This window comes from Triturus cristatus, chromosome 3_2 (genome assembly GCF_964204655.1).
Source record: "Triturus cristatus chromosome 3_2, aTriCri1.1, whole genome shotgun sequence".
Lineage (NCBI taxonomy): Eukaryota > Metazoa > Chordata > Amphibia > Caudata > Salamandridae > Triturus > Triturus cristatus.
The window spans coordinates 94,061,453-94,133,541 of NC_140584.1; positions in this window are offsets into that span (position 1 = coordinate 94,061,453).

Genomic DNA, 72,089 nt, shown 5'->3' on the forward strand with positions numbered 1-72,089 from the left:
AAGTGGTAGTCCCTCCTCACAGCTTCTCCGGCTCTTCTTCTTGGTAGTCCTCTTTGTTCCAAAAGAGTTCTAAAGTTTAGGTGTTTGGGCCCCACTTTTTATAGCCCAACATCCTTTGTTCTCTGGAGGCAGAGAGTGTCTGTGCCCAGCCAGAACCAGTCCTGACCTCCCTTGTGCAGCTTCCTGGCAGGAGGTGGAAACAGCATTGTCAGAGGCAGACCAGGCCCATTCAGGTGAAACGAAATCTCTTTCCCCTACTCTAAATGCAGCCTAGGTCTATTCAGCCCAGCCCTGAACCCTCTAGACTTTCTGGAGCCATGGCACATTCCCAGCCCCTGTCACTCCAAAGCCAGACAGTCAATCCACAAACCCAGCAGAGGCACACTGGATGGTGAAGCAAGAAAATACCTACTTTCTAAAAGTGGTATTTTCAAACACAGAATGTAAAAATCATCCTAACTAAAAGATGCATTTTAACATTCTGAGTCCAGGCATACTAAACATTATTTTCCAACCTTGTTCCCAGGGGTAGTTATGTTTATAAAATGTTATAAGCAAACTCCCCATTCTATCCTATGGGAACAGGTAGCCTTGCAATAGTGAAAAATTAAATTGGCTGTAGTTCACTAGCAGGACATGCCACACACACCAGAGAATGTCCTACCTTTCACATACACTGTACCCTGCCCACAGGGGTACCTTGGGCCTTGCTTAAGGGTGACACACATGTAAGGAAAGGAAAGGTTAGGGCCTGGCAAGTGGGTGCACTTGCCAAGTCGACATGGCAGTACTAGACTGCACACAGACACTGGCAGTGGCAGGTCTGAGTTACCATTGAAGGGCTGCTTGTGTGAGTGACACAAGCAGTGCAGCAAGCCCACTAGCAGCATTTGATTTACAGGCCCTGGGCATACACAGTGCACTGTACTAGGGACTGTTTAGTAAATCAAATAACCAATCATGGAATCACCAATTCATAACACCAATTTACAGGAGCACTTGCACTTTAACACTGAACAGCAGTGAGAAAGAGCTCAGAAATGCTAAACCAGCAAAAACAGAGTCTAAACCGGTCAGAAAGCAAAAAGACAGGGGAAGCGCACCAAAAGAGGCCAAGTCTAGCAGACTGCTTACCTGCCTGGAGCCTGCCTTGAACCTCCAGAGGCCAGAGGCCAGCCCTCCTGTTGAGCCCAGCATTTTCATCTGCACCCATGACAAACAGAAATGACTCCAAGGGCTAGTTTCCTAGCCTCCTTTTCAGAGCCACAGGGGCATAACAAACCCCCACCATCTTGAACCCAGACCTGTACCCAGCCAGAGTGAGTCCTGAACCCCCAAATGGTGTATCACCTGTCCTGGACCCTTGGTTGTGGTGCAAATGTTGCCCAAATGGCCGGTTTCCAAAACTGAGGACTTAGTCAAAATTTGGCAAAAAATGCTCTGAGAACCTGGAGGAGACTTGGACCAACCTGCTTGTCTATCCGCCTGAGGTGCATTGCCACTCAGATTGACTTTTCGGCTTCTCCGGCTACGTTCTTCCCTGCAGTAGCAAATCTGTTTCAGCGGTCATTCGCCAAAGGGCAATCCAAACTCGTGCAACTGTCTTTGGCTACAGCCTTGTGCTTTGCCCGACTAGAGTTTTCTAACTTCCATTTTGGTGACTAAGCCTGAACATAGAAATCTTTACTACTGCTTCAACCCAATGCCATCTGATGATGATTCGGACACCTCCTGCAGCCTTGCCCCGCTGAACTTTACCTTCTCAGACATTTTTCTTCAGAAATGTTTCTAAGTCTGAAGGTAAGTGCTGACCAGGCCTAAACCACTTCTTGTATCAGAACCACGCTCCATTGTGGTTGGCCTTCACTTTCGACTTTGACTCGGTCTCGCATGACTAGATCTCCATGGTTAGCGCTTTGAACTTTTAGGTGCTATTTTGGACCTTAAACTTTAAAAATACATATCTCTGGTTCTACTAGTTGGATTTTTGTTGATTTGGTGTCAAACAATTGATTACGTTTTACTCTATGTTTCTAAATTGATTTCGGATTTTTCTTGTGTTGTGTTTTCACTGTTTGTTTGTTACATAAATACTGTACACATTGCCTTTGAGTTAAGCCTGACTGCTTTTGTGCCAAGATACCCAGGGTTAAGCACAGGTAAATTTAGTGACTTTTTGTGGTTCACCCTGCATTGTGGCTGTTCCTTGTTCAGGGTTCACACCCCAGTCAACCAACAACCCAGTTTTCACACCAATGTTTTTCAACTTTGTGTCAACTATTTTTGAGCTATTTCCCCCAGTGTGCTAGGGATGTGTCCCTCACAAAGCCTACAGGGTTTAAATCTTGTGGGGAATGTTACAGACAACTGTCTGTATCTGATACCCGCTTGGTATGTCAATGGTGCCTGGGGTCGGGGCACAACCCCAAGGCCTGCGCAAAGTGCAAGTCTTTGTACCCCAAGGCAATTTACAAGTGGGCAGTGAAGCTTCTGGTAAAATTCAGAAGTCTCTGCACCATTCCCAGTCCTGTTTCAGAGGTCGATCTCGGAGCTGCTACTGACGGGTAAGTCAAAGAAGCACAAAAAAAAAGTCAAAGCATTCTTTTGCTTCTCACCCTAAACATCGCAATCCACCATTGGATCCGCACTGTGGATCCGTACCGCCACTGCTACGGGTGCCCTCCTGCACCTCGGCTTAGCTCCATTCAGTGCTACCCCAATGCCGCTCGACAACAAGCCCATTATTGTTCCCTACTTCAATCCAGTGTTGCAACACTGCTATGGAATACAGTAGACATTGCCCCAGGGTCTTTCTCTAGGGTTGCCCTTGTTGTTTGTAAACCAGCAACAATGCTATACGACGTTGATGCTGGCACCATCTGAGCCTTACCTATCACTGGGCTAGACTTCCTGCCTCTTGAAAGACCTTTCTTTCCTGAAGGGCAATAATAAGAAGAAGGCATAGGGGGTAATGGCCGAGCTGGTAAAGATGGCAGACGTGTTGCCACTAAGCCTGAAAATCGACTGCTATTTTTGCCTGGTGCTCCAGGGGGAGGTGTCCCCAAGAATTCACCTGCTCTACGCAGTGCTGTGCCCAACCCTGCCCTGCCAACAAGAGGGGGGCCCTGAGTCGTCCATGGGGCTGCCGCCGGAGTGACGCTAATAGTCCGCACATTACCAGGCCTTACTGCAGGAGCCTGCAGAGGTTTTTCCCGTGCAGTGGGAGCTGGGCTGAGGCAGGGGAGTTGCAGGATATGCTGCCCCCTGCACCGAACCAGAGTCTACAGGGAGGGCATCTGGGGCCAGATGTATCAAAGGATTTTACCCATTCCGTGTCTATGGGAAACTGTGTACATACAAATGCCCCTGGTGTTCTACTCTCGACGCAGCTGAGGCCTGCCTCTGGGGATAGGCCCACTGATGCCTCACACCACAGGCCTGATTGTGCCCCAACTCCTCACTGGACACCCCCTTGTTCCTGGTTCTTATGTGGAGACTACCATGCGGCGCAGGGAGACCACATTTGGCACTACTCTGAAAACAGTGACACACTCTCTACGATGGCGTTACATTGGGATGCATTTTAAGGTGGTTACGAGGGAAGTCTGCATCCAGAAGATTGTGGGAGCCCTTAGGACCCTGAAGAAGGATATAGCGCAAGCTGATTGGAAACTGGCTTCTCTGATTAATAGTCAGACAGGGACGCAGTGCTCACTCTATAGCTCGCAAAGGCTAAAACTGATTCCCTATTCCTCCCAGAAGACTTGAGGCACTATAACTTTACTGGCCATGCGTCCATATTACAGAGAGAAGGCAACAAAGCCGGCAAGCTCCTTCCATGGCTCATTTGCCATGAGTCTGCTTCTCACCCAATGACAGAGTTAGTGGACCTCAATGGTGCCACACTTTACCAGCAAGCAGATATGTTGTGGGCCTTCTACAATTACTACTTCTCAATATATTAGGCCCCTTCTACCACATCGCTAAGCCTCACTCAGCCCTTCCTTGTCAACATTCCCATTCCTTCCATCTCTGCATCCCTCAGGGATTCTTTAGAAGTGGCAATCTAAAAGGGACTGTTGTTATAGATTCCTTACCTTTAGAATTACCTTCAGGCATCATACTGGATCCGGAGAAATGTTTTCTTAGCCGTACCCCTGCTGGTGTTGTGGTTGCCGGAAAGACATTGCGGTGTCTACTTAGATGCCGCCCCTGCACGCTGACGTCAATTCTTTCTTTTTCCGCTTGTGCAGATCTTGGGAGAGCTACCCCCTAGACACGACTGCCCTGACCCCAGCCTCACCTCCGACTTTTCCACAGTGCCGGACCAACGTGGCCCACGTCGGGACCGGTGGAAACTTTTGTGCCTCTGTTCATCCCTGGTGTTCCTTTCAGGCCTGACTGGCACACAGAGGAGGGTGAAGAGGACTGGGAGGGGTCTGTGGACACTTTAGTGAACCAACTGGATGAGCTGGACTGGAGAGAGCAGCTGGGTGACGCCAGGGGTCTGGATACCTCCTCAGACCTTGGTATGCTTTCTCCCCTACCGTGTCTACGGAGGAGGGAGTGTCATATGCAGTGGTGTTGCGTAGGGCGGCTGAGGCTTTGGGCCCGAGCTTCCTACGGTGGCAGTCAGCACTAACCTCCTTACAGAGGGTCAACCTGTGGCGGCATCTTCGGAGCCCCTTCTGCCTGTTAATGAGGCCCCCACGGATGTCCTCCTGGGCACTTGGTCCAAGCCCAGCACAGGAGCTCCTGTGGACAGAATGATTGCCCAACACCACCGCCCGGCCCCGGGCAACCCACTTTTCCTCTCCCAACACCCGACCCAGAGAGCTTGGTAGTCCAAGCCTCATCCTCAAAAGGTGCATTCCCTACTGATCCCCCAGATAGGGAATCCAAGAAGCTTGACTACCTTGGGAATAAGATGTTTTCTTCCGCCAGCTTAGTGCTGCGGTCGGTGAATTCTGCATGCCTCTTGGGCTGCTATAGCAATACAGTGTGGGATACGGTTGCGCAAGTACTGCCACCGTGCCCAGAGTAGGCGCAGGCTGATCTCACCTGCACAGTGGCCGAGGGTAGAGACGCAGCTAAATTCATCATCAGATGTGGGCTGGATACCGCTGACTCATTGGGCAGAACTGTTTCCACGTTAGTAGCCCTGAGGTGCTAGGCCTGGTTGAGGATGTCTGGTTTCTCTGGGGATGTCCAATCCACCTTACTGGACATGCCCTTTGATGGCCGTCGCCTTTTTGGTGACAAGGCAGACTCGGCGCTCGAGCACTTCAAGTATTCCAGGGCTACTGCCAGATCCTTGGGCCTTGCTGTGACTTCTCCCCCCGCAAAGTCTGATTTTCACCCCTTTCATAGCTACGGAAGGGGTGCCCCGCCACGTTCGACCCAGTCAAGCCACCGGTTCATGCAAGCTGCCTAGCCTGTGAGTGGCCGTGGATGGGGAACCCAGCGATGTAGGTCTGGGAGCCAGCTGGCGGGTCAGTCCATCCATACCCCCCATGCAGCAGCCTCCAAACCCTCCTAGTCCGACATTTCAGGGCCACCAGAGGCCAGTGGGTGGCATGATTCGCCATCACCTCCCCATTGGCGCACCATCACGTCGGACAGGTGGGTTTGCAGATAGTTCAGAGGGGCTACTCCCTGCCCTTCGAGACTACCCCTCCTTGCATGCCACCATCCATCCATCGCATGTCGGGGGAGCATTTAGCCCTTCTCAACCAGGAAGTTGCAGCTCTCTTGGCCAAGGGACCTATTGAAAGGGTCCCTGTGCCAGAAGTAGGTCATGATTGCTATTTCCATTACTTTCTGGTACCCAAGAAGGATAAAGGCCTGCATCCTATTTTAGACCTCAGGGTTCTCAACCGCTTCCTCGGGAAGGAGAAGTTCAAGATGCCCAGGTTGGCTCAGCTCCTGTCTGCCCTCTACCCCGGAGACTGGATGGTAGCGTTGGACGTCCAGGATGCCTATTTGCATATCACCGTCCTGCCGGCCCACAGGCGATACCTACGGTTCAAGGTAGGCCACATTTTCAGTTCACTGTGCTCCCCTTTGGCCTTACCAGTGCCCCTCGGGTGTTTACGAAAGTGATGGCGGTGGTCGCAGCTCATCTGGGCAGATCAGGGGTTCCAGTCTTCCCCTGTCTCAACAACTGGCTTTTGAAGGCGTGTTCGCCCCATGCTGTCGTCTCCCACCTCCAGATTACGGCAGACCTCCTGCATTCGCTGGGGTTCACTATCAGCATGCAAAAGTCACACCGGACTCCCTCTCAGAAGCTCCTTTTCATCAGTGCGGGTCTGGATACGGCACAGTTTCAGTTTTATCCTCCCGAACAGCGAGTCCTGGATATTCAGGCTATGATACTGATGTTTCAGCCTCTATCCTGGATCTTGGTGAGACTGACCCTGTGGCTGCTGGGCCTCATGGCCTCCTGCATCCTGCTGGTAGATCATGCCAGGTGGCATATGCGGGCTCTGCAGTGGGACCTGAATTTCCAGTGGGCGCAGCATCGGGGCAATCGTTCGGACGTTGTCCAGATCACAGAGGGGACTGCACGTCAAGTGCAGTGGTGGTTAATGAACCAGGCTTGGGTCAGCGGCAGATCCCTTTTCCTTGGTCAACCAGAGCTAACAGTGGTGACCGATTCGTCACTCCGAGGATGGGGCGGCCACATAGGAGAGGTGAAGATCAGAGGCCTCTGGTCTCCGGCGGAGTCCGGCCTCCACATCAATTTCTGGACTCTGGCGATTGGTCTAGCACTGAAGGCATTTCTTCCCACTATCAAAGGAAGTGTAGTGCAGGTGTTCCCAGACAACACCACCACCATATGGTACTGCAACAAACAGGGCGGAGTGGGGTCATGGACCCTATGTCAAGAGGTTCTTCACCTTTGCACATGGCTGGAACATCAGGGCATGTCCCTGGTGGTTCAACACCTAGCAGGTTTTCTGAACGCCAGGGTGGTTGAGCTCAGCTGTCGGTGCATGATGGATCACAAATGGCATCTTCACTCAGAGGTGGTGCAAGGTCTTTTTCAACAGCGGGGAGAGCCTTGGTTAGATCTGTTTGCTGCCGAAGAGAACGTGCACTGTCAGTAGCTCTGCACTTTGGAATTTCCTAGGCGGCACTCTCTCGGCGCCGCTTTTTGTCGCAAGAGGAGTTGCAGCCTCCTGTATGCCTTTCCGCCTCTACCACTTCCACCCCAAGTGTTGAAGAATATCTAGTGCGACTGGGCCCAAGTCATTCTTGTGGCACCTGGCTGGGCATGAAGAGTCTCGTACCCCGAGCTCTTGAGCATGGCCATTGATCCTCCGCTCAAACTGCCTCTTCTGGAGGATCTTCTGTCGCAGCAGCAGGGGACAATCCTCCACCCGAACCTGTCCAGCCTTCACCTTCTTACGTGGAGATTGAACATCGGCATTTGACAGCTTTTGATCTTCCGCCCGAAGTCTTGGCAGCCAGGCGTCCATCCACAAAGCCTGTATACGCCTGTAGATGGAACAAGTTTGTGGCATGGTGCCCAGCAAAGGCTGTGGATCCCCTTTCTGCCCCCTTTCGAAGATACTCTTGTTCATCCTCTCTCTAGCCCAGCAGGGCTCTGCCCTGGGCAGTCTTAAAGGCTACCTTTCAGCCATTTCTGCCTTTCTTTGCCTTCCTGATCAGCCTTCCCTTTTCAACTCCCCTTTTGTACATAGATTTATGATGGACATTACTCATCTCTTTCCTCCTTCTCCTTTCGTAATGCCCCAGTGGGCTTGAACCTTGTCTTGACATTTCTTAAGTGTGCTCCCTTTGAGCCTCTACATAATTGCCCTATCAGGCTCCTTACTCTGAAAATTGTCTTCCTTGTCGCCATCACCTCTGCTCGCAGAATGAGTGAGCTTCAGGCTCTGTTACCACGTTCCACATAGGACAGACCATCACTCTGCCCACCTTTTTCCAAGCCCCGTATCCCTCCAAAGAGGAGGAGAGACTCCACAGTCTGAACCCAAAAAGTAAGCTGTCTTTCTATTTCAACCGCAAAAAAGATTTCCGGGTGGACGATCAACTCCTCGTTGGCTAAGTGGGCACCAAAGGTCGGGCTGTGCACAAACACACCATCTCTCAATGGGTTGTCCTATGTTATTAAATATGCTACTCCTTGGCAAAGAAGGAAGCCCCGGTGCGTTTGCGTGCCCACTCCACCAGGGCGACAGCAGCTACTACTGCCTTGGGACGTGGAGTCCCACTCCTTGACATTGGTCAGGCGGCCACGTGGGCATCCCTGCACACGTTCACTAGCCATTATTGCCTGGACAGCCAAGTCAGGAGAGACGGCTACTTTGGCCGTTCTGTTCTCCAGGACTTTCTGGTGTGAACTTAGTTCGCAGACCCACCTGCAGGGGTTGCCATTGCTGGGGTATCTATTCTAAAGGTAAGGAATCTTTCATTACAGTCTATTTCAGATGAACAAGTTACTTACCTTCGGTAACAATGTAAGAGACATATGTAGTTATAGATTCCTTACCTCACCACCCATCCTCCCCGTTTTGCGAACTGACTTCTAGGGATCGGGACTCCCTTCCAGGGCCCTAGTTATGTGCACCAGTGGTCAGTGTCTTGCATGGCTCTGCGCTTCTGGCGTGGAAAGTCGTGTCAGAACTGACGTCAGCGCGCAGGGGCGGTGTCTAAGTAGACACCGCGACATCATTCCGGCAACCACGATGCCAATGACTGATGCAGAGTCGACCAACGCCACCTACCAACGCTCAGGGGTAATGCTAAGAAAAAATGTCTCCGGATACAGTCTGACGCCTGGGGGTAATTCTAAAGGTAAGGAATCTATAACTACATATGTCTCTTACAGATACATCATTACCAAAGGTAAGTAACTTGTTCATCACCACCACTGACGTGACGCGGGCGATTCATGACCTTGCTCAATATAAAACTTCTTGACGGCCTGATCCTGGAGTATTATAGCACTTTTTCATCCCAACTGGTCCCCCACCTCAAAGTCATGTATGCGGCCACGCTGCACACAGGTGAACTACAACACTCACCATGCGAGTCCCTGCTGATCCCCCTCCCCAAGCCAAACAAAGATTCTACACGATTAGGCTCCAATAGACCTACCGCCATCCTTGTCGCAAAGTATAACATTTTTGGTGACAATCCTTGCAGATCGATACACCATAATCCTTCCATCCCTTTTCCATGCTGATAAAAATGTCTTTTTACTCAGACGCAGCAACTCCCGCTATATTTGTCGACTCTCCACGTCCAGGACCAAGTGCAAGGCCGCTTTCTGAGTATCATGCCTCATCCTTGATCTTGAAAAGGCATTTAACACTTTTTTATGGCATTATCGATTTACAGTACTCTCCCGTATGGGGATAGGACCAAAACTACTAGCATACATTTGATTGTCATACTCCGGTCCTATCTCCTGGGTTTACCTGTGTTGTATCATCTCGGCTCCCTTCTCCATCGGTCAAGGCACAATACAGGGGTGCCCGCTCTTGTTTGACCTCACGATGGAATACCTTGCTACACGTGCCCATGCAGAAGGCCATGAGTGGAGTATACCGCTGTCAGATAGGACAATGTGTTGTCCCTATATGCCGATGATTTGCTTTTATATTTGTGGGACATCACAACAGGTCTTACGCCCCTCCAGGCCACCCTGGAGGACTTTGCCTTTGGGACAGGGCTGCAAGATAATCGATAAAATTTGTCAGCGTACCCATTTTGTCCTAACCAATTACTCCTCGACCTACATCTGAGTAATACTCGCATACTTTAGCAGGCATCAGCGACCCGATACTTGGGAATTCATCTATATCACACCCCTACTTACATTTATGAGAGAAACCACAGTAAAGCCCTGGGGGTGATTAGAGCCCAGGCCCAGTTTTGCAAAACTCTCCCCCTGGCCCCCTCCAGCAAAATAGTATTGGCGAAGATGATCATCCTGCCCCATTTCCTCTAATATTTCACAAGCCTCTCAGTTGTCCCTCCATGATCCTTTTTGAAGGAGCTAGATACTGTCCTGTCCAACCAAATCTATCATGCCAAGTGTCATTGGGTAGCTCTTGCTAAACTACAGCTCCCAATGGATTGTGGGGGCTTAGGTGCCCCATCTTTTGAGGCCTATTTCTTGGCATCACACCTCCAATGGCTGTCTCACTGGACAGTGGGTCAGTACTTGGGGGAAGCCACTAGCAGCCATGGGTTCATACCAATATTGACACTCAGAGGTTTTCTCCTTCCAAAAGTACAACCTCCCTCTCCCTTGCCCCTCCAGGTCTCAGTGGAGCTGGCCTGTATGACATGAATCCACTGCCTCTCCTGCATAGCCCCAGCATATGCTATGACCCTCCCACTGATCGGCTTGCCTCGCCATCTGGGGTTCTACACGGCTAAGGCTTTAGAAATTTGGACAGAACATTCAGTACATGTTGCAGGTGGCCATTTCTCTGAAGGACATCTCCTCCCTTTTGACCACATGGCTGAAAATTATGGCCTTCCCCTAGGGTGATTCCTTCAACATAGGCAACTTGGGCACACTTTTTTGCACACCCTGGAATGTCACAGTTAAGGAACTCCCACCCACTCAGTCCTTCAGTCCATCTTAGTTATGGGCGTGGTCAGAACCTCATTACGTGAATATATAAAGCAATATTGGAGCTTACACTCATTTTCCTTTTGCCCTTTCACCAAAAGTGCGAGGACAACTTTGGGAGAGCGCTTCACTACAAGGAGTGGGACAGAACACTTCAGTTCCACAAAGCTGTAACCTGCAACTCCTGTTTCAAGAACATTAAATTATACATACTTCACATGGCGTGCCTGATCCCAGCGCAACTGTACCATTTCTTTCCCTACACACAAGTGAACTGTCCACGTTGCCAAACTACAGATGCTGATCTCTAACATATGCTTTGGTCCCGCCCAACCCTACGCAGTTATGGGCACTCTATACACACCACCCTGCAGATCGCCACTTAACTACCAAACCTAGCCACATGGGAGGCATGCTCCCTCTATATTTTCAAGTGTAGGAAGAAACAGAAACTTCAGGCCCCCTTCACGTCCTTAGCTCTCCTGCTGGCCAAGCGGATTATTACACTAAACTGGTGATCTCCTGTGGCCCCACCAGTAGCCGAATGGGGCTTAGCTGAAGAGGTTGCCCTCCACTTTGAAGAGGTGAAACACTTGCGTAAACACCTGATCTCTCCTCAGTGAGCCACTCTATTGGCTCACTTCAAGCAGGAGGTAAGCACAGATAGTTCACCCCATGACTGTGTATACTACGCACATCTACTACCCCGACACAGTCGGCCAAAGGACCTACCTCTGTAAACTTTACCCAAGCCAACACTGACTCCACACCAGGCCTGCTATCCCCAGTGCTAATTCACTGACGCTAGTCGCGTACCTGAAAACCTCAAGTTCCCGCATTTGATCTCGCCATTGTCGATACTCTGCATGCACCTGCTGTGGAATCAAGAAAAAATCTACTTTGCGGCCCGTCTATTCATACCCCCAACGCCCCTTACTTCCCCAACCAAAGTGACAAGCTTCTCACAGCTACTTCTTCCTGACACATGCCAGGGTGCCCATCAACACCTAACCCACCCACAAGCACAGCAGTCACCTTGTCACATCAGGCGGGACTCACCAAAACAACTAGTGAAAACTTGTCCTGCAACCTTATGTTTTCTGTTACTGAGTGTGTTTGTTTTATGCATTCTAAAAGCAATAAAAATATATTTTTTTAAATGGAGACGAAGGGATAGGTCCCCTAGAGGAGGACTCTGGGACAGAAGAAACTGGTATGAGAAACCAGGTGATGCCAGGCTTGAACACCTTCCCAGACTCTGGCATGCTTTCCCTTCCAGGTACGACTGGGCGTGAATTTCTGCTCAGCTCTCAGAGTTTGCAGAGTTTTTCCCACTCTGCGTAATGCGGTGAGTTCTCAAAAACTCTGTGGAGCAGAGTTTTTTCATCGCTCGTGTTTGCTAACCTTAAATCGGCAAGCAGGAATGGGGAAAATCTTACGGCAGACCACCTCCTGGTGAGATTTCTCAACGAGGGTGATGGTGGATGGTCTCTACAGCTTGTGTTGAGAAACCTTCCATTCCCATTGAAGAAGATGCAGCTTGAGTAGAACATCTACTCGAGTGGCAGAAATAAGCAGCGCCCTGTTGCGCTGTGCGTGGTGCCTTTGGCGCTGAATTATTAGCACGGGACAAAGACCTGGCGCTAAAAATCATCAAAAACTCTGCAACGTAATGCACTCTACCGCTTGTGGAAAATTCGCATAGCGTGGCAGAGTTTTTTGGTCACTTTGCAGAGTTCTGTGTACCGGTACTCTGCCCAGACCTACTTCCATATCCCGTTTTGGACGTGGGCACATTGTTTGCCCCTGTGATGTACATGGCAGCCAAGGTCCTTGACCTTCACCTGCCAGCTGTCGAGGTCAAAACCAACATCTTGACAAGGGTGCTTCACTCAGGAGCCAGTTTGGCTGGACCGTTGTTCCCCTTCACTGAAGCTCGCACAACGTTCTCCTGGATGCCTGGTCTAAAACTTGCAGAAGGGCTCCTGTGCACCGCATGATCACCCAACATCACCATCCCACCCAGGGTACCAGGTCTTCCTCTCCCAGCACCATCCCTTAAGAGCCTGGTGGGCAGGCCTCCACATCCAAAGTGAAATAAATGTGTTCCCTTCCACTTACCTGGACAGGTAATCCAAGAGGCTGGATACATTTGCTATACATACTTTTTCTTCCATCAGCCTAGCCTTGCGGTCAATGAACACCACATGCTTCTAGGGAATTAACTCCCTTGCATTATGGGACTTATGTTCACAACTCCTACCCATGCTCCCTGAGGAAGGTCAAGCCATTCTCAGCCAAACCCTTGTGGATGGTTGAGATGCAGGACAAACCTCCCATGCTTTGTGATTCTCAGTTGCACAACTACTCCCCATGCACCCCAAGGAGGGTCAAGCCATTCTCAACCAAGTCCTTGTGGAAGGTCAAGAAGCAGTCAAGTTCTCCATTAGGTGCAGGCTGGATACCACAGACTCCCTAGGTAAAGCCATGGCTTCTACAGTGGCTTTGCGTAGTCACGGTTGGTTGCAATCCACTGGATTTTCATGGGATGTCCAACTGTCCCTAATTTGCATGTCCTTCTATGGTTTTCGCTTATTTAGCTATAAAGCTGACATGGCGCTTGAACGCTTCGTGGAAAGTCAGGTAACAGCCAGACCTCTCCGGATCTCTCTTTCTGGCCCGTCTCAGCAGCCTTGGTCGGGGCACATATGGGCGTCCACAATACCAACCATCCCCCTTACTCCAGCAGACTACTCAGCCTTTTCAAGGGTGGGATAAAGTATACAAAAAAGTGATTGACAGAATGCTTGAATTAATCTGCCACTGGTAATTACTCGGCCACATCCCAGTCGATCGTTTTTTTGCTCGCCATGTCAGTTTGGACCCAGCCATAAGAAAATCAGTCTTGCCCTGTTCCAATGGGAGCAGTCCAGCACAAAGGCCAGTCCAGGTCCTCCCTGAACTGGAACAAAAGCAACACAGGACCAGTTTTACCCTAGTTACAGCTCATAAGCCAGATATAGCTTGGTTCCAGTGACACAGTGCATAATGGGACCCACTTCTGGCCGTACGTGTCCCTCTTAGGGCGCCACACTAATTAATCTCAACCACTGGTAATTACTCGGGCCACCTCCCAGTCCATCCTTATTTTGCACACCATGCTACCTCAGGTTGGACCCACCCATATGCAAATCAGTCTTGATCCTGTTCTAATGGAAACAGTCCAGCTGAAACTGACTGGTCAGGTACTCCCTGAACCGGACCACAAACAACTCAGGACCGGTTTCACCCTAATTAGGGTTCATCAGCCAGGCATAGATTGGTTCCAGTGACACAGTGTGCAATGGACCCACATATGAGCATACCTGTCCCACTTAGGGTGACACATTAAAGTTGGAAAAAAGTGATGGTCAGCATGCTTGAACAATTTTAGTCACTAGTAATTACTTGGGGCCGGAGTCCATTGTTATTATGCAGACCATGCCAATTCAGTTTGGACCCATCCATATTCAAATCAGTCTTGACCCTACTCCAATGGGAACAGTCCAACTTAAACAGCCAGACTGGCCAGTTTCGTCCCTAGTTAGGGCTCATCAGCCAGGTATAGCTTTGTTACAGTTATACAGTGTACCAACGTCTAGGCATACCTGTCCCACTTAAGGTGACACACTAAAATATACAAATAGGTGATAGATTGAATGCTTGAATTAATCTCACCCAATGGTTTCCTTGGGTTTGCATCCGAATCCATTGTCATTTTGCACACTGCAGTCTTGTCCAGAATATTGGGGCTAGGTCTCTGATGTTTCATCTCAATCCTGGATTTCGGTGAGACTGACTTTGTAGCTACTGGACTTATCTGGCATGCTTCACCAGCAGGAAGCAGGAGGCCATTGACAGAAGCGGGCTCTGCAGTTGGATCTCAAGCTTCAGTGAGCTCAGACCCCAAGAATCTCTCTTACCTGGTGCAGGTTTCAAAGGAGACTGCAAGCGATCTGCAGTGGTGACTGACAGAACGTAGTTGTGTCTATAGTTGACTCCTCTCTTTTTCCCACCCAGAGCTGACAGTGTAGACCGATGCATCACTTCTGGGTTGGGGAATGCAACCTGGGAGAGGTTGAGATCAAAGGACTCTGGTCTCCAGCAGAGTACCGTCTTCACATCAACCTCCTGAAGCTGAGATCTATTGGCTTGGCATTGAAGGCCTTCCTCCCATACACTAAGGGAAAGCTGGTTCAGGTGTTTAGGGACAACACTAATATCTTTTGGTTTTGTAACAAACAGGATGTTGTGGGGTCGTGGACTCTGTGCCAGGTGAGACTCTGGACTTTTTCTGGAGCGCTAGGATATCTTCATGGTAATGCAGCACCTACTTAGCTTACCGGATGCCAGGGAGGACAAACTCAGCCGCCGATGCCTTGTGGATCATGAATGGCAACTACATCCTGAGGTGCCACAAAGTCTTTTCCAAGATTAGAAAGAAACTTGACTCGATCTGTTTGCCACCGCCAAGAATGAGCAAAGTCAGCCCTTCTGTGAGTTAGTTTTTCAAAGTGGATCTAGTTTGGAAAAGTGTTCCGCCTCAAGAGGAATTCAAGACTGCTACATGTCTTTCTGTCAATAACACTTCTGCCTCGATTTCTCAAGAAGACCAGCACCGAGTGTGCCCAAGTCACTGTAGTGGTTCTGGATTCGGCACAGAGAGTATAGTATCCCAAACTTGGGCACTGTTAATAGTTACCTGACACCTATTTCAGCATTCTGAGGTAGCTGGACCACCCCTCTCTGTTCAATTCACCTGTTGTGACTCCTTTTCTGAAGGGTTTGCAGCATTTGTTCCCTCCTACCCCTTTCATGATGCCCCAATGGGACTTCAATTCTGTCAGTACATTTCTCATGTGTTCTCCCTTTGATCCACTCACTACACAGCTGTTCTTTGCTGCTCTTGACTATCTTGTGGCCATTACCTGGGCCAGGAGGGTTAGTGCACTTTAAGCTCTGTTGGTTCACCCCCCTCCCGTACACCAGTTGTTTCCTGACAAAACTGGTTCTTCCAGCACAGGCCTCTGTTCTGAAGTAAGTTATCAAACCTTTTCATGTCAGTCAGAAGTTGCTTTTTCTCTCCACCTCATCCTTCCAAGGAGGAGAGACTCCTCTGGCCCAGAAAGAGAGTGCTCTCTTTTTACATTGTTTGCACCAAAAACCATCAGGTGAATGATCAGCTCTTTGTAGGGTTTTTTGGAATGAAGGAAGTGAAAGCTGTGCACAAGTGGACCATCTATTGATGGATTGATGGATTGCACACAGCATCTGATAGAGAGTACTAGCTGCAGATTTCTTACCTTAGAATCTTCCTTAGGCATCAGACTGGATCTGGAATTTTTGGAGCAGTATGTCTGCACGCTGGTAGGTGGCATCATTTGGCTCTGCATCAGTCTCTGCACTGGAAGCGACATGCACAGAGCCTACCTAGGCACCACTGCAGCACGCTGAAATCAGTTCTTTTCTTTCCACACCATCACAACAGATCTGGATAGAGCTACCTCTGTCCATTTATTCAACAATTCTTTTGACATTTTGTCAACTTTTTTGAGCTGTCATCTCCCAGTATGCAAGAATATCACCAAAAAACTTGTGAGGTTTAAACCTTGTGGTTCCTGTCATAGGCAGATGTTTGTAACAGTCCTCCAAATGTTTTTTTTCTGGTGCTTGGAGCCAGGCCACCTGTCCAAGGCCTGTGCGGAGTGCCGCACCATGAACCCCAAGGTGCTGTGGGAGCAATCTCTGGAGCTCCTGATCACCTGACACCAGCCATCTCCATGACAATCCAGGTCCCGTCACATGGAAGGTCCTGGGCCCATCCACGGAGCCCTTCCAGGTGCTTTTTATTGTGCTCAAAGTCGAGTGGCACAAGAAATCAAAGAAACCAAAGAAATTGAAGTGCTCTTCAATTTTTCTCTGCAACGGTCCAAGTCATCACCAGTCTAGTTCCCGCTCCCACGTGTCAGCCGGAGAGTGTACATCTGAAAGAGGGTTTCAGAGTTACTGATTTTACAAGGTATAGTAAATCACAACTTTTCACTTAACCACGCACAAGCACTGGCAAATTCAACAGATTTGGCAGTTAAAAACATTTTCAAGAATAATGTGGGTAAATATGAATGTAGTTAATTAGGGTTACTTTTGGTTACAAACTCTATCATGGTGTCATTCCGGGGGATGAGTAAGTCAACAGAAACAGTTACCTTCTCACGAAAAGCAGTTTCCAGTGCAGTTTCAGTGCCAGTGGTCACTCGCCATTGACTACTATTGGAGTGGTTCTGATGCAAGGGATACAGGATGTTGAAGATGCTCAAGGATGCTGAAGATGCTGTACAGTCAACCGGGGTCTTCCGCGGATGAATTGGTGGGGCAACCCTGGACACAGGGGTCAACATCCCTCGAAGTCCCTTCAAGCTTGGCAGAGGTCCAGTCAGCACTGTGCTTCCAGTTGCCCGGTACATCGGTTTCAGCATTTTTCTTCGTTTATCAGTAACTTGCCTTCTGTGCAACCTAGCTGCACTTTGATGACTCTCCCAAGTCCAGATGTGCATCTTTTGAGGGTCAGGTCTTGCTCCCTGGAGCTGCACATCTGGCACAGAGTGACTATCTGGAAATCTGGGCTACTAAGTCAACCCAACAGGCTTCCTTAGCTGTTGTGGCCCCATGCTGCAAAAAGGAGGTCAAGCAATTGACCCTTGGAGTCTCTTGCTTCACCTGGGCTCAGGATTCGAGCAGGACACAGCAGGCACAGTCCCTTCCTTTGCTAGCCACCAGGTACAGCAGGTGCAGTCCACGTCGGTGCAGCCTCTTTTTGCTGGGTCATTGGTGCAGCAGCACAGTCCTTCTTTGGTCCTCCTCTCCAGGCTAACGAGATCTGAGTTCTGTGTGCAAAGGGTGCCTTTTTACACTCAGAAAGTGCCCTTAGAGGAGTGTCCTTAGAGGAGGTTGCGGCAACTAGCCAATGGGCTAACAGGGTCTCTCCTGCCAATTGACACCTCCTTGTGAAGTGTGGCATCTAGCTATCCTAGAGTTCTCTATTCTGCCTATTCACAAGATGGCAGAACCCTTTTCTTGGTTTCAAGAGCTTAGTTTTCTACCGTAGTCATGTGGCTACCACTGGCCTGCATGTACACCGGAAAACCTGTTTGGCAACTATTTGCTAGCCTCTGCCCCAGTCCGTCTACCTACACTATAGGGCAGCCACTCCCATAGTGCTTGCTACTTGCCCTGAAAAGGCGGTTTCGTCTTTGAAACTCGCCTTTTGGGCCAACACCCTGTGTGGCTTCCTGCCAGCAGGAGGTAACACCTCCTCCAGTTGGAGGCCTCAATTGTCATGTTTTCTGCTGGGAGTTGTTCCCCAGGAGGGCAGGTGGCTGTCTTGCGGCCAGCCTCAGCAAATGGGCACTCTCAGACTTGTGAAACAAAGTAGTAACTTTCTAAAAGTTGCATGTGGCAACGAGATGCATTAATTTCATATTGGGCATCCAGTCGGGCTTAATGTAATGAGTTAATACTAGGCCTGGGAGGAGTTCACGGAGTTCCTTGTTGCGGAATTCCACGGAGTGACCAAAAAACTCTGCTGCGCTACGTGGAGTACTCCAACCGGCAGAGTTCATTACATCATGCTGTTACTGCTGATTTTTAGCACTGTGTGTTTGTCCGTCCTGCACTGTAAAATAAGCGCGAACAGCACCACACTCAGCGCAAGAGGACTCTGCGTCTCTCTGCTGCTTGAGTAGTTGTTCTACTTGAGCAACAGTTACCTCGACGTGAACGGAAGGTTCCTCAACGCGAGCAGTAGCCACCATCCATATCCACCCGCTTGGAGAAATCTGGCCGGGAGGTGGTCTGGAGTAATATTTTCCTCGTACGCCAACTTAACGTTGGTGAGCGCGAGCAAGGAAAATACTCCACTCTGCTACATGGAGTGGAGTTTTTCGGAACTCCACGCAGAGCGCGGAGTAGGAAAAACTCTGCAAACTCTGCGAGCAGAGAGGAATTTCACACCCAGGCCTATTTGTTACCATGAAGTATCAACTTTGGTAATCCCATTCAGAAATTAGCACAGCTCATTTGTCAGTGTTTAACTATGTATTTGCCAATGGAGATACCAATCTCTCTTGCAGTAAAAACAATAATTGTGGGATTTTACTGCTAGAACATGTTAAACACATGTTCTACTTCATTAATATGCCACACCCTGCCTTAGGACTCGACAGGCCTGCTGTAAGGATGACATACGCACATTAGCAAGGGAGTTTGGGCTTTGACATTGCTTAAAATGGCAATTCGTAACATACTACGACAGGGTGAGGCTGCACAAATGTGGGAGGACTGCTACACCAAATTGTCCAAGAGACCTTGGCAATCAAGCGCTATATAAAACCCCTACTTACTTACTTACTTAGATGCCACACAGAAATAGGAACATACTTCCATACAGTCTGGCAATATATAATAATCGTAGAGAACAACGAGAGAGCTAGGGAAGCGTGGGGTGCGTCCGTATCCCCTGTATATATATCAGTTTTATCAATGTTGGACGAACCCAAAAGATGTTTGATACGATAACTGTCAGACAGTGCTTGGGAACCCACTAGGTAAATTAAAAGACCCCTCACACACCAACCTAGTTGGTGTCATGCTTCATCATTGGGGTCCCAACCGGTTGACCAAATGCCCCCCGGTTGTGCTACAACGCCTGACTACAGCGGAGCTGGTGTGGTGCAAGAGTGTGATGTTGTGAAGGTTTAAAAATATCTCTGAGAATCCTTGCCGTAGGAAGTTTATTGTAGTCGGCTCAGGATATACTAAAAACAAGATATGTGATGCAACTACGAAATAAATTATTTTCTAATAGTTGTAGTGTTGTAGGTCTACATGTTTCAGCCCTTATGGAGATGTAAGGGGCTTTCGTCAGGACCAGTGAGTGAAGTGAGTGGAAAAGTGAAAGGTGCCACGTGATGGGTGAAAAAATTAAAAAGGTTGATTAACTACACACTCGCTAAGGTGTGTGGATCAGGTGTCTGCGGACTTGCGGACACCGCAGCGGAAAAAGACCTGTGGGAGGAAGAAGACAGCACAAAAGACATGTATAACAATGACACATGGTGCTGAGTATAACAGCAACTATAAAATGCAATCTTACGTGCTGTGATGGAACAAACACTATCGGATGATCGTACCCGTGGCAACACACACACTGTGCTAGTGTAGCATGCTGCTAAGCGTAGGATTTGTCGAGGGCAAATCACTTTAAGTTGCTGCCTGTTAACTCTATAAACCAAGTGGTTGCAAACAAGACAAAACAAACAATACAACAAATAGTAATGCAAACTATGCACGCTAGATGCCTGGTGAGTGGAGGCAGCAGGCGAGTAGGTAGTGGTACCGTGAGGCCTCTAACTAATAATGATAGAGCTGTGTCACAGAGGGAACCCAGTGAGCGCTTGAAGGTTTGTGATGCCGAGCGGCAGTGCGCGTTGCTAAATACGTCTGGGTTGGAATTAAAAGAAAGGGAGGGGTGGTGTACCCCTGTGTGCTGCGCTAGGGGGGGGGGGAGAAGAAAGTTACAATAATTACACTATGGCTGAGTGAGATCGCTGCTCAGGACACCACCTTAAGAGTTAAGTCTTCCTTCATGCCTCCACCCAGCTCTACCCCGCCGGAAATTTTGGTATATGAGCAAACAGTGTTCAAAGAAATTGAAGCTCTCAAAGAACCCCACACGTTCCAAAATACGAGCAAGTTAGAACGGATGGCCCTACAATCACTGAAAAACAACCCTGAGATCATAATCGAACCAGCCGATAAAGAGGGAGGCACGGTAATACTCAACAAAGATGACTATCATCGAGAGTGTGAGCGCTTACTCAATGATACCAAATACTGCGAGTTGCTCACACATGACCCCAGCTCCTCCTTAAAAACTCGCATCCAAACTCTAGCGGACGATGCGGAACAGACTTGCCAGATCTCCAAATACGAGGCCAAATTCCTCACCACAACACAAGGTAAAATACCATATTTCTATACTGTCCCCAAAATCCACAAGAACAAAACCCCTCCCCCTGGACGTCCCATCGTATCAGGCATCGGGTCCCTATTGGAACCCTTGTCATGCTTCTGTGACCATTTCTTACAACCATTGGTCCAGTCCACCAGCACATACCTGAAAGATATCAAAGACCTCCTAGGACTACTAGCGGACATACACTATGACCCCAATACTTCTTTTTTGGTGTCACTAGATGTAGAGAGCTTGTACACAAGCCTCCCACAAGATGATAACCTGAGAGTACTAGAAGAGGCTCTCAATGATGCCGACTGGGAATACCGCACGCCCCCTTCTTTTGTACTCAAATGTGCAACCCTTGCACTCAAAGAGAACTACTTCGAATACGAAGGCAAGCTTTATCTCCAGAAGTACGGCACTTCGATGGGGAGCGTCTTCGCCCCCAGCATAGCGGGTCTGTACGTATTCAACTTTGAGGCCAAACACCTCCTCAGTAACAATTTACCACGCATTCCTCAAATCAAATTTTACAAATTATACATTGATGACATCCTTCTGATCTGGGAAGGATCCAGTGAATCGCTGGCCTCCTTCTGTGAATGGCTTAATACGTGTGACCCCAACCTCCGTTTCACACATAGCTCAGACAGTCATCAGACCACATTCCTGGACCTAGACATAAAAGCAGTATCAGGAGGCCTAATGACCAAGACTCACTTCAAACCCACGGCCCGCAACTCCCTACTACACTTTACCAGTTTCCACCCCCGAGCTCTTCGCGAAAACCTACCGTATGGCCAATTCCTCCGTCTCCGCAGAAACTGCAGTGACACTAAGGATTACAAATTACAAGCAACGGACCTTTGCCACAAGCTGCACCAACGTGGTTACCCACCAAACATAATCATGACAGCCAACAAGAGGGCCAGAAACCAAAATCGCGAAGGCTTACTAGAAACCTACACCAAAGAACCTACACCTTCGCCACTAACATGCGTGACCACCTATAACACGATGACCAACAAGGTTTCCCAAATCATTAAAAAAAACTGGAAAATCTTGAACACAGGCAACCTCAACTGGGAACCTCCCCTCCTTTCTAACAAAAGAGCCAAATCCATTAAGGACACCATTGTATCTACCAGACCTTCTCTCCTTCCCAGACCTGTTAATACGGTCCTTAACGCCTGGGGCCTCCCTAACATCAAAGGGCATTTTCCCTGCGGCAGCTGCAGCGTCTGCCACATCACAGAGACGACCAAACACCTCAACTTGGAACCTGGCAAAACATGGGAACTACGCAAGCACACCAACTGCAAGACAGAAAATGTTGTGTACCGGATTACTTGCCCATGCAACCTCACCTACATTGGTATGACTACTCATAAAATAAAAACCAGGATCTGTGAACACCGCAGCACAATACGCTTCAAGAGAAACACCACGACAATGACCAACCATTTCCTAGAAAAAGGCCACACGACCAATGACATGAGATGGGTCGTTCTGGAGGCTTTAGACCATAACCTACCCAACATCCAGAGCCGCCTCTTGGAACAAGAACAAAGATGGATATACTGTCTGTCCAGCCATACCACTGGCTTAAACGATAATATCCCCTGGAACAGTCTCAGGAGATCCTAACCCTGCTGTCCATTCACTGATCCGGCTTATCTGCAGCCTCTAAGTGCTGATCTCTACCTTGGCATTTATTCCTCCACATGCCTAGCGGTACCACCAGCTCATTCTCCCCCTATTGGCCCTGCGCTATCTCAGCGCTGCCCATTGCGCGCGCACGAATGTATATCGCCTCTCTGCCTCCCACGCATGCACGTCACACTCTTTCCCCTCCACGCATGCACGGCAGGTCAACACTTCGGATCTGCACATGCGCAGGCATTGCTTCCCCGCCCTCGACCTCCGGTCAGATTGCACGTACCTTATGGAGCTCATTTCTATTTAATCTCCCTCCACCAAGGATCCCTCACCATCCGGGACCACGGGAGACCCCAGTAGGTGCTAGGCAGGTGCAGCTCTACGACCAAGTAAGGTGACGCGCGCTGTTTCTCGGTGGATTGCATAGGCTTTCCACGCCCTGCCTCTCTCATTCTCGTTATTTCCTTTCTCCTCACAGAATTGTGCTCGACGAGCGCACCCCTCCCGTATCCTGAGCAGCGATCTCACTCAGCCATAGTGTAATTATTTTAACTTTCTTCTCCCCCCCCCCCCCCCCCAGCGCAGCACACAGGGGTACACCACCCCTCCCTTTCTTTTAATTCCAACCCAGACGTATTTAGCAACGCGCACTGCCGCTCAGCATCACAAACCTTCAAGCGCTCACTGGGTTCCCTCTGTGACACAGCTCTATCATTATTAGTTAGAGGCCTCACGGTACCACTACCTACTCGCCTGCTGCCTCCACTCACCAGGCATCCAGCGTGCATAGTTTGCATTACTATTTGTTGTATTGTTTGTTTTGTCTTGTTTGCAACCACTTGGTTTATAGAGTTAACAGGCAGCAACTTAAAGTGATTTGCCCTCGACAAATCCTACGCTTAGCAGCATGCTAAACTAGCACAGTGTGTGTGTTGCCACGGGTACGATCATCCGATAGTGTTTGTTCCATCACAGCACGTAAGATTGCATTTTATAGTTGCTGTTATACTCAGCACCATGTGTCATTGTTATACATGTCTTTTGTGCTGTCTTCTTCCTCCCACAGGTCTTTTTCCGCTGCGGTGTCCGCAAGTCCGCAGACACCTGGTCCACACACCCTAACGAGTGTGTAGGTAATCAACCTTTTTAATTTTTTCACCCATCACGTGGCACCTTTCCCTTTGCCACACACTTCACTCACTGGTTCTGACGAAAGCCCCTTACATCTCCATAAGGGCTGAAACATGTAGACCTACAACACTACAACTATTAGAAAATAATTTCTTTCGTAGTTGCATCACATATCTTGTTTTTAGTATATCCTGAGCCGCCTACAATAAACTTCCTACGGCAAGGATTTTCAGAGATATTTTTAAACTTTCACGACATCACACTCTTGCACCACACCAGCTCTGCTGTAGTCAGGCGTTGTAGCACAACCGGGGGGCATTCGGCCACCCGGTTGGGAGCCCAATGATGAAGCATGACACCAACTAGGTTGGTGTGTGAGGGGTCTTTTAATTTACCTAGTGGGTTCCCGAGCACTGTCTGACAGTGATCGTATCAAACATCTTTTGGGTTCGTCCAACATAGGTAAAACTAATATATAATAATCACCACATACTGGACCTCACTCACCCAAGAACTTACTCACATACTAGGGACAACTATACCCATGGACACTAAATACCTACTTCTGGGAATTCCCACAGATATCGATCCACATAGGATACCTGCTCTGGCCGCGGTAGGGGGGTCTCCTGGATTGAGGCTGCAGGCGTCTGGAGGCTTGAGGCAGGTCAGGGGTCGCCGGAACTCGAGGCAGGATCGCCGGGGGGACCTCCTCGTGGTGTTTGTTCACTCAAACACAGGCCAGGCTCGGCAGGTGCAGATTGTGCTGGATTTGCGGTTTCTGGCTGGCACCAGAAGCTGCAGTTCAAACACGTCCGGTGTTCACAGGAGAAGCAGCTTGGAAAGTGAATGCAGGCAGGTCCTCTGGGGTTTTTGAGGTTGCTGGTTGCTGAACACGCCGGGGTTTCGCAGGAGCAGGTTCGAGGGGAGACAGGCCTGTAGGGCTGGGGCCAAGTCAGTGGGCATCCTCCTCTTGTTAGCTCTGCACGGCTTCTTGTCCTTCTTCTTTTCTTGTTGTTTCTGGATCTGAGGAAGGAAGGTTCAGGGTGCCCCTAAATACTACAGTTAGGGGCGTTACAGGTAGGTAAAGGGCAGGGACCAATGGGTCCCTTCCCTGGGGTGGGTACACCCCCTATTCTACCACTCTCCAGTGGGAGGGGGGCAGGAGCCTGTCCCTAGTTGGCTGGGTCCCCCCATCCTCAAGATGGTGGGGACTCGAGGTTGTGCTTCACCTCGCCTCCCCCACCTTAGGGGTAGAGTTGGCAGAGGTGGGCACAACTCTCCCTCACTTGTTTTTCCCGCCGGTTCTCCCGCCCAAAGTGGGGGGTAGAACCAGTGGCGACAAGTTGCTGAAAGCAGCAAATGGTCTGGAGAGGCTCACAAAGGCGGCATGCCTTTGAAGCTTCTCCTTCGTGAACCCTGCCCATCCTGGGGGAGGAGGCTTGCACCTCGTCCCAGGATGTGCATTGTTTCAGGCCCCAGAGAGCAGCAGGCTCTCGACCCAGGAGTCCAGAAACATGTCTGGTGGTGGAAGCCTGTGCAGCCACTCAGTCAGGTCACTGGTAGTTGGTCGTTTTTCAGGGGGCATCTCTAAGATGCCCTCTGTGGTGCATTTTACATTAAATCCCACACTGGCATCAGTGTGGGTTTAATGTGCTGAGAAGTTTGATACCAAACTTCCCAGTCTTCAGTGTAGCCATTATGGTGCTGTGGAGCTCGTAATGACAACCTCCCAGCACCATATACTCTTAATGGCAGCACTGCACTTACAGGGCCCAGGAATGGACCTGGGTACTGTAGGGGTACAGGCACCTGTATCCTCACCACTGGCATAGGGCACCCAGCTAGAGGGGTGACTGATGTATGCCAGGGCAATGGTTTGTGGGCATGGCACACAGGGATGTGTGCCATGTCGACTCTTTGTTTGGTTCTGCACCTAGACACCCAGCCTGCAAAGGCAGTGTGTGTGTGTCAGGGTACAGGGCCTCTAAGGGTGGCATAATAAGTGCTGCAGTCCTTAGGGGCCTTCTCTGGTCACAGTGCCCTGGGTACCTACGGTACCATTTACCAGGGGCTGACATGTGGCCAGAGATGCCAATTGGGTTTTGTTTTGGGGAAAGAACACAGGCCCTGGGGTCCTGATTGGCAGGGCCCCAGAGTACATCACGTCAAAGAGCATCAGTAGTCTGGCAACAAAAAAGAAGGGGGGGTTTCCTGCAACAGAAACCCACTTTCTCACAAATGGCAGACTGGGAGCCATGTTTTACCAGATCCCACTTAGGGTGTGACTACAAGTGCTGCAGTCCCTGCGAGATTAGTCTAGCTTGCATGCTGTGGGTTGGGCTGATACCATTTATTAGGGGCTTACAAATAAGTTATGCAATGCTAACTGGGTATAAGCCAACCGACCAATTACCTTTTTAAGGGTCAGAGCACATGCACTGAGACCTGATTAAGGGGGATCAGGGCATTTCAGAGCCATCACACCAGTGTCTAGTAGTCAACATGAGAACAACAAAAAGGGGGTAGTGAAACCTGCAAAAACCTGTTTCCTCACACTGCCTCAGAACCCCTCCTGCCCTTTAATGAAGCCCTCACTGATGACCTGATTGAGGACTGGGCCAAGTCCTGCACAGTTACTCCTGTGCACAGGGACATCGTCAACCACCTCACTCCCAGGTATCCAGCTTTCCTTACTTAGCATCCTACCACTAAGAGCCTGGCAGTCCAGATGTCTATATCCAAAATTAACCTGGTGTATTCCCTACCACACCACCAGAGATGGATTCCAAGAGGCTGGATGCATTTAGAAAGAGGATTTTTTTTCTTCCACCAGTCTTGCACTACGGTGTGTGAACATTGCATGCTTACGGGGCTGATATTTCCACACTGTATGAGATTTGGTTGCAAAAGTGCTGCCTATGGTCTCAGAGGTAGACCGAACCATACTCTCTCAAGCTATTGCTGATGGTGGAGACACAGCAAAGTTCACTATTTAATATAAATTGGTTATCACTGACTTGCTGGGCAAGGCCATTGCTTCTACGTTGGTGCTTAGGCATTGCGCCTGACTGAGGACACCTGGCTTTTCGGGGTGTTGCTTGAACATGAATTAACTTGAAAAAACAAGAGACAAGAGGTTTTTGGCAAAACAGGAACAGTTCATTTAATTAAACCTTTTGGCTGGGAGAGTTACAGGAATAGGGACTGAGGACTGTCTCAATTTACAATCAATCTGTGGCTCTATTAAATACAGTTTATCACAGGCAATACAATGTTTCTGGTGATCCTTGTATGGTGTGGAATGTAAGTTGCTGCCTTCGGAGTCATAAATAATTGTCTAATGGATAATACAGGTGGGCCTCGAACTTGCGTGGGCACAATGCAGCAAGTGGGTAACATTTTCAGATGTCCAGCATGGGGAGCACATGATCATTGCATGTGCTGTGCTCTGATTGGCTTTATGTTCCTAACTTATGTGGCATCTGACTTTATGGTGTTTCAGGAGCATGCGTACCCCTCTGGCTATGTGCGCTTTATTGAGGCTAGTTTCCCTTGACCATTGTTGTGTTGCTCTGCCTATTGCTGGGATTGATCTAAGGTTTCCTGTCCGTGCATTTGTCTGCTGGCTATATGCCACCCTACCTGTTACCTGTTAATCAATTACCTGGGGCCTAGGTCTCAGTGCTGGCTTGACTATGTATTTGCGAGTCCTGGTTGCTGTGGAGTTCACAACGGGTGGATTTCGTAATAAAGACACAATCTTGTTAACATAAATACATTTATAATTTTTCATATCAGCATTGACTTTTTCCATTTAAAAGGGGGATATCCAGGCATTGCTCAGAGCCCCTTTAATATGCCATTATACCATCAAGGGAAACCAGTTGGCAGCAGGATATGGCATCACCGGGCCAAATAGCAGATGAAAACGTCAGACAAATGGGTGCTTCAGATAGTTCAGTGAACAACTACTTCCTGAAAATGGGAAATTTCAAAATGCTCACTCTGGTTAAGGTCCTGTCTACCCGCGACCGCACAGACTGGATGGTAGCGCTGGACTTGCAGAATTCATATGCCCATATTTCTGTTCTGCCAGCCCCCAGACATTACCTGCGGTTCATAGTAGGTCAGAAGCATTTCCAATTATGTGTGCCCTCTTTTTGGCTTACCAGCGCCTCTAGGGTGTTCACAAAGGTGATGGCGGTGGTTGCAGGCGATCTGCGGATGCTGGGGATTCCAGTTTCCCCCACTACCTTGATGACTGGTTGCTGAAGGTGGACTTGCCCCAGTGAGTCATCTCCCACCTCCAGACTATGGGGGACCTCCTGCATTCGCTGGGGTTCTAAATCAATAAACTGAAGTCATACCCGATTACCTCTCAGACTCTCCCTGTCATCAGAGATATTCTGAAAATAGTGCAATTTCACGCTTATCCTCCAGAGCAGCAAGTCCAGGATGTTCAAGTTATGATATTGATGTATCAGCCTCTATCTTGGATTTTGATGAGACTAGTTCTGAGGCTGCTGTGTCTCATGACCTTCTGCGTCCTGCTCTTAAAACATGTCCACTGGCATATGCAAGCTCTTCAGTGTGACATGAAGTTCCAGTGGACTCAGCATCAAGGAAATGTCTCAGATCTGGTCCCGATATTAGGAGAAACTGCAAAAGACCCGCAGTGGTGGCTGAGAAACTGCGATTGGGTCAGCAGCAGACCCCTCTCCCTTGCTCACACAGACCTCTCAGTAGTCACAGATGCTTCACTTCTGGATTGGGCGACTATCTGGGAGAAGTGGAGATCAGAGGGCTCTAGTCTCCAGTGGAGTCTCAGCTCCACATCAAACTGCTTGAATTGAGAGTGATACACTTGGCATTGAAAGCATTTCTTCAGTTCATCAAGGAGGGGCTGATTCAGGTGTTCACAGACAATACCACTGCCTTGTTGTTCTGCAACAAACAGGACAGGGTGGGGTCATGGACCCTGTGCTGGTAGGCTCTGCACCTCAGGACATGACTGGAACATCAGTACATAACCTGGTCATGCAGCACCCTGTGGGCTCATTATAATGACAGGGAGGACAAACTCAGCCAGCGATACCTTGCTGGTCACAAATGGTGTCTCTTTCCTGAAGTGGCATAAGTTCTCTTCCGTGACAGGGGAGAACCTTGGTAGAATCTATTTGCCACTGTCAAGAAAGCACAATGTCAGCACTTGTGCACTCTGGAGTTTTGAAGGTGGTTCTTGCTCGGAGACACATTTCACCTCAAGTAGAGCTCATGCCTCCTATACTCCTTACCTTTGATATCACTCCTGCCCAGAGTTCATGAAGAAGATCAGGAATGGCCAGTCCCAAGTCATTCTTGTAGCTCCGGATTGGGCACTGAGAGTATGGTATCCCGAACTCCTGAGCATGAGCATCAGTCCTTCGATCAGGCTGCCTCTGTGAGATGATCTCCTGTTGCAGTAGAAGGACAGGGTAATGCACCCAACCTGCACTCTTCAGATCCATGCGTGGAGATTGAGCAGCAACTGTTGCGAATTTTCAAGCTCCCACCTAAAGGGGGGGATATCATCTTAGCAGCCAGGCATCCCTTGTTTACATCTGTATTCACCTGCCATTAGGACACATTTGTGACATGATGTGCTGCCAAATCCATTGATCCTCTATCTGCACCTTTATCTGATGTTCTCCTGTTTGCCTCTTCCCTTGCAAGGCAAGGCCTTGCCTTGGACAGAGTTAAAGGGTGCCTTCCGGAACTCTCAATTTTCTTTCGCTTTCCGGGTCAAACTCTCTGAACAAGCCACCTGTTGTGACACAACTCATGAGAACCACGTTTCCTCCCACCCCTTTCATTATGCCCTAATGGGACCTTAATTTATTTCTTACTTTTCTACGATGCACATCTTTTGAACCCGTGCACATTTGCCCTCTTGGGATACTCACTATCAAAACAGTTTTTCTAGTGGCAATTACATCTGCCAGGAGGATTAGTGAGTTGCAGATGCTCTCAGTCAACTCTCCATACACTACCTTTGTCCTGAACAAATTGCCCCTCAGAACCCATGTGTAAGGAAATGCTTCTTTTTGTATGGTCACTCCCAAATTGTTGGACTGAGTTTGCAGTTTTTTCTTTACTCTAAGAGTGCACTGAGGCCTGCAAACTAGACCTCAGTACGAGAGCCCTGAAACCAAAATGTGTATGTTACATTGGCTTATACCCAAATGGCATGAGCTAACTTACCTATAAGTCCCGAATCTATGGTACTGAGGGAGTGTAAGTTAGAGAGTAGCCCCCGGGATTGCAGAACTAGTTGTGCCACCCTAGGTATGACACAGGTAAAGCAAGTCTCTCATTCTGCCATTGCAGATGGTAAGAGAAGTTTTAAACTGTTGGCCTGACCTTGCCATTTATAGCAATGGCAAAGCCTAACCTCTCTCTACAATATGTGGAAGGCTTTCATATGGCAGGTCTACCGAGCCCTAAGGCAGGTTGCAGTATGTCTTATGGGCAGAGCATGTATTTTATGTGTTTTGGCACTAAAAACATTCAACTGTTGCTTTTGCCTTGAAAAGACTCGATCTCCCCATTGGAGTGCACAAGGTTACACTCTGACCCCTCAGTTGTGCTCACTTCTTAACAGTGTGATCAAAGTTGATTCTGCAAGTATCAAACAGCTTGTTACATTATGCCCAACTTTATTCTCAAGTAAAAAATAATGTAGCAGGTTGCAGTATGCAACTTTTAAGAAGTTTCCACTTTGTTGCCTTCAGTGTACTCTGCTCTTAACGGTGCATGAGGAGCCCGTCCCAGAGACAGCTTTCTGCCTTCCTATGGAGACTCTCTAATAAATCCCAGGAAAGGAGAGACTAAAACCCTGCACTGGAGTGGTGTATTACCTCCATCCTGCGGAAAACACATGGGTGTTGGCCCAAAAGACGAGCTTCAAAGAAGCCACCTTTGAAAGGCAAATGAGTAACACTTGGGAGAGGGGCTGCTCCATTGTCTTGGTAGACAGGATGACACCGGTACAGGGAAGGGGAAACCAGTTCCCAAACCGGTTTCCCAGGGGCATGTAGCCCCCTTGGTAGCCACACCTCTGTGTTGGGCTAGGGAGCCTAGAGATGGAGTTTGCCATTTTGAGAGTGGGCAGAATGGTGCATCCTGGGATAGCCAGATGCCACACTGCCTAGAAAGTGGTTATCAGGAGAAGGGAACCTGGTAGCCCATTGGCTACGGACCACGTCTACCCTGAGGGCATTTTCTGAGCATAAAAATGCACCCCTGGTGCACAGAACTCAGATATTGACTGGATTGGAAGAAGGACGGAAGTTCGACTGCCTTGCTGCATGGTGGAAGCAGCAAAGAAAGGCTGCACTAGCAATCGACTGCACCTTCTGAACCAGGGGGCTAGCAAAGGAGGGGGACTGTGCCTGCTGGGTTTCTGCTCATGGAGACGTCATCTCCAGAGCCCAGTCAAAGCAAGACATTGCAAGGGTCAGTTAGCTGACCTCCTGTTTGCAGTACAGTCACAAAGGCTTAAGGAGCCTGCTGGGGCAAGTTGGTAGCCTAGAATCTTTAGCCCTCCGGCATCTGCTGCCATGCGCTACCAGAGACCAGAACTCAAAGCTCAAACTTGCATTCGAGTCCCTTGAACAACTGAGAGTCATTGGAGGGAAGCTTGGTCAACCCTAATATGAGTTATCGCCCAGGGAAGGATTTGGCTGTGACAGCAATACAGGGCTACTTGCAACCAGGTGCCAACTAGATTTTTACTGGTACCGAGAGAACATCAAAGAACGGTGACCCAGTGACCAGGACTACCTCACTTACTTCTTGGACTGAGGAGTAGTTGCACGTCCAAAAGGAACTACAGCGAATGATATAAGTGCCTGGAAGTAACTGAAGACTGCGTCACCTGTTGAGGTAAATGTTTTTGAGGACCTTACTGGTTCCCCTGACTAACTCCCTGTCAGAGTTGGTTGCCTAGAGTAACTCTAACCGACCACAATTATTTTTATCTAAATTTGCCAGTTTCTGATACAGTGTAGTGTTAAAAAACAAAGAGCATATTTACTGTACCATGTAAAGTATATATCTCCTTAACCCTCTAGTAGATCTCTTTCATTGCTGTCTCTATAATTACAGTCAATTTTTATAAATTGATGTTGTAATGTTTGAGTGTCTCATGATTTCTTCATCAACTGTTTTGGTGTTGTTTAAATGCTTAACACTAGTTCCTTTGTGTAAGTCTTGCTGCTCAGAGCCACAGCTACCCAGGGTTGAGCTGAAGGGTTTAACAAGCGAAATGTACTCATTCCTAAAGGGGTTGGTAAGAGTATTACATGGTGAAGTTGCACAACCCTACCATATAATACTCCCCATTTCCTTACATTGGTCCATATTGGTGAGATACAGAACTTGGGCCCTATTTATCAAGGGTTGCATCACTTTTATAACAACGCAACAGGGTGCAAAAGCGACGCAACCTTTGAGATGTGATTTATGAAGCCACATAAAGCCACCTTGGGAGGCCCTGAGTGGCTTGATAAATACAGAGCAACTCAACGCAGCACAGCACAAATCGCTGTTGCATTGAGTTACTCTGCCCCGGGGAGGCGTTCCATGGGTGGTGCGTGGGTGTTCCCATGCAAAACCCATGGATGTTGAAGCATTCCCAGAATTATCATAAGTGGTAGATCTGGAAATGCGCCCAAACTGCTACATCTCCCCAAGAAAGGCGTAATAAGGAGAAACATGAAGCTCGACACAGCTAACCTGTCTGAGCCTATTCTAGGGACTGGAAGATCAACATGGCGGCCAAGACCAAGATAATTTGTTTAATCAAGGCCCTCAGAGCGTGGAAAGAGGCCCACAGGGTGCCTCCACACTTGGAAAGGGACTTGCCCCAAGGTAGTTGGGGAGAAGATTATGTGGACGACAGCCACACTGCCATGAGTAGGGCAGGTGGGGCAGATGGAATCCAACCCTTTTGCACTGAACTGAGGGTGGTCACCAGGGCCAAAAACCAAGCAGGCTCTATCACTAGACAGATGTCTCTGCAAGATAGCATGACAACACTGGACCTGGAGGAGAGAGCCATAGCCTTGGGTGAAAGAAGACTGGCCCTGGAAGAGAGAAGGGTCAGGCTGGGCCTATAGCCCAGAAAAGATGGTGGCAGCGCAGGTGTAAATGAAAGTGTTGGCAGGAGTGCCCCCAATGCTAGATTGCCCAAAGAGATTGTCCCTAGCTATGTCCAGGGTTGTGACTTAGACAAGCGGGTGGCCTAATATGATAAAAACTCTCAACATAAGTAAGGTGGTACACTATAGTGGGGAGCACTGCTTTGGGAATTAGTACCAGTTGTTGTTGAGGATAGACTACTCACAGTGGGAGGATGAGATAGCAGAGCCCTACAAACATAAGGAGGCAGCACTGACTCAGCTGTTTAGTTTGACCCCTGAAAAGTATAGGCAGAAGCTTTGTACATCTACCTCCTATCTCTATTGGAGTTGTCATAACTTATGTCTTGTATGATGTTAAAATACCCCCTCATTAATAATGATCCCCCCCTCTGCATTGCAGAATTATACATCTGTTCCAGAGCCTCTGTGTCATTCAAAATGGAGCCAGAGTAGTTGAAAAAAATCCAACACCTTACCTGCAACACTAACTTTAACCCAAATCCACCTGCCCTTGCTATCCTTTTAGCCCACATTAATTAGCCAACCTACAGTTCTGGAAAACAGCATGACCACCCCGCATTACCACTCCTGCTGAGGCGTAAAACGCCAAAGAATATTCCCCATAATATGTAATTTGGGCGTGTTGCTTTTTGAGAAGCGTTTCCTAGAGGAAAATCACATCAGGTTTGAACAAGGTTAACCACTCCCCACTCTTCTGCTTATTCGGCAACCCATTCACATTACAGATTATAATTTTAATTTGTTGACCCATTATCAATCCATTCAATCAATAGTTGCATTCCCCCAGCCAGGACTAGCAACGTTTTGCCTAAATGCATTGCAACGCTTACGTTTGTTTTAACCTCACACTTCTACACACTTGTTGCTTGCTATTCATGATTACATTTAAGAAATACAACCACTCATGCATCCTGCTCATTTTCACTGCATACCAGTCCTCCCACAACCAACTAAACCCCCCTCCCTATCCTTGGATCCGGGATTTACCCACCTTTACCCCCAAGGTGGCCTACCCTTCAAAGCTGCCCTTTTGCTGCACCACTTGTCCCTCACCCCTTAAGACAGACAAATGTGATCAAATTGAAAAAAAAAACACAAACTGACACCTAGAGCGTGCTCAAATTCTTCAACACATATTTCAAGATTTCACATCTTAGAAAGAAGGGACTGGGCCTCCTCAACTGCATTAACACATACAATTGACCATTGACGAGGACCTTCAGCTTAGATTGCTGAACTAAGAATGCTTCTGCCCCCAGCAATTTAAATTACCAGACCAGCCCTTGGAAAGATTTATGCCATCGAGCAACCATTATTGACAAGTCTGAGAACACTCTCAACTGGATATTATCTGCTAGCGGAAACAGTTTTTTAAAACAGCAGCAGTCAAGATCAGCTCTTTTATCTTGTAGTCTGAAAAATTAACTAAGATTGTTCTTGGATATTTCATGTCCATTGGCCAATGCGCAGGAACCCATGTGCCCTCATGATCGTCAAATCAACCAGCATTACTGGTAGAATATGTTTTCTGACCAGTGAGTCCATCAATTGAGATACTTTCTAGACAGACTCACTTCCCTCCGGAATGCCAATGAACCTAAGATTTGAGCGCCTAGCATGATTCTAACTGCTGAATCTTCTTTTGCTCAGTCGAAATATCTTTGTTGACAACTATCTGTCCTCCAGTTCGGAGATTCTTTGTTCCGCCTCTTTATCAACCTCTGCAGCATTTATCTAACACTCTGCTCAATCTTGGACAGTCTCTTGTCTTGTGGTAAATAATTTAATTACCGGGACTTAATTTGATACAGAAACATAATAAAACAGCTCAGTAAATAAGAGGCAGAATCCGTGGTATTAGAGGTTCGGAATGGGCTTTATTCCAATGGTCGATTATAATCGGTTGCTCCAAGTTCCGTCACCACGAAGGTTCAGGAAGTGAAGTACATACATTATTGACAAGAAATGACTTTTATAGAACATACATTACAATGAAGCGAATGCGGTAGGCGTAACAATTGATAAGGAAGATGACGATTCACATGCGTAACCGAAAATGGGCGTAATGAGGAGTAAAAAGGAACATAATTGGTTATGATGTCATATATAGGTGGATCTATAAGATTATACTTGGCATAGATGCGCGCGCAGCAGCATGACGTGTGATTGACGTGCAACTAGGGGGTGAAGGGGACTTGACATTTAGCTCTACATGTGGAGACAAGAAGTCTGGGGGGTCAAGTCAACCTAATCCCAAATCATATCTAACATCCTATGTTTAAAGAACTATGTTATCCACAAAGGGAGGACTCTTGGACAAAATCTATTCTATACTGACTGTGTGTGCGTGCACAAGCGTCTAAGTGTCTATATGAGATGCAAGGGGCAGAAACCTTCCATGGTAACAGGGCTATGAATTACTTGCATGAGGACAGAGAGGCCGGGCCCTTTGCTCGGTAGCTGAAGGAAATGTTTACCTAAACTACTAGACAGGAATGCATCGGCTGAGGAGCGAAGCAGATAACTCGAAGGTGAAATACAGTTTTGGCAGGCAGGCAAACCGGCCGAGGCAGGCACCGTTAGCCGCACAGGGAGTAGGACAAAGTTCATGGATACAGATGCGAGCTCAAACTGAAGCTGTCAGAGGCAGAGAGCAGAGAAAAGCTTGATGGCAGAATCGGGCCTACTCGCCTGAACTGCAAAATGGAGTAACTGAGCCATATAAAGTCGGTGGCCTTTCGTACTTAGGAATCAAATATCCAGCCCATTCATGGCGGATCTGACAGAGGACATGTTGACGGTGGACGCACATGTGTTTGCGTCTTCATAACTGGAACTGGAGGGAACATACATGTACTTGTGATTCATACATGGAACCGTTGGGGTCCAAGATAGGGGACATAACTGATCAGAAAAATCCATATTTCCACATTCCCTCCTTGTCCCCTACTTGCCCGTTAAGAGATATCAATCTTCATCAATCCATTGATCTGTTCATATAACATCATTTGTTCTTCTTTCTTCTTCCGTGATGAATGAAATCCTGGTGGTGGAATACACGATGTGGCACACAGACCACAGATCGCTGGTCCACATTGTAGACATAGACAGCAACTGAATAGTATGAGAAGGCCAATACCTAGGAAAGATAGGACCTTCCATCCAAAGGTAGATAATACACTCCAAAACCAACCGGACCAAGTCCAGGTGCCTGGGTTCTGGTGTATCTGGCTTACAATCTTATGAAGGCGAGTTATGGCTTTATATACAGATGGCGAATTTTCTGGTATGAAAATGCAACAGCTTGATCCGATGACCCTACAAGCTCCGCCCCTATCAGCCAGGATGACGTCAAGGACAAGACGATTTTGAAGCACAACAATCCGCATAGCAGACTGCTCTTCTGTTAAATTGCCTAAAGCGGAAATAGTTTCATTCACTACTGCTTCAAGGGTTCTAGTTAATCTACGTATCAGCTTACTATTAGTAACAGTACCTATATAGGGAAAGAGACCTTTATTGAAATCTGTGTATTTTTCCCACGCTGTTTCAGTGTAATCGACTATTGGGAGATCTCTCCTTACTCTATTATTTATTAAATGAGTGTTTCTGTGATAATCAGGAGGAGCTAGAAAAACAGGTGGCAAAAGGAATCCAATGTAGCAAGTACCATCCCAATCTAGAGGCAAACGTACATATGCCGTCTGACCACATATGAAATAGGAATGGCGGGAAGCTCTAAATGTGGACTTGCCTTGATCACTAAATTCTACTACAGTGGTGCATTTACTATGGCCCATATGTATGGAACCATTTTTCCTTACACATAGTTCACCCTTTACTGGGAATATTGACATAGCGGGCAAAATTGGAGAAGCTTCGGATTCGACATTTAGGATCATAAGATTAAGCGTAAAATTACCTAATCCATACACTTCATTTTCTAGATCCGTTCCTGTTCTCTGGGGAAGTCCCTCCTTGTTAGGGTAGCAGACCTTAAGCAAAACTAAGTTCAAATTTCCCCATACCCAGTTATCTTGATAAACTGCAGAATTCGAATCTAGAGAATTAATTAAACTAAACCATGCTCCACAGGAGCCGTTGTGTGTGAACGGGTATGGAAAGAGAGGTAAAATTCCTTTATAATTCTGATAGGGAGGGAGTCGGCCACATATCCAACAATTTGTAGCATTGCTAACCTGATGGGAATGATGTAACATACTGATAAACGTGTTATTGCGCAGCGCAAATCTATAAGACAACTCAAGCGGAGGTAATTCACTAAAAGAATGTTCAGCAGTAACATTGTAAACATGTCTAGAAATAGGATAATATATGTGCAACAATATACTTGCAGTAATTATTAAAAGACTCAAGAAAAACAAAATTAATAACGTCACGATGCAATGACTACGCAGTGATTTACAGTACGCCTGTCGTTTCAACATTTTTCGGGTGATTTCTCTATTTAGGTCCAAGGGATACATGTCAGAGACAATTCAACCGCTTCACCTTGGAGAGGACTTAAACAATCAAATTGCTTGACTGGTTGGACCTAAGCTTTAGTTTATAAAGTTCAGAACTACTTTTTTCAACAAAAGGAAGTTTTGAGTCAATGGGTGAAGACACACGAGGTGCGGTATTCACATCTGCTGGTAGTCCATGGAATTTTTTGATATGACTTGAATGAATCCAGCCTTTCCTGCCCTCGATCTTCACGGCTGTTCTTGTGGTGAGCAACACCAGCTGAGGTGACCTCCACCTAGGTTCCAGCTGAGTCTTTCGATCAAAGTTCCTCACGAGGACCAAGTCTCCCGGAACTACGTCATGGGGTTTCACCTCAGTGTTGTCAGGAAAAGCTGCAGCTACCTGTGAACGACAAGATTGTAGTGCAGACATCAAGGAAGCCAAGTAATCTGTCAGCATATTACAGTCAATATCAGTTATTTTGCGTGGCATAGGCGTCCCCCACATATTTGGTGGTCTGCCGAAGATCACTTCATACGGGGATAGCCCTGTTCGAGAGTGTGCTACCATTCTCGTGTAAAAGAGTGCAACTGGTAGTGCTACTACCCAGTCGACACCTTTCTCCCTGCATATTTTGGACAATCTAATTTTCAGGGTCTGATTATGTCTTTCTACGAGACCTGCTGCCTCAGGGTGTCGGACACAGTGGAATTTCCACTGATAACCTAACAAAAGTGAAACATGTTTCATTAATTCGGATGAGAACGGCTGGCCGTTATCTGAGTGAACAACACGTGGTAAACCGTATCGTGGGAAGAATTCTCGAACCAACTGTTTGGCAGTAGTCGGGGCAGTGTAATCTGAAACCGGGTATGCCTCTGTCCTACGGGAAAGAGCACAGACAACTACGAGAACATATTTGAATCCTCGACATCGTTCCATCTGGATATAATCCATCTGGAGGACTTCAAAAGGGTGATCAGGAGGATGAAATCCACCCTGTTCTACGGGAACGCTTTTTCCTGGGTTGAACTGGCAACAGATCATACAGGTACGAACCTTTTATTTGGCTGCTGCTCGTAAATGTTTATTGAACCAAATGTGTTGAATGCTATCTAGCATAGCTTTTTCTCCTAGATGTGCTGGACTATGTATAGTGTTAATTATAACTTGGACCATTGAATCAGGAAGGAACCACACAGACTTTTCCTTCATCATCCATCCTTGATCCGTTTGGATCCCTCCTAATTCGGTCCATTTCTTTATTTCATCTGGTGTAGCATGTGTCTGTATGTCAATTACGTCAAAAGTAGGATCTTTAACTGTCATACAATGTGTCGGCGTCGGAACTATTGTCTTTGTCATGTCGGATGTTTGAGTTTGAGCAGTCTGTTTAGCTGTTCTGTCGGCTAGATCATTGCCTTGAGAAATGATATCAGTGACTTTCGTATGAGCTTTACATTTCATAATTGATATTGCAGTGGGTAGATGTATCGCATCTAATAAGGCATGAATGAGGGGTCCGTGCTGAATGTGGGCACCGTGGGAAGTTAAATAACCTCTCTCTCGCCACAGCACGCCGAAGTCATGTACGACTCCGAATGCATAACGTGAATCAGTGTATATGTTGACTTTTTTATTTGTGGCTTGAATACAGGCTTGTGTCAGAGCGATGAGCTCTGCGGCTTGAGCTGACAAAGTATTTATACGATTTGTTTCAATGACTTCAATATCTGTTGTGACTGCGTAAGCAGCCACTAACTCTCCTGTATTTGTTCTCATACATGAACCATCTACATACAATGTCAGGTCTGGATCTGACAATGGGACATCGGTTAAGTCTTGTCTGGGTTTCGTCGTTATTGTAATAACTTCAATACAGTCATGGGCTAGTGGGTCTGTTCCGATTACTGGCAAAAGTGTGGCAGGATTCAATGTGTTACAGCGTCTGATTTCTATATGTGGCTGGAACAATGTAAGTTCGTACCCTGTAAGTCGCGCTATAGTCAAGTGTTGTGTTTGCGTTCTATTTACAAGAACCTCTACTGCGTGTGGTACTTGAACTGTCAAAGGATGTCCTAACACTATGGCATCGCTTTGTCTGATTGCTAAAGCTGTCGCTGCTACTGATTTTAGGCATGCAGGCAAAGCCTGAGCTACGGGATCTAATGTACTAGAAAAATAAGCACATGGTTTGTGTGCTCCTGCTTGTTCCTGTGTGAGTACTGACAAGGCAGTACCTTCGCGTTCTGTAACAAAGAGTGTAAACTGTTTTCTGTAACATGGCGTTGCTAAAACAGGTGCTTGACATAAAGCTTTCTTTAGGCTTTCAAAAGCTTGTGTATGTTCCTGAGTCCAAGGGAGAACAGTCGATGTGGCTGCCTCCTGTGTTGTCAACTGAATGAGCGATTTTGCTAGAAATGCATACTGAGGGATCCACTGCCTACAGTATGAAGTGAGGCCTATGAAGGCTCGTACTTCCTTTTGTGTCTTGGGTATTGGCATGTTAGCTATTAACTGAATGCGGTCGGGTGTAAGCTGCCTTCCCTCCTTGGACAGCGAGTGTCCAAGATAAACAACTCGCTGGACACAGAATTGCAGCTTAGAAGGGGACACCTTGTGACCCTTTTCAGCTAGAAATTGTAAAACTGTCAGTGATGCTTTCTCACATTCGGGTTCGCTTCTAGCGGTGATCAACAGATCATCGACATATTGAAGCAAGGCAGTGTTAACTGGCATGTGGATACTGTCAAGTTCTCGTTTCAGTGCTTGGCTATAGATGCTGGGGCTTTCTGTAAATCCTTGAGGTGCGCGTGAGAATTTAAAGCTACGTCCATTTAAACTAAATCCGAACAAATATTGGCTTTCTGGATCTATTGGGACGCTGAAAAAGGCATTCTTGAGATCAATTACAGTAAAGAATGTTGCTTCGGAATCAATGGCTGTCAGTAATGACGAGATATCTGGGACCACAGGGAATTGTGGCACAATGCACTTGTTTAATTCGCGCAGATCAATAACCAATCGATATACTGGCGGGGCCTTCGGATCTGTTCGTTTAAGAATCGGAATTATTGGTGAATTACATACATTGGAGTCTGTTTCCACAACTACTCCTTGGGCAATGAGCTCGTCAATGATTTGCAGCAAAGCCACTACAGCATCTGGTGGTAACTTGTATTGTCGCATTCGTGGTAGTACCACTCCTGCCTTTAATGTGACTCGATATGGTGTAATATTCATGCAACCAACATCAGTAGGGCCTTGTGCCCATAGATGTGTAGGTAAAGTCTGCAGTCGGGGATCCATGTCTCTAGATACATAGTGACCTTTAAAATCACGTAAAAACAATCTTACTCCTTCCGGAGAACATCATATTATAGCTCCTAGAGCTTTCAGTGTTTTTATTCCTAACAGATTTTCTGGACATGATTTAGTAAGCAATAAATCTGTAGTTCGGGTCAAAGGTCCTATCGTAAGTGGAAGAGGTTGTGACACTTCATTAACAATAGGTTTTCCTGAAAAACCAAGGGAAATATTCTGTGAGCCTGAGAGGGGTGCCCCTGGAACTTCACTACGTTTTATAGTTGTTCGACTTGCCCCGGTATCGAGTAAAAATTTTCTGTCTTGGCCTAATAATTCACTATGTACATAAGGTCCTTCTTGGTCTACTGGGATCTCGATAAGGGGTAAGTCAACTTCCCTCTCTAGGCTGGTTCATGCGTATCGTTGATAATCAGGATAGTCGTACTGTGCGGTTTGGTACAGTTGTCGTGTCGTGGTTTGTGTGGCAGCAACAGGCAGCGCTGGTGCAGCCGGCACAAACTGTATAGACTGTGGTGGAGCTGGCATGGACTGTGCATGCTGCGGGGCTCCTTGTTCATTCTGATCCTGTCTAGGTGGCCGTGGTCTTTCTTTTGTATTACCTATGGCGATATTATGTTTCAAAACTGGACAATCGTGTACGTAATGACCTGGCTTTTTACAATAATTGCATGTCCCTTTTACAGGTCCTGTTGAATCACCGGAATGTGTCATACCCTTTTTATGTCCTTCAGCTGGAACTGTCTGAGAAACTAGCATTTTCATTTTTGTGTCTTTCATGCGTCTGTGTTCATGTTCTTGTTCCTCTCTAATTCTATTGTGATGGTACTGTAACATTTGTAACATTTGTGATGGGGTGTTACCTTGCCAGGTACTCTCGAATTTTAATACTCTGTTCTTTACTTGAGGCAAGGCATTTTCCACTAATTTTGTCACAAACAGATGTGGGTATGATTCGCTACTTGCTTTTATGCCACTATTTATACCAAAACATTTTTCAAATCGGGCATAGTAATCACTAGTGTCTTCATCTTGCTTCTGTTTACAGGCTGAAATTGTACCCCAATCTTCCTTTTTCGTAGTTAATAAACGTGGCAGTACCTGCACTAGTAAACCTGGTAGTGCTTTAGTTTTATCCCCAAGCCCTGCTCCTGCAGTTCGGGCCCTTTCTTCTGCTTCTAATGCTGACCATTCTATCTTTTGGTCTCCCACCTCCCACTCTTTTTCCCTGAGTTTTTCGTAAATGCCAGCAGGCATCAATACCTTTAATATTGTCATAATGTCGGGATAGGTATACTCTCCCATGAGTAACATGTCTTTAATTTCTCGGTGAAAACCCGCTGGATCTTTGTCATGACTGGGTACCACTTTCTTCATTTCTAACAATTCTATTTTCGATATGGGTGTATATACAAACACGCGTTTAAACTCATTGTCCTCGCCTTTTATTGGGTGCACTTCTCGTAAGGGATTCTGTCTATCCATGTAATACGTGGTTCTTTCCTTGATGGGCAATGAGACATGTTCTGAACATACAAAAAGAATATACTGCTTTCTTGATTCTAGAATTTCTTTAATTAATTTAGTACCTGAACCTCTCCATCTATTCATGAGCAATTCAGTCAATATGTCAGGTAAGGGACCAGGGTCCGAATGTTGACTCTGATATAGTATAATGAGTTGTTGAATCATATAAATCCCAGCTAAACGCTGTTCATCTGGGGTGAGATTCAAAAACGTGCGTGCTACTGTATCATCACGGTACTTTCCGGGACTGTCAACCCAATGGACAGCTGACCTGGCTAATTCTTGTTCATCCATAGAATCGAGAAAATGATAACCCCTTCGTTCTCGGAGTAATTTGTCAGCGGCTTGGAACGAATGCTCGTTAGACCTTATATGGACTATGGGTGTTGGGAAACTCCTGTTATTATCTGGACATATCGGACGTATCGGGTCAATAAGACATCTATTACTATTACAAGATCTTCCTCTACCTACATAGGCTATGGTGTCTGACTGTCCTGTGGACAGTCCTGATCCTTCTTCCTCGCTTTGTTCGAACTGGTCTACCGCTAATCTTTCTTCGTGTAAGCGTTCTATTTCTTTACGGATCTTTCGGCACATGGCTATTATACAATTTTGCTTATCATGTCTCCCTTCTGATATATTCTGGCTCCATCTGGTAAGAATTTGCATTGCTTCCGGGTCTACCCCTGGTCGGTCTTGATTTCTGATCACACAATTTATGAGGAAACGTAACAGTTCCCCCTGTATCTCCACTTTCTGATATTCCATAGCTCTGTTAATACATTCAGAATCTCGCCCTGTTTGAACAAAATGGTATATATTATCTAGATGCGCAGTCATTCCTGGTAACTTCCCTAAATACACCGCGGCTCGTCTGATGCGTAATGATGCCATGATCATTTCGTCCTCTTTGCCGGGCACAGGGTCATATCTACAAACTACAAGAAGTTCCTTAAGCGTACGGGCGTTTATGAGTTTGGGGGTACGTGAATGTGCTGACTCTTGAAAGGTAAGTTTATTTATTCTGGGTGGCGTAGAGAAAATGTTGGTAGCACCTCCCGTAGCCCCATCTGGGGTATCGGGCGTGAAAGGATTCGTTGAACGCGATACAGCAACTATAGGTGTGGACACAGCTATAGAAGTAGCTGTAGGAGCAGAGGTAGAAACAGATGTGCTTGCCGGAACTTGTGTCAGGACTTGTTGCTGTAGAGATACGGGTACTGGATCTTGGCGTTGAACCTCCCAGGCAGGCGGTCTATGTGGGGCGGAATTAGCATACTCGGGAGCTGCGTCATCTAAATATGAGGAAAGAAAAACATCTTCTGCGGTTCTAGGATGCCCCTTAGGATGTACCTTTATTGGAAATAATGGGGGTGGCAAGTCTTTCGGTATCTCTGGAGTAGCCTTAGGTAATCCTTCGGCCAGAAGGGGATACATACCATTCATAAGGGCATTTCTTTGTCTGTCTACTTGTTCTGATTTCACTCTTGTACCTTCTTCAATTAATAGGTTTTCTCGTACTTTATTTGAATTTTCTCTATTTCTCTCTTCCTGTCGGAGGGCTTTTTCGGTACGTCTATGAGATTCTTTACGCCATAACTCAACGGCGTCTTTCTGTGACTGTCTGACTTTCCTTTTCCATAACTCTTCCTCTACTTTCATGATGCACTCTGCATCCCAGGTTCCCGCTGTGGGCCACCTCTGACTTTCTGGTAATTCCTTGGTGTAGTCTACCCATAAATCAAGAAATAATATAGCATCTAAGCCATGTTTATGATACATGAAGTACCCTGGAGTGTCCCTAGGAGGAATAGGAACGGCTTCTTCGAGTACCCCTTTTCTTGTTGTGATCTGTCTTAATTTCGAGAAGAGCGGCATATTGAGAACTGATCTGATACTTGATTTTGAACAAACTTAATACAGTAAACACGATAATGAACAGTCATTCACACCACAATATGCAGAACGTACTTAAAACATTTAACATTTAACATTTACCTGAACAATCAATAATGATGACGATCTAAGGAAAACTTAAATCCCTAAACATAATACTCGACATTAACTGAATCATTCTGAATTATATACTTGATATACTGCTAAACAGTACAGATACACTGCTGAAACAGTGCAGACCGGATTTGTGTACCCAAACCCGTCTTGACCGGCACAAAACTATGTGCACGTCAGAAAGCCTCCCCAGTAATGGTACTCACCGGGTAGCTCGGAAACGGAAGGCCTCGGAAACTGAACTGAACTTGAACCGGACTGGACTCGACTCGAACACTGCGGAGACTGGACTCGACTTGTGACTTCGGAAACTGGTGGGCCTCTGTATACCTCGGATCTTGCTCTCTCAGCTAGGCTCTGGTCGGGATACTTCGCACTTCTCACCGCCTCGTCTGGGTGTTGATCGCAGCCTCAGTCGCCCCCGCTTGACCGGAGGGAGATACAGGAAATCCTGCTGGTACGCGTTATTGTCCGTCCAGCTGTGGCAGGAGACCGGGCCTGCAACTCACCGCCGGCGCGTGAGATGAGAAAGTGTCCCTATTCGGGCGCCATTCATGTGGTAAATAATTTAATTACCGGGACTTAATTTGATACAGAAACATAATAAAACAGCTCAGTAAATAAGAGGCAGAATCCGTGGTATTAGAGGTTCGGAATGGGCTTTATTCCAATGGTCGATTATAATCGGTTGCTCCAAGTTCCGTCACCACGAAGGTTCAGGAAGTGAAGTACATACATTATTGACAAGAAATGACTTTTATAGAACATACATTACAATGAAGCGAATGCGGTAGGCGTAACAATTGATAAGGAAGATGACGATTCACATGCGTAACCGAAAATGGGCGTAATGAGGAGTAAAAAGGAACATAATTGGTTATGATGTCATATATAGGTGGATCTATAAGATTATACTTGGCATAGATGCGCGCGCAGCAGCATGACGTGTGATTGACGTGCAACTAGGGGGTGAAGGGGACTTGACATTTAGCTCTACATGTGGAGACAAGAAGTCTGGGGGGTCAAGTCAACCTAATCCCAAATCATATCTAACATCCTATGTTTAAAGAACTATGTTATCCACAAAGGGAGGACTCTTGGACAAAATCTATTCTATACTGACTGTGTGTGCGTGCACAAGCGTCTAAGTGTCTATATGAGATGCAAGGGGCAGAAACCTTCCATGGTAACAGGGCTATGAATTACTTGCATGAGGACAGAGAGGCCGGGCCCTTTGCTCGGTAGCTGAAGGAAATGTTTACCTAAACTACTAGACAGGAATGCATCGGCTGAGGAGCGAAGCAGATAACTCGAAGGTGAAATACAGTTTTGGCAGGCAGGCAAACCGGCCGAGGCAGGCACCGTTAGCCGCACAGGGAGTAGGACAAAGTTCATGGATACAGATGCGAGCTCAAACTGAAGCTGTCAGAGGCAGAGAGCAGAGAAAAGCTTGATGGCAGAATCGGGCCTACTCGCCTGAACTGCAAAATGGAGTAACTGAGCCATATAAAGTCGGTGGCCTTTCGTACTTAGGAATCAAATATCCAGCCCATTCATGGCGGATCTGACAGAGGACATGTTGACGGTGGACGCACATGTGTTTGCGTCTTCATAACTGGAACTGGAGGGAACATACATGTACTTGTGATTCATACATGGAACCGTTGGGGTCCAAGATAGGGGACATAACTGATCAGAAAAATCCATATTTCCACAGTCTCATGAACCTACTGTTCTTTCAGGCCACGAATTTCTGTAAAAATTGTTTCAAACGGAGGGCCCGATTCACAGAACTAACTTAAGACAAAATCCTAAACTTACTACAATTTTGGTATTCACAGAAGGCACTTACTCATTTCAGTATTCACAGAAGGCACTTACTCATTTCAGTATTCACAGAAGTTAGGAGTCCTAACTTTAGGACTCCTAAATGCCTTCTGTGCATACCGAAAGTCTTAAAGTTAGGATTTTTCTCAGTTTAGGAGTAGTAAAGTTAGGAGTCCTTACTTTACTACTCCTAAACTGAGAAAAATCCTAACTTTAAGACTTTCGGTATTCACAGAAGGCATTTAGGAGTCCTAAAGTTAGGACTACTAACTTCTGTAAATACGGAAATGAGTAAGTGCCTTCTGTGAATACCAAAATGAGTAAGTGCCTTCTGTGAATACCAAAATGGTAGTAAGTTTAGGATTTTGTCTTTAGTTCTGTGAATCGGACCCAAAGATTTTAACATTTCTACCTGTGGCAAAGAGGCCCAATAATAGCTATCTTTACTGATATCGTCAGATATTAGTAGTAAAGGAGTGCCTCCTTGACCATTAACTACCTAGAGAGCTACCTCCCAGACTTGCGATTTCTGTCTGGACTACCTGGGCCGTCCCTTCTCCTGTGCAGGATGGCATCTCCTCCATTGTGACACTCTCATCTTGCTGATGAGCATATATGTGATTGATTGGCTCCACTTTCCTTTGCTGATGAATGAGTTTCTTCTCTCTTTCAAGTTGACTGGTCACCGACTTATGAAACTCTGGGATAGTCTTTGATTTTTGCTGTTGTGCTTAGACTATAAATGGAGATGAGGCCTAGCCCCCCATTGTTGCTCTTAGCATCTTCCTGAATACCCTTCATTGTGATTATCCATCCAGTCAGGATTAAGCTGAGTTGCCAACATCGGATTCATCACAGGAGAGTCAAAAGAAACATTCACCTGCTGTGGGATGGACGTCCCTCCACCATTACTACTGCAGTGGCATCCTTCTGTATGGCATTTCTTCGAGCTGCTGCAGCTAAATGACCCTGGGCTGCCCGTCGTTTACATTTCTTTGCTGTTGGAGCATTATGATCTGTTACTGCAGATTTGGGATGGAGTTGCCACATATAAGAGGTAGCTACCGTGCCAACTTAAAATGCCTCTGATTCCCACTAAATCCCATGGAAGGAGCCCCCTCCATGATTCCTCATGGCCAATGCTCATTCACCTCAGGATACCAGAGAGCCACAGGCAGCCTGTCAGCAGCGTTCCTCCAGAAGAACATGGCCCGTTTTCCCCCTGTCTCTCAGACCGGGTGACTGCCAATAATCATCTTGTAGAGCAGACTGAATCCCAAACCCGCTGGGAGCCATCAGGACGCCATTTTACTGCAGCCTGTCCAATCCACAGCAGCAGAGAGTGCGCACGAGGGAAAGGAGGAACAAGCGGGCGCTAGCAGCAGGGCATGTGGGCTACACCTGCTGCCTCCATGACTGCATACCTATGCTTGCGAACGTTTCTTGAGGGTGCCTTTTGGAACTTAAAGTGCTTATGGGGGATGGTGCAAGAAACCACCAGCAGTTCGGTTTTACCTGCTCTGGTGATACCGGGTGCAGAGGTACTGGTTGCATTGGTAGCCTCGAGCGCTACGTGTTAAAGTCAATGGAGGGGTAACTGTAAAAGAAAGGCTGCAAGTGAGAACGTGGGGCAAGTCGGGCAGAACCCAAAGGGGAGCTCGGCTCTTGAGGGTCTACGGCAAGGGGACACCATCAGTTTATGTGAACTCGGGCTGTGGGGCTCGGGTGCAGAGGTGTTTTGTCTGGCGGGTCACTTGCATTGGAAGCTCTCACTTTGCTTGGGTGACCTGGAGAGGGGAAAGAAAACAGAACAGCATGGCCAAACTTGGTGCAGGCCTCATTGATCCTGGAGTCCCTCGTCGGGAGGTCAGCTTTGATGTCGGTGGTGTCAGAGCTGGACACTCAACAAGCCTTGGTTGTGGCAAATGCTCCGGTACCCAGGGTATTGTTGCTTTGAGGCTCCTGGAAGGTATAGCCTCTCAAAGCTCACTGGAGAGATGGGTGTGGCCAAATAGAACCACAGTGACCTTCTGCAGAGATGTTTACTTGATAGACCTGGTTGTCAGCAAAACATAGTACCAGACAAGTGCGGTTGGTGCCTACGGCTGTAGGGGAGTGCCACCTACTCTCCTAACAAGATGCTGCGAGATTGTAGAATTGCTGGACAATCTTTCCAGGCATTAGAAGGATGCACAGCTTTTGGAAGAGTCGGGTCTTTGCAATTCTCGGGACAGATCCAGTCAGGCAGGGTTTGGTACCAATTTCGTAGCTGGCCCTCAGTTCTTGCAATGTCAGCTCTTCTTAGTCCTTCTTCGGTTCCCAGATAGATGAATTTGAATTTCTGGTGTCAGGGGAATCTGAATTTAGGGGTGTTTAGGAGAGTGTAGGTAGTAATCAAAGAGCTACTTACTCTAGGGTTGACTCTACCCCCTATATGACCACTTCCTGTGGGGAGTTGGCATAATCCTGACACAGAATTCCTACTTTCACCAAATCCAAAAAGGTGAAACCCTTTCTTGGCTGTCCACTTCAGGTGGCCCACCTTAGGAGTGAATCTAGCCTGAAAGTACAACACGTTTCCTAACTATCTAATTTCTCACCTGCTCTGGTGCTAAATGGGGCCCAGGGCAGAGAGTGGCATTCCCTGGGTCTGGGGAGACGCCACTATCACATATCAAAGGAGGCAGAAGCTGTGAAGCCTCTGATATTGCCATGCTAATTTACTAGCCATTCTACTGGAGGAGGTGTGATCACCTTCTGCCAAAGCAGGCATTGTGTTGAGTTTCCGATCCCCTGTAGCTGAGAGCACAAGCTCTCAGAAATCAATCTGTGACGGCAGGCTCAGAGGTACCTGTCAGCCAGCACATTAGAGGACTATTAGTCTTTCAGGGGGCAACTCTAAGGTGCCCTTTGGATGCAAGCCATAATAAAGCAAGTACTGGCATCAGTGCAGATTTATTAAGACTAGGTGTTTGATACCAAACACCAGCATTTTCAGTGCAGGCATCATGTAGTGCGATAACTCGTAATGACCAGTGCCCAGTGCATGTCCTTAAGATGGCTGCCTGAACACTTGCAATATCTACCAATGGAACAAGAGATCACAGGGGCACATCTGCTTGTGCAGATGTGTCCTCACATATATTATATTGCACCCTGCCTTAGGGCTCTAAGGCCTGCAGTAGGGGTGACTTACATATAGTATATGCAATGCACATTGGCATGGCAGACAGTGAGTGTGCAATGTAATATTTTGCATGGCAGTCTGCATGCAGTTTTGGGTGGCATTAATATATGCTGCTTCCCTTAGTACCCATGCCCTGGGAACCAGGGGGACCATTTACTAGAAACGTACAGGAGTGCTAAAGTCCTTGCCAATTGGGTTACAACTAGACATTTACCTTGGTTTAAGGTAAAGAGAACTGGCACTGTGGGCCTGGTTAGCAGGGACCCAGCGCACTTTCAGTAAAAAAACAGCAGTACTAGGCAGCGTCGGCTCCTTACCAAGGCAGAGGAGTGTTGCCCCACTGCTTTGAAGTAGTAAAAGAAAGGAAACAATAGATGATAATAACTCAAGGTTATTATCATTTTATGTTGTCCAGCTGTGGTAGTGTGCGGGAGGGGTCGGGCTGATCTGATGACAGAGGAGCAGGGGGGAGGAATGGTTTGCCCACTCCAGGTGCACTTGAATGTTTGGCTGGTTCCTCGAGCGTGTCGGCTGAGAGGAACTCTGCTGTCATGATGATATGTGCACACCCTCCATTGAGGGTGCTATTTCAGAGCACCTCTATATCTACAGAATCATCTCTATTTACGGTGACATTCATACCCTTTAATAAAAGAACATAAAACTAGCGTGTCTGCACTTGTTTTGGTGCCATGCATACCTGTTAAAGAACTGACTTTCAACTTAACTGTGCCATTTAATTTCTGCCAGTGTGTCTACATTTCAATACAGAGACAGGCACACCTTTCAATGTATATATTAGCACTCAAGTGTGCCCTTCCTTGTGATGAAATACACACCATTGTCCCTCTTACTGTATTCAAGTGGATTATAAGGCTAACATGATTATTCTCTTTGTCAAGAGTATGAATACTTATTACTTTTTGTGTGTTTGTGACACACATATTCTTTAATATGATTGTCAAATTCCCTTATATTATTAGGATTACAATTTCATTTCTCTTTCATAATCTTTTGTAAGCCTTACAATAAGTCATAAGTTACAAACACATACCTTTTCTTGTACTCTCCCATGGTTTAGCACCTGTTTATTACTATTAATATTTCCAATAATAAACTACATTAAATATTCTGAGACTCATTTCACTTACATATTTCAGCAATTGTTTAGTTGTAAACGAAACTCACCAGACGCTGCCACGGTTGCCGCCCCTGCCTCCAGCAGTCCTGTTGTTTCCCGCGGGGAGGCCGAGTCCAGCGGGGGACTACACTTCCCAGCAGCCATAGCGGCGCGATCACCGCCCATGCACTGCAAACGCACCAGGAGTCGCTCAAATTGAACATAGGGCTCCCACAGCACGGGAAGGAAAACTCATCAGACGCTATCACGGTCTGCCGCCCCTGCCTCCAGCAGTCCTGTTGTTTCCTGCGGGGAGGCTGAGTCCAGCGGGGGACTACACTTCCCAGTGGCCATAGCGGCGCTATAGCCGCCCACGCACTGCAAACGTGCCAGGAGGCGCTCAAATTGAACATAGGGTTCCCACAGCTCGGGACGCGGGCGTGCCCGAGCCATGCTCGGGCGAAGCCCGGGCCAAGGGCAGGCCCGTCCTTGCCCGTCATTGCCAGGAAGAGGCAGGGCAGGGCCACCTCTCTTTCATCCAACTCCTGTGCTGTGATGCAGAACTAACTGCAAACCGACAAGGTACTGTGTTAAGCGCTAACAATTGTATTAGGAACCTTCAATCAATCAGGAACATTTATAGAGCGCGCTACTCACGCGGGTCTCAAGGCGCTGGGAGGGGGGTGCCGCTACTGCTCGAAAAGCCAGGTCTTGAGGTGCTTCCTTAAGGAGAGATGATCCTGGGTCAGTCGTAGGGGGGTGGGGAGGGAGTTCCGCGTCTTGGCCGCCAGGTAGGAGAAAGATCTTCCTCCGGTGGTGGTTCTGCGAATCCGTGGGACGGTGGCGAGGGCGAGGCTGGCGGAGCGGAGCTGGCGGGTAGGTGTGTAGAACGTGAGGCGGGTATTGAGGTATTCGGGGCCCATGTCGTGGAGAGCCTTGTGTGCATGGGTGAGGAGTCTGAAGGTGATCCTCTTGCTGACGGGGAGCCAGTGCAGGTCTCTCAGGTGTGCAGAGATGTGGCTGTGTCGGGGAATGTCCAGGATGAGTCGTGCAGATGCGTTCTGAATGCGCTGGAGTCTTTTCTGTAGTTTGGCCGTGGTCCCAGCGTAGAGGGCGTTCCCGTAGTCCAGTCGGCTGGTGACGAGGGCCTGGGTGACTGCTTTCCTGGTTCCAGTGGGGATCCACCGGAAGATCATTCGGAGCATGCGGAGGGTGTTGAAGCAGGAAGATGTAACGACGTTGACTTGCTTGGTCATCGTGAGGGAGGAGTCAAGGATGAAACCCAGGTTGCGTGCGTGGTCCGTGGGCTTGGGGGCGGTGCCCAGAGCAGGGGGCCACCAGGAGTCGTCCCAGGCGGAGGGGGATGGTCCGAGGATGAGGACATCCGTCTTGTCTGAGTTCAGCTTCAGACAGCTGAGCTTCATCCATTCCGCGACGTCTTTCATTCCTTCCTGGAAGCTGGCTCTGGCGGTGGCGGGGTCGTTGGTGAGGGAGAGGATCAGTTGGGTGTTGTCGGCGTAGGAGATGATGTTGAGGTTGTGTTTGCGTGCGATGGCTGCAAGGGGGCACATGTAGACATTGAAGAGAGTAGGGCTGAGCGAGAATCCTTGGTGTACGCCGCAGATGATCTTGGTGGCCGCTGTGCGGAAGGGCGGGAGACGGACTCTCTGAGTTCTGTCAGAGAGGAAGGAGGTGATCCATTCCAGGGCCTTTCCTTGGATCTCGGCGTGGCGGAGGCGGGTTGACAGGGTGCGGTGGCAGACAGTGTCGAATGCGGCCGACAGGTTGAGGAGGATGAGGGCGGCAGTTTCACTGTTGTCAAGCAGGGTCCTGATGTCGTCGGTGGCTGCGATGAGGGCGGTCTCGGTGCTGTGGTTCACTCGGAATCTGGACTGCGATGGGTCGAGGGAGCTGTTCGTCTCGAGGAAGGTGGTCAACTGTTTGTTAACGGTTTTCTCGATGACTTTTGCGGGGAAGGGGAGGAGCGAGATGGGACGGAAGTTCTTGAGGTCTGTGGGGTCCGCGGTGGGTTTCTTCAGGAGGGCGCTGATCTCCGCGTGCTTCCAGCTCTCCGGGAATGTGGCGGATGCGAAGGAGTTGTTAATGATGTCCCGGAGTTGGGGTGCGATGATGGAGTCGGCTTTGTTGAAGATGTGGTGTGGGCAGGGGTCGGCTGGGGAGCCGGAGTGGATGGAGTTCATCATGTGGGTGGTGTCTTCTGTGCTGACGGGGTTCCAAGTGCATTGGGTGGTGGTGGGGGGCGTTGGTTCGGTGGATGGGTACGTAGTCTGAGCGCTGAAGCTGTCGTGTATATCGGCGATCTTGCGGTGGAAGAAGTGGCGAGTGAGTCGCAGAGGTCTTGCGGTGGTGTGATGTCGTTGTTGCTGGCGCTGGGGTTGGAGAGCTCTTTGATGATGCTGAAGAGTTCCTTGCTGTTGTGGGTGTTGTTGTCCAGTCAGTCTCTGAATGATGTCCTTTGGGTGGTGCGGATCAGCTGGTGGTGTTTGCGGATGGCGTTCTTGAGGGCTGTCATGTTTTCTGTTGACTGGTCGTGGCGCCAGGCTTTTTCGAGGGTACGGCAGGATTTCTTGGAGACTTTGAGATCGTCGGTGAACCATGAGGCTTTCTTGCTGTCGGGATTGCTTGGAGGGTTCTTCAGTGGTGCAAGGGCGTCGGCGCAGTTGGTGATCCACTGTGTAAGGTTGCGGGCTGCTTCGTTGGGGTCCATAGTGTTGGTGGGTTGGTTTTGGCTCAGGGAGGTGGTGAGCTGGTCGGTGGTGATCTTGCTCCAGCATATACAGGGGGCTTGTTGCGGGCGGAGGTGAGTCGTGGTTTTCCTGAAGTTGAAGTGGATGCAGCTGTGATCGGTCCAGTGAAGTCCGGTGGAGTGGCTGAAGGAGATGTGGTTACTGGAGGAGAAGATGGGGTCAAGCGTGTGGCCGGCGGAGTGGGTGGGGGTGTTGACCAGTTGCTTGAGTCCGAGGTTGGCGAGGTTGTCTAGCAGGGTGGTGGTGTTGTTGTCCTTGTTGTTCTCCAGGTGGAAGTTGAGGTCCCCTAGGAGGATGTAGTCAGAGGAGGCGAGGGCGAGCGGGCTGATGAAGTCTGCGATGGCTTTGCTGAATTGTGTGCGTGGTTCCGGGGGTCTGTAGATGAGAGTACCTCTGAGGGTGGTCTTGGGGTCAGTGTGTATCTGGAAGTGAAGGAGCTCGGCGGTGGTGAGGGTGTCGTCGGTGTTGGTCGTGATGCGGATGGTGTTTCTGTAGACAATGGCGATGCCACCTCCGGCTTGGTTGACGCGGTCCCTCCGGGTGATCTTATAGCCGTCCGGGATGGCTATGGCGATGTCGGGGATGAGGAGGCGTTCATCCAGGTTTCCGTGAGGAAGGCGACGTCTGGTTCTGTTGTGTCGAGGAGGTCCCAGAGTTCGACGGCATGCTTGTGGACGGAGCGGGTGTTGAGCAGGATGCACTTGAGGTGGTTGTTGTTGGCGCCTGTTCTGGCGGGCTCGGTGCAGGTCCGGAGGCAGGTGAACTTGCAGGCATGGCAGGTGAAGGCTCCATGGGTGCGTTTCGGGGTGGCTCGGTAGCAGGCTGGCTGTCGGCCGGTGTTGAGTGCGTGGAGGGTGGCATCGTCGTATCTCCGTCGGGTGGGTTTGCTCCGGCGAGGGCCAGGGGTCCTGGCACTGGGCGCAGTCCAGGAGCGGACGGGCGCAGACGGGCTTGCCTTCTGCGCGCCTTCGGCGCACAAGCGGTGCGCCAGCTGCGCGGCCTCCATTTAAAGGGGTAGTGGGAGGGAGGAGCAGCTGGGAGGCGGGAGTGGGGTGGCGAATGGGATAGCAGGGGTGGGGCCACAGGGCGCAGCGGCGGGAAGGTGGACCGGGGGAGAATGGGGGAGGGGATCACAGGGGCACAGGCAAAAGCGAGGGGGCACCAAGGAACAGGAGTACAGAAGAAAAACAGGGGAGGGGGTCACAGGGGCACAGGCAAAAGTGAGGGGGCACCAAGGATGATGTATGATGATACCACGCATACCAACACAACGCTGTATTTTACATCACGGTTTTGACAACGCAAGTCGTTACATCGACTTGCGTTGGAGGGCGCTGGACTTAGGAATAGTGTGAATTACTATTCCAACTCCAGTCTACGTACAGTAGGGAAGGTGTTGAAACAGTAATTCCCACTATTCCTTAGTCTAGAGCGCCCTCCAGTGCAAGTCGATGTAATGACTTGCGTTGTTAAAACCACGATGTAACCATTACGCGTTGTAATGGTTGCGTGGAAAAGGATGTTTCCCCCCATATGCTATCTTTAACTAAAGAGGTGGTTCCCTCAAATTGCAGGTGTCTTAAATTGGCGCAAGGTTGTTGTACAACATTATAAAATAGCGGGAATCAGGCAAGTACTGAGCAAGACCACTCTAGAGCTACAGGAGGCAATAACAAGCGTAGACGGGCTGGCAAATGTCCCTACTATTCACTTGTGCACAATTGAACAGATAGACTTATATTTCCAACCACCGAACAAGCATAGCAAACCTGGTGCGCAACCAAAGAGTAGGCAGACATGGTACACCAAGGACTGTAGACTCAAGAGGCAGGCATTAGCTGCAGCATTTAGAAGCAAGAACTGCCCTGTGATTAAAATTGCCAGAAAAGACTGCAGAGCGGCTTTGTTTCAAGCAAAGTTGAAATGGGATGAGCCCCGTTGGCAGGACCTAAAGGAGGCTAGCACAGCAAGGGATACCAATCTTTTCTGGAATCTTGTCAGATGGGCAGACAAGAGGGATCAAGATCAAATTCCCAATCATATTTCATCCCAGGATTGGCACGATCACTTTGGGAAACTCTACTCTGGGTCTGATGACGTTTGCCTGGAAGGGCCACGCGATCAATCCCTCATTCTCTCTGATGGTAGCAACAGTGAACTCTTTTCGCTGGTTGAAGTAGAAGCTACCATAAGAAGGATAGTTCCAGCTAAAGCCCCGGGGCCAGACGTTCTCCCAGGAGACTTGTTTCTTGCGGATCTCACAAACTGGGCACGGTATATTTTGCTTTTAATTAATTCCATCTCTGATGGTTGCCCAGTGCCGGAATCCTGGAAGGGGGCGAAGGTGGTCCCGATTTCTAAGAAGGGAGCCAGAGAGAACCCTGCCAACTACAGACCAATTAGTCTAATTGATGCAATTCAGAAGGTAGTTGGCAGAGTCCTGCTGAAGAGGATCCAATCTTGGGCTGAGGATGAAGACATCCTCTCCCAATATCAGGCGGGATTCAGGGCCAACACAGGAACGGTGGATCAGGTCTTTAGGCTTCTTTTGTTATATTGGAAAGTTGTTGACCTGGTTTCCAGGAAAAGATTGTGGCAAATATTAGGAGACATGGGTATCCCTCCACCAATCCTTAACCTATTGATCCGGCTTCACGAGGGCACTATGTACAGGTGAGATGGGGGTCCCAAGGTCAGCTGACGGATAGGATTCCAGTAAACAGGGGAGTACGCCAGGGCTGTGTGATGGCACCCACCCTGTTCTCCTTATATGTGAATGGGGTGGTTAGTTTCTTACAAGAATATCCAGCTGATGCCCCGGCCCTGGTGGGCAATAAGATACCTACTCTCCTGTTTACGGATGACACACTGCTGATCTCTAAGACCCCAGCCGGGTTACAAAAATTACTGAACAGATTTCAATCTTTTTGTAACTCTCGGTGGCTGGTCATAAACACATCCAAGACCAAGTTTATAACATTTAACCCCCACAAATCGTTCAGAAACAATCTCGCCTTAGATGGGACCCACTTGGTCAGAGTCAGTACGTTTGATTATCTCGGTGTTCGACTCTCGGAAAAAATGCAATGGAGTTCCCACCTTGATAAAATGCTCTTGAATCATAAATGTGCGGTCGGGGTACTAAGCAAAGAACATCGCTCATAACAAAGCAGGCCAGTTGCCCCGGCACAAACGGTTTATGACGCTAAGGCAGTTAGCTTGGCACTCTATGGATCTGAGCTATGGGGATTTGACGATGTTGATGAGATCTGCAGGTCAGAGCACAAGTTTTTGAGGGATCTGGTTATGCTTCCCGGAACGTCCCATTAACTCCCCTGATGCATGATATGGGTAGGCGCTCTTATGGCGATATTGATAAACTGCGCCCATTGCTCTTTTGGGCTCGCCTTAGGCGGACTACTGAACTCATGAACTGTGCTAAAGCACTCACTGAAGTAATGAGTTTAGACGTTAACCATGGGGTTAATTGGATAAGTAACGTCAGGAAATTTATGACAACTCTTGGCCTTAAGGACTCCTGGGACAACCAAAATCCCCAGAGCAAGCAGAGCTTAAACGTATCTATTGGGACTGGATTGACACCCGGGAGCTTAGCAATCCAAATGTGGGAAGGCTAACGGGAGAATTTTTCCAGCATAAACAACGGAGAAGCCTCGAACCATATTTGGATATAATCCAGATACCAAGAGATAGGGCCCTTTACAGTCAATTTAGATTTGGATCGCTCCCGGTCCATCATCTAACTGCTAAATGGCGCTCCCCTAAACAATCAACAGAAGACTGTCCTTGCTGTAGGGCACCAAAGGACAGTGTCTCCTACCTCATGTTTGCATGTCCAGCGTATGAAATAGCAAGATCCAGATGGCTAAAACCAATTTGCAAACATCTAGGTACCCTTGATCACTTTGTAGCTTTACATATCTTAATATCTGATGCAAGATCCTTCTTTTTTTGCTGACTGGATAAAGCCTTGCGAAGGGTGACTTAACCTCATATCGTAATCCTCATGGAGAACACATTAGAGCACAAGATGAATGATTAAATAACGCTCAAGCTAATTTCTATGCACTGTCACTTACATAAGGTATATTGGGCACCATTCTTTTAATCATACCTTTTAACTGTTGTTCTTATATACAATGAAATATTTTTATTGTGATGTAATAATGTGTCATCATGTTCTGACCGAGTTGACATCATGTATCTGTTATGTCTTTTATGATAATTTTTACTTGTACAAATTTTATTTTTTATAAAGGATTGTCTGATGCTTTTAAATCAATTTGACTTGACTTGAAATAAAACTGCATACTGTACTGTCTTTGAATTTTGTACTTTTAATTTTCTGTGATTTTAAGAATTCTTTGAGTTCTGTTATGTATCGAATTTTCAGCTTAAATACATAAGTCATACATGCTATTCACCGTTTCTGTTACAGTGAAACTACCATAATAAGCTTTATGCTTTTAGTTGAAAATTCATATGCTTCCTTGATAAGTATTTACTATAGTTCATCCTGTATAAGTATTGTCTAATTTTTTGTGTTATGTCATGCGGTATATAATTGCATAATGGCTGATTCAAGCATGTCACAACCAACACCATTTTAAATGAAATAGGTGAATCCAGTGTCCTAAGGAAGGAAAGAATGCATTTTCCCCAGTGTTATCTGAACTAGAGTTAAAATAGTGACCTTGATCCCACATAAATGAATGCTCTTTCCGCAATGTTTTGAGACTAGAGCTAAAATAGTACATGCAACACCCACATTTAAAGCTATTTTATATATTTTTTCTATAATTTAAGTTGATGACTATTACATATTGTTTTCTGCTTACTTTTGATTTTTTGGTGTTGTTTGAGTTTTACATATGTTTGCTGTTGTCTGTAACTCATTATTTTGTTAAATATATTTGTATAAAAAGTTACTTTTTTTTACTTTACTGTGTATGCGCTTTTCAAAATTAAAATGTATGAAAACATGTTTTACATTGTTGTAGATTTAAAGAAAAAAAAATATTTTTTTAAATATTAAAAATATTGAGATTTGTATTTTTCAAAAAATAGTTTACATTTTTTTTGTTGATTTATGCTTTATTAAAGTAAATATTTTGTAGTGTGCAATGTTATATTATTTTTTATTATTTGTACAATAAAAGAAATATTTTTGGGAAAAAACCCAAGACTAATGCATTTTAAATATGTGAAATATATTTTTTAAACCATAGTAATTTTTATTTTTTTCATTTTAATGAAACATGTTTAGCACTTTTACAGTATATTTTCAACATATTGTGTTCGTTTTAGAACTTGGTATTATTGTAATTTCTCTCTATATATTTTTTTTAAATAGTTATTTAATTCATTAGAAATGTATTAACCCTCATTAAAGAAAAAAGATCAACTGAAACTGCATTTGTTTTATACATTTTAAATTATGTATTTTCTGGTTCATTAACATCTTCCACGTAGAGAACATGCTTCAATGAATGTGGCCTAGCATGTAAATGTTCACTTACTGTTCTGATATCAGAGATTTTACTAGAGCCACTAGAGTCTTGAACATTTGTAAGAAGTTACCTTAATCTGTTTGGGAATCAGGTATTACATCAATTTTAATGTTCTGTAGGGTATTTTTTGTGAGTCACTGTTCTTTTTTGCCCTTCCTTTAATTCACCAAGTATGGAAAAAACATTTCATCTGCATTGGCAACTCCGTTACCCTTCAATGTCTTTTCACATTTCTAGAGTCTTCAATAGTAGACACTCCTATTTTCAACTACCAAATACATTTTTGGAATTCTCCTAACCATCAATCCATGCATTCTTGGAGTCTCAATGTTATTTTTAGACCGTTCTTTAATTAGGCGAATACGGGGGAAATATTTTTTCTCATGGATACTTCCAACCACCAGGTTTCTCATCTTTTGAATTTCCCCAAGTCCCCAAGTCCCTGACTGAATCCCAATTTTTTTCAAGCAATTGTTCCTGTACGTTAGATGGTGGAACCAGCGGACTGTGCTGCATGCTTACACTGTCTCCAGAACTGATGGCGTGGAACTGCATATGGCACTGCTCCTGTTTGCTGATGTCAGTTCCTTACTACCGCACACTTGAATGTGAGTCAAGAGCTCTGTTAGGATTGTCAATCTTTCAGATCCCAAACAATTCATCTGAATTTCACAGTATGCCAGGGAAATATGTCCCCAAAGAACCGAGCCTTTAAGCTGTGCTGTGATTACAGAAAGCAAATATCAGCCACAGACCTCCACAACAATTGCATGTGTTGTCTAGGTTCTAATCATGACTTGAAGTCATGTGATATTTGCTCCCTGCTACACTCTAAGGCAATCAGGGAGAAAGAAGCAGAACTCTATGTATCAAAACATAAAATTCAGGAAAGATTGAAAGAAAGGACCTGCTCCCAGTCCAAAACACAAGGTCTCAGAAGCTCCATTTGCAGGGCCACTGCTATGCCAAATTCCAGTCTCACTCTAAAGTCACAAATAAGGTAAAGTCCAAGTTGAGCCATAAGCATGAAAAGGCCAAGTATGACATGTCTTCATCTTGTCATTCCAGCACAGGCAAAAGCCATACAGTCAGCTCCAAAGATCCCGCTCTGCAAGTGTCATCCAAGCCCACGCTGAGGTTCAACTTGGTGTGACTTGAGCTCCAGTCATAGTTTCTGTGGCAGACCTTACCCCAGCACTGACTGACTATTCTGTACCTCCTTACAGCTCCCTGCTGGTTGGTATTCCTAGCTTCCAATTCGGGCACAGAGACAATGCCGGCCTCAATCTCTCAGACTCCAGGCCCAATTCCAGCAGCCTCCACTCCAAATCCAGGTGGTTCCAATAACAATTTCAGATCTGGAACTCCATCGGCCTTTGCTGGGTCAATTCTTCACTTTAAGATAACCAGAGCACAACCTCCAGCCTTGGATTATTCCCTGCCACTTAATTGATGCTATTTCACAGGCTCCTAAATGTACCACATGATGATGATGACAAGGAGGAGGTGAACAACTTTCTCCACTCTCAATGTACTGATATTGGATTGTACCTCGATTTACAGAGTGTCAATGGGCTGACACTTCTCCTGAAACAGAAATCGAATTTCCACCAGGATCCTCCACTGAGGAAAATGCTGTTGTTATCTACAGAGCTCACAGTTGAGGCATGCTATGAGCCCTTTCTATCATTTAAGGTGATCTTAACATACATCCTGATAGCATCATCAGGTATTAAGGCTGTGTTCAGCTCCTTTAGTTAGTTGCCTGTAATCTAGTGTGTAGTAAAGTGCACTTTTTAACATGGTCATCCACACTTTTTGCCAGAGTACTGATGCTTTTTGACTGAAAGTGCTCTGGGTCCCTGCTAACCAGGCTCCTAGTGCTCATTCCCTTAACCCAAGTTAAATGTCGAATTGTAACCCAATTGTCAAGGACTTTAGTACCCATGTAAGTCCCTAGTAAATGGTGCCCCTTGTATTCAGGGCATGGGTACTAAATAGGCTCCCTAATGGCTGCAGCATGTATTATGCCACCCTAATGGACCCCCACACAAACTACATGCAGCCTGCCATTGCAGGCTGCATGAAATTATACAAACCACTCTGAAAATACTACATGGCACACCCACCATGTGCCATGCCAATGTTCACTGCATATACTATATGTAAGTCAATCCTACGGCAGGACTTCCTAAAGCAGGGTGAAATATATTATATGTGAGTGCACCTCTGCATGAACAGATGTGCCCCTGTGATGGCTATTGCTAGATATTACAAGAGATCATGTAGCCATCTTATGGACATGTACTGGGCACTGGTCATAAAGAGTTACCCAACTACATGATGGCTGGACTAAAAGTAAGGTGTTTGTTATCAAACAACCTGTCTTAATAAAACTGTACTTATCCCACTACTATCTTTATTATGACATGCACCCAGAGGGCACCTTAGAAGTGCCCCATGAAACCCTGCTAGTCCTCAAGCTGGCTAACTGGTACCTCTGAGGCTGCCACCACAGATGATTTTCTGACCCCCTGTAGGTGACAGCCCATGCTCTCAGGGGTCAGAAAAAGGCTTACTCCAGCTGAAGGTGATCACATCTCCTCCAACCGGATAGCTAGTGAATTAGCATGTCAAGGCCAGAGGCTTCAGAGCCTCTGCTGCCTTTGAAATGCAACATCTGCTTCTCCCCAGACCTGGGGAGTCCTACTCCCTGCCCTGAGGACATTTGGCACCAGAGTAGGCTGGAAATTAGATAGTCAGTAAGTGTGTTGCACTTTCACCCCGAAAACTGGTATTTAAGGGTCCCCCTGACATCAGGATTTCAGATTTGTCTACCTGGGAACCCAAGAAGGACCAGCTCCAAAATTGGTGCCAAATCCTGCCTGGCAGCTGCTGTTATAACAGTTGCAAAAACTTGACTTTCCAAAAGTTGTGCATCGTACTAAAGTCTTGGTGTACTGTCCAGCACTTAAACAACCTTGTAGCATCTCCCTTGGGGTGGAGAAGCCACTCCCCTGCAGCTGCAGGCACCAACTGCACTAGTCTGGTACTCTGTTTTGCTGATCACAGGGTCTGACAAGGGAGCATCATGCCAGGAGGAGGTTCACTGTGGTTCCGTCCTCACAGCACCAATACCATGGGTATCTGAGCATTTGCTACAACCAAAGCTTATTGAGTGTCCAGCTCAGACACCACCAACGCCAAACGAGAAACTTCATAATCAATGAGGCCTGCACTGAGAGTGACACTGCTGTTATATTTTATGCCCCTCTCTGGATCACCCAAGCAAAGTGAGAGCCTCCAATGCAAGTGAACCGCCAGACAAAACACCCGAGCCCCACAGTCTGAGTTCACATAAACCAACAGTGTCCCCTTGCCGCAGAGATCCTAAAGAAATGAGCCCTCTTTGGGTTCTACTGGACTTATCCCCAAGTCCCCACTTGCAGCCTTCCTTTTACAGGTACCCTTCCATTGACTTTAATGTGTAGCACCTCTGCTCCTTGACTCACCAGGGCAGGTAAAACTGAACTGCTGGTGGTTTCTTGGGCCTTGGCCTCTAAGCACATTAATTCCCAAAAGGCACCATCAAGAAGTGTTTGTAAGTATACGTATACAGGGTATGTTCCTCCCATAGGATAATATTCTTGCTTTTGAGGCTGATACCTTAAAACCACTGATCAAGCATTTTACTGTTTTACATTGAAATCCTATCTCTGAAAGTACTTACCTGATTCTGATGATCTTTGTTTCTAAAAATATATAAAAATCTTTATTACCTTTCTAAATTTGCCTTGGAATTCTGATCAAGTGTGTGTCTCATTTGTTGACTCTGTGTGTACAACAAATGCTCAACACTCACGTCTGATAAGCATTAACTGCACAGCCACACTACCACAAATAGAGCACTTGGGATTATTAAAGTAAGCCCCTGTAAACCAATAAGGGCTGTCTGGACTTTTTGCATAGTGTACCCTACATTGGTACACCACATAAAACGCAAACACAGGAGATGATGGATTGAGCGCTGAAACTGTTCAGACACTCACCCTCAGTCACAGATCTGGGTTGAATCCATCATCATTCTTTAGCTAACTTTGCCAACTCAGTTCAGACCCTGCTATATGCAAATCAGTCTTGACCCTGTGCCTCATGGGAACAGTCCAGCCTGAACTGCCAAGCCAGATCTTCCCTGAACCACAAACAAGCATCCTGGGACCGGTTTCTAGGTAACACCCTTCATCAGTCAGGCTAGCTTGTATTCAGTGGCAAAGTGAACAAGGGACCCAGGTCTGGGCATACCCTGCCAACTTAGGGCGACCAAAGCAAACACAAGGATATGATGGACAGAGCTCTGAAACTTTTCAGACACTCACCCCCAGTCACAGATCTGGATTGAATCCATCATCATTCTTTAGCTAACTTCGCCACCTCAGTTCAGACCCAGCTATATGCAAATTAATCTTGACCCTGGGCCTCATGCGAACAGTCCAGCCCGAACTGCCCACCCAGGTCTTCCCTGAACTGGAAACAAGCATCCTGGGACCGGTTTCTAGGTAACACCCTTCATCAGTCAGGCTAGCTTGAATCCAGTGGCAAAGTGAACAAGGGACCCACGTCTGGGCATACCCTGCCAACTTAGGGCGAACAAAGCAAACACAAGGAGATGATGGAGGGAGTGCTGAAACTTTTCAGACACTCACCCCCAGTCACAGATCTGGGTTGAATCCATCATCATTCTTTAGCTCACTTTGCCACCTCAGTTCAGACCCAGCTATATGCAAATCAGTCTTGACCCTGTGCCTCATGGGAACCGTCCAGCCTGAACTGCCAAACCAGGTCTTCCCTGAACCGGTCCCAGGATGCTTGTTTCCGGTTCAGGGAGGGCCTGGCTTGGTAGTTCGGATTTGCAAATAGCTGGGTCTGAACTGAGGTGGTGAAGTGAGCTAAAAAATTATGATGGATTCAGCCCAGATCTGTGACTGGGTTGTCAGTGTATGAAAAGTTTCAGCGCTCCGTCCATCATCACCTTGTGTTTGCTTTCTTCACCCTAAGTTGGCATAAATAGTTGTAGGCTAAGATTGGAGATGAAGACAGCAGGCAGAGACTAGGAGGAGAGGAGGAAGAAGATAGAGAGTGCCTCCTTACTACTGGCTAACAAGAGGTTGAAGGTGGAGAGATAAGCTGACTACTGAATGGCACAGTATGAACGCTTTGCAACTGATTATCAAATAATCATTAGCATTAAACATGCCCGATCCATAGAAACTAAAGATGAAAGCAAACACTACGGGCTTCATTGTGTAAGAAAGAAATAGCTCTCTTTATTTGATAGGCATAGCAAACCTCGGGCTGAAGCTTGGTACAGAAAGTGTTACATTGAAAAACAAGAGGGCCCTTGTGACAGCTGACAAGACCCTACTTACCTGTTGTATCCTCACGAACCTATGATCCAGCTCCCTGTCATAATTAACAGCTAATACTCAAGCAGCAATATATTTACAGATGTGACAGGGCATACACTGCTCAAAATTAAGCTGGATTTTTCCTTGACATTTGCTTTGTGCCTGGAGGTTGAACTGCTGCTACCCTCACCTCAAAGTCACTAATCTGATAGAGACTTCTAGCTGCAGATTCCTTATCTTAGAATTATCACCAGGCATCAGACTGGATCAGTAAACTTTTTTGTGAGCAGTACCCCTGCGTGCCTGTAGGTGGTGTCGATCAGCTCCGTGTGGCGTCCTCAGCACCGGAAGTGACGTGCACGGTGCCGCTATAGGTGCCGTCCTAGCACGCTGATGTCAGTTCTTTTTATTCTGGACCAGTGCAGATCCGGAGAGAGGTACCCCTAGTTTATTTTTGACTGACCTTTTTTCGACTTTTGTCTATGTTTTTTTTAGAGATATTCTCCTGGTGTAGGCAGGGATGTCCACTATGAAGTCTGGCTTCAACTCCTGCTGTGCTTGTCATCGACAGATGTCGGTGACTGACCCGCAGCTTATTTGCCTCGGGTGCCTGAATCGTGACCATGACCTGAAGACCTGTGCTGATTGTCATGCTATACACCTCATGTCCTTGAGGGAACAGTGCCTCAAGCTCCTTGCCACTCGACGTGTGATGCTATGATGCCACAACGGTCTCATTCCCTGTCAATGGGAAGGTCTCGGAATGAGTCTCTGAGTTTCAGTTACTCGTCATACTCAAAGTCGTCCAGCTAAGTCCCACAGGAAAAAGAAGAACAAGAAGTCAAAGAGGTCTTTGATTTTACCCTGTCCATCGTGGTCTTCAGACAAGATGAGGGTGCATCATCATTCGAGGCCTGGCTCCACAGTTGAGCCTGTGCCTGAGCCGACTCTGCATCTTCCTGAGATTCCAGGAGTCTGTGTGACTCCTGTCAAACTTCGAGAGTTTTATGAAGCCATGCACCTCATATTGGGGAGGCCCATTTCTGCCGGCACACTTTCGGTCCCAATGGGTTTAGGATGGGTCCCTACTGGTTCCCCACCAACTGGTCCACCTACTCGGTGCCAGTTGGACCCCTTGGACCCACAGATGGATCCAGACCGATGCTGGTCATACCATCTCGACCTTCCCTGGCACCTGTCCCAATGCCCACACTCCTGGCTCCGCCGGCACCCTCCCAGCGACACCCTCCCCATTCTAAGCCCCAACTTCAACATTAAGCCAGAGGGGCGGCATCCGTTACCACTGCAGTCATGCCTTCCAGGTTGGAGCCTGAGCCCTATTCCTATGGGCTAGGACTTGGAAACGAATGGGAGGGGTCAATGGACCCTGAAGAATACTAGCCCCTAGATCGAACCATGGACTGGTGTGAGGCCAGTGGACTGGATACATCTCCAGATACTGGCATGCTTTCTTCCCCTACTGTGGATATGAAGGACGAAGTGTAATTTGCTATGGTGGTGAGAAGGGCAGCTGAGGTCCTGGACCTTAGCCTACCCTCAGTGGCAGTCAAGACTAATGTCTTGACAGAGGTGCTTCAGCAGGGAGGGACCCCTCAGAACAGCTTCTCCCATTTAGTGAAGCCCAGCAAAGGAGCTCCTGTGAACAGGACAATTTCTCGCCACCATTGCCCCACTCCAGGAGACCCAGTTCCACAAGCAAAAGCTTCCCATGCAAATCATGGTGCTTTCCCTACTGCCCCTCTGTATAGGAAATCCAAGAGGCTGAACATCTTAGGCAAGAAAATTATTTCTTCCATCGACCTGGCACATCGGTCCATCAACACAACATGCTTTTTTGGCCGTTACTCCCATGCAATATGCGATTCAGTTGTGCAGGTGCTTCCTATGGCTTTGGAGGAGGCCTGAGCCTTACTTTACCAAGCTGATGGGAGAGATACAGGTAAGTTCACAATCAGATGTGGAATGGATACCACTGAGTAGGCAGAGCAGTTTCATCGACAATGGCCTTAAGGCACCATGTCTGGCTGAGAATGACTGACTTTTCAGAGAATGTCCAACTATTGTGTATGAACATGCTCTTTGATAGCTTCCATCTCTTGGGAGCTAAGGCGGATTGAACGCTGGAGCGCTTCAAGGTCAAGGGGCTACGGCCAGGTCCGTGGACCATTCCAGGGCCCCTCACCATCTAAAGTCAGCCTTTCGCTCCTTTTGTGGCCACGGAAGGGGCTTCCAGCTGCGTCTTTACACACCAAGCCACCACAGCTTTCACGCTTCTCAGACTCTGCATGACTGAAAACACAGTGCCCACAGACCCCGTGGGGCTGACATCCAGAAATCGGGCCATTTCTCCACTCCCCAGGTAGCTGCAGCCTCAAAAACCCTTTAGTTTGCCCTTTTAACATCATGGACACCAAGTGGGAGGCAGGATATGTATAATCTACCCTGCTGGAGGTCTATAGCATTGGACCGCTGGGTTCTTCAGATTGTCTGAAGGGGCTACTCTCTCTCATTAGTTACAACTATTCCACCCATGCCACCGACGTATGACACGTGGATGGAGGACGATCTCTCCTTGCTCCACCAGCAAGGGATGGCTCTTTCGAACCAAGGGAGCCATAGATAGGGTGCCAATGCCAGATGTAGGTTGCGGTTGTTATTGCTACTACTTTCTGGTGCCCAAGAAGGAGGGAGGCTTTCACACTATCCTAGACCTAGATTGGGTCAGCAGCAGACCCCTTGCCCTTCCCCAACCAGATGTGACAGTGGAGACAGGTGCATCACTCCTTGGATGGTGTGGCCATCTGGGATAGCTAAAGACCAGAGGTATCTGGCGGAATATGGACTGGACATCAACCTACTGGGGCTCAGGGCTATGCGGCTGGAATTAAAAGCCTTTCTTCCCTCCATCAATGTATGAATGACGAACACCACCACCATGTGGTACTGCAACAAACAGGGTGGGTGGGGTCATGGACCATCTATCAAGAGGCCCTGCATCTATGGACATGGCTGGAATGTCAGGGCATTTCCCTGATGATTCAACACCTGGCAGCAATGCCAAGGTAGACAAACTCAACCAAAGATGCCTAGTGGATCACGAATGGCGTCTCCATTCGGAGATTGTGCAAGGTCTCTTTCAGCAGTGGGGAGAGCTTTGGTTCAATCTGTTTAAGAATGTGCATTGTTAGCAGTTCTGTGCGCTGGAGTTTGCAAGGCGGCTCTTGCTTGAATACCCTTTCATATCAAATAGAGCTCAGGTCTCCTTTCTCGCCTTGCCGTCCATACCACTCCTGCCCAGAGTTCTAAAGAAGATCAAGAACAAAAGTCATCCTTGTGGCTCTTGACTGGGCTTGCAGAATTTCGTATCCCGAGCTGTTGAGCATGGCAATCGGTCTTCCAATCAGCTGCCTCTTTGAGAGGATCTGCTCTCAAAGCAGCATGGAAGGTTCTCCACCCAAACCTGTCAGTGCGTTGAGATTGAGCAGTGACAGTTGATAGCTTTCGACCTTCCGCACAAAGTCTGCACTTATCTTGGAAGCCAGGCGTCCCTTAACCAATACTGTACATGTCTGCCATTAGGTCAAGCTCAATGGGATCCTAACCTGGTCTTGACTTTTCTGATGTGCACATCCTTTGAGCCATTGCACAATTTTACTTTCAGGCTACTTACTATTAAGATGGCCTTCCTGGTAGCAATAATATCTACCTGGCAGATGAGTGAGCTTCAGGCTGTGTCATCCAACCCTACTTACCTGAACATCTACGCAGACAAGCGGGTTCTTAGCACTATAGCTTCCATTCTGCTGAAAGTTATCATTCCTTTCCTTATGGGCCAGTCCATCACCTTGCCTACATTTTATTTCCTGCCTCATCCCTCTAAGGAAGAGGAGTGACTTCACTGACAAGACCCAAAAAGACCATTGACATTCTACCTTGACCGCATGAGAGAGTTCTGAGTAGACAACCTTCGTATGGTTTGTCAGATCGAAGAGGGAAAGGCTGTGCAGAAGCGGACCATCTCCTGAATGGCCATGCTCTGCATTAGGAACTGCTATGCATTAGTCAAGAAGCAACCACTTGATGGTTTCTGTGCTCATTCCACAAGAACTAAGGCTACAACCACTGCTTTAGCATGCGGAGTTCCGGTCCTGAATATCTGCCAGGCTGCAGCGTTGGATTCTCTACACATATTCACAAAGCATTACTGTCTGGACAGGCAGGTCCGTTGGGATGGGCACTTTGCTAGCTCAGTCCTGCAGGACTTTTTAGTGTGAATCAGTTTTGCAGACCCACCCCCGAGGAGGTAATGCTTGGGCATCTATTCTAAGGGAAGAAATCTGCGGCTAGTCTCTATCGGATGAACAAGTTACTTACCTTCGGTAATGCCTTATCTGTTAGAAACTCTATCTAGCTGCATCTTCCTTACCAACTGTAGGAAACTGGGGTTTTGTTGCAGTAGTGACCCCACTTTATGCCGGGTTTTTGATGCAACTTTGACTGAAGTGCACTAGGTTCCAGGTAAAAAGGACCCCTGTGCCAGTGTTCTTTCCCCAAAACAAGACAACTGGTCATTTGATCCCCAAGTGACGAGGCCTTTTAGGTACTAATGAAGGCCCGAAGAGCTGTGCCACTCAAAGGTCCCAGCACCAAACTTATACAGGCTGTCACTGCAGCCTGTCTGACAAGGTGCTCTAAAATGTGAAAACACAACATGGCAAATACCTGTATGCCATGTCCCCTAACACTCCATGTAATATTTGCAAGTCACCCCTGCATCAGTACTTACAGCCCTAAGGCAGGGTGCATTATATTACATGTGTGAACATATATGTCCCTGCGATGGTCAGTTCAATTCCTGCCAGTACAAGTGACCACGGAAGCCATTTTAAGACACAAACGAATTCCCCAGCTAAATGATAGTTTCACTGAAACTAGAGCTGTTTGGTATCAAACATCTTGTATCAATAACCCCACAATGATTTAATGCATTGTATTTATTAATACATAGACCCAGAGGGCACTTTAGAGGTATCTCCCAAAAACCTACCCACTACTAGTGTGCTGACTGACTGGTCCTAGCCAATAGCCACCACAGATGGGTTTTTGACACCCAGGGGTGAGGGCCTTAGCTCTCAGGAGATCAGGAACAAAGCCTTGTCAGGCAGAGTGTGTTTACACCCCCTCCCACAGGACAACCAGGCAGGGAGCTTCAAAGAGCCCACCCCCTTCGGCATGCAAATCTAGCTTCCCTGACAGGAGAGGATGCTGACTACATTCAGGCTGGTTCCACCACTAAGGCAGGCTACCTGAAGTGAATACGAAAATCAGAAGTCTGCCATCATTGTGATGGCAAACTTAGGGACTCTGGGACAGGATTATGCCCACTTCCCAAAGGAAGTGGTCATATAGGGTGTGTTGTGACTTCAGTGGTAAGTAGCCTATTGGCTACTACCCTATACTCCCCTAACGCCCCTAAATCAAATATTTACCAGGAAATCAGATCCTGCTGACCTAAAAGAAGATGAAATACTTAAGTGCCGCAAGCAATGTGGAAGAAGAGACTGACTTGGCATCAACCCTGCCGGCCTTACGCTGTTCCTGGCCAACTCTGCCGGCCTGTTCCCAACGACTGCATCAAAGTCGACTCATCCTGTATGCTGCTGTGCCTCCAAAAGCCTGGGAGGACTACCAGGGTTTTTGCCAAGACTTATGAACTTCTGTGGAGCAGCAGAGCTGCTTCTCTGCACTCTGAAGGTACCAAAGAAAGAACTCTGAGGACTCTGGACCACGTAAACCAGACACCGATCAGCACCACTGCACCTGTTGATCCAAGCCAGAGTATAAGTGGGCAACAGTGCTAGCGTGGTCCCCCCACCCCTCCAAAGAAGGAACCCATCTTGGGTTTGCTAGGTGGGGACCCCTTGATGCCGTCTGCAGCCTCTTTGTGCAGTGAGTGACTCAGCTGTCAAAAACATGACTCCTCAAGACATCTCTTCACCCGTCACCCATGGCCCGAGTGAAGGTTGATCAAAGGTGTCCCCACATACCTGAGCATCATGAGACCTGAACCCCCTTGTTGATTCAGCCTGAATGGCTTCCCAGTCCAAACCTGCAGCCTCTTTCCAACTGGGCCGATCCCCATTGACTAACATTGGGCACCCTACACCATAACACACCTCTGAACCCTCAGGCCCCAGACTCTCATGAGGTGACCTGTTGGTGTGGCCTTGGATCTTACCCTATATTCACCATAAGTCCAGGAGGTCAGTACCGTAAGTCGCCGTTAAGTGCCCGAATGCAGTTCATATTTTTCGCCCATAGGATATCATTGGACACCTGACGCTGAAAAGCACCAATGCACCGGCCGCCCCAGTGCAGCCCAATGTGACCTGTTGGTGCTGCCTTGGACCTTGCTCCATACTTACCTTAAGTCCAGGAGACTGGTCCCATAGGTTGCTGTGAAGTACCTGTATGGAGAATATGTTTTTCCTTCATAGGATAACATTGGCACCTCTGAAAATTTCACTAAGTGCCGACTTTTGAAACCTAAAAGGTTTCTATCTCGAAATGTACTTACCTGATTTTGACGATCTTGGTGCTAGACCTTATATAAAGATCATAGTGAATTTTATAAATTGATTTGGATCTCCTTATAGAGTCATGTGCAGGATTTAGTGAGTGTTTGTACTGCAGATGTCTTACACTCCTCTCCGATACGCCTAAAGCTGTTAATTTACACTACCCCCTAGAGGAGCACCTTGGCATTTCTAGAGCATGCCCCTGTCCACTCATAAGGGATACCTGGACTCTTTGCACAGTATACCTCTTTTTGGTACACTATATTAAGAGCCAGCTTCCTACATTGACCCACCCATCCTCCCACTCTGCGAAAAGATTTCTAGAGACAGGGCTGTCCCATTTCAGGGCCCTAGTATTCCACACCAGTGGTCAGTGTTTGTTCGTGGCTCCACTCTCCTTGTGTGGAAAGTCACAAAAAGAAACTGGGGTGGAGCCTAAATAGGCACCCTGCAGGTCACTTCCAGAGCTGAACAACACCACCTACTGGCACGCAGGGGGACTGCCCATAAAATCGTTTCCGGATCAAGTGTGACGCCTGGAAATAATTCTAAGAGAAGGAATCTGTGGCGAGATAGAGTCTCTACAAGATAAAGTGTTATCAAAGGTAAATAACTTATTCTTCAAGACTAGCTACCCTCTGAAGGTGACTCAATAGATGCTCTTCAATCTGCGGGAGAAGACCCCAATGTCCTGTCCTTCCTTGGGGCATCACATTGCCTCTCCATGCAACGGAAAAACATTTTGGCACACATTTTATGAGAAATGGGCCAGCTTGCAGTTAGGGATGCCTAGTCCTATTGCCTATTCTACCTGGAGTAATAATACATTTATCCCAGCCCTTTCTGTCTACTTGGGATTATTATCAATATGCCCATTCATGTTAGGCCTATCCTGTGCTGTTGAGTGAGTTTTTTTATATCTAGGCTTGGGTGACTAGATGTGAGCTTGGACAGTACTCAGCAACTGTTCCTAAATTTTGCTCGAAGTAGCCATAGTATTGAGTACTGATGGAAAATATTTATTTTTTTCTCATCGCAGGACACAAGCTGAAAGTCACCACCAGGGAAGAAGCTGGAGGTACAGTCTTAAGATGACACGTGACTATGTATGGTGTGTGGCTTGTATAAGGACAGTTGACTTAGTTGTGTGGTCTCTTCACTTCCTCATTGCTTAGTGATTTGTGTGAATGAGACTAGAGATCATAACAATCAGGCACTGGGATGCACAGTATGTGCACAAGCGTAGACTATGATATGGACTGTAAGGCATAGGCCAGCTGGCCCCTCAAGAGAAGGAAATTGTACTATTGAGGAAATTCACAATTCAACTTTTTAAGATTTGAAGTATTTTAGGACTCTTCAAATGGTTCACAATTTTATATGTTTCTCTTTTTTTATGTTGTTTTTTTGTAAACCCAAAGGGGTGGTTGAGATTTATAGAGTAAAAGTCCTTTTGTGGATCTTCTTATGAAGGTCTTTCATTTGTAACGTGGCAGCTATGATCATTAATCTCTAGCGGAATGGTGTAGCATGGCATAGAGAAGAGTGGCATAGAGTGCAATGGAGGTGAATGGCATGGTATAGAGTGGCATGGCATACAGTAGAATGGCATTGAGTAGAGTGGCATAGAGTGGCGTATAGTAGTGTGGAGTTGAG